This window comes from Aegilops tauschii, chromosome 3 (genome assembly GCF_002575655.3).
Source record: "Aegilops tauschii subsp. strangulata cultivar AL8/78 chromosome 3, Aet v6.0, whole genome shotgun sequence".
Lineage (NCBI taxonomy): Eukaryota > Viridiplantae > Streptophyta > Magnoliopsida > Poales > Poaceae > Aegilops > Aegilops tauschii.
The window spans coordinates 560916894-560986789 of record NC_053037.3 but is presented as its reverse complement, the minus strand read 5'-3'; the positions used below and the strand labels follow the sequence as shown (position 1 = coordinate 560986789).

The 69896-nt window shown below is 50.0% G+C and overlaps 4 protein-coding genes across 5 annotated transcripts; all 4 read left to right on the top strand.

Moving 5' to 3' along the window:
• The first annotated feature begins 30738 nt into the window (after positions 1-30738).
• On the top strand, positions 30739-35723 carry LOC109783781 (auxin response factor 4). 2 transcript variants are annotated; one of them, XM_020342379.4, is made up of 15 exons: positions 30739-30962; positions 31069-31175; positions 31316-31411; positions 31543-31599; positions 31682-31846; positions 31946-32030; positions 32264-32354; positions 32428-32592; positions 32702-32821; positions 32925-32997; positions 33076-33244; positions 33330-34240; positions 34703-34893; positions 34968-35137; positions 35324-35723. In XM_020342379.4, exons 1-15 carry the CDS (start codon positions 30908-30910, stop codon positions 35341-35343), a joined length of 2475 nt encoding a protein of 824 aa, XP_020197968.1. In that variant the 5' UTR covers positions 30739-30907; the 3' UTR covers positions 35344-35723. The 2 variants fall into 2 exon arrangements, with proteins under 2 accessions (XP_020197968.1, XP_073367254.1); XM_073511153.1 differs by lacking the exon at positions 30739-30962 and having other exon boundaries at positions 31008-31175.
• A 2728-nt stretch (positions 35724-38451) lies between these two features.
• LOC109783782 (thiamine pyrophosphokinase 1) lies at positions 38452-41706 on the top strand. The gene is made up of 6 exons (XM_020342380.4): positions 38452-38840; positions 38980-39076; positions 39910-39982; positions 40813-40914; positions 41004-41253; positions 41385-41706. The coding sequence occupies exons 1-6, from the start codon at positions 38678-38680 to the stop codon at positions 41504-41506; spliced, it is 807 nt and encodes a 268-aa protein (XP_020197969.1). The 5' UTR covers positions 38452-38677; the 3' UTR covers positions 41507-41706.
• A 1278-nt stretch (positions 41707-42984) lies between these two features.
• On the top strand, positions 42985-46445 carry LOC109783784 (uncharacterized). Its single transcript, XM_020342381.4, has 7 exons — positions 42985-43411; positions 43688-43806; positions 43884-43949; positions 44341-44538; positions 45062-45180; positions 45365-45470; positions 45560-46445. Exons 1-7 carry the CDS (start codon positions 43102-43104, stop codon positions 46166-46168), a joined length of 1527 nt encoding a protein of 508 aa, XP_020197970.1. The 5' UTR covers positions 42985-43101; the 3' UTR covers positions 46169-46445.
• Positions 46446-47084: 639 nt separating this feature from the next.
• On the top strand, positions 47085-52715 carry LOC109783785 (uncharacterized). The gene is made up of 16 exons (XM_020342382.3): positions 47085-47583; positions 47686-48025; positions 48114-48473; positions 48667-49218; positions 49319-49456; positions 49563-49644; positions 49817-49893; positions 49984-50102; positions 50195-50312; positions 50765-50881; positions 50981-51072; positions 51198-51264; positions 51388-51469; positions 51592-51683; positions 51887-52030; positions 52107-52715. The coding sequence occupies exons 1-16, from the start codon at positions 47210-47212 to the stop codon at positions 52251-52253; spliced, it is 2901 nt and encodes a 966-aa protein (XP_020197971.2). The 5' UTR covers positions 47085-47209; the 3' UTR covers positions 52254-52715.
• The last annotated feature ends 17181 nt before the right edge of the window (positions 52716-69896 follow it).

Below are 69896 nucleotides of genomic sequence, written 5' to 3'. Positions count from 1 at the left end.
GCGCGGTAGGATTTTTAATTTTTTGATTGACAGGAGCAGGCGCGGTAGCAATTAGTCACGATGACTCCGCCTGTAAAAACCCACTGCTCCCTGATGTGAGAAGTCGTCGACTGGTGTTTTACCGTGGTGAAAACCAAAAGATTCCCCGCTCCCTCTGCCTTCCCGTAGATTGCATTGCCTTTCAGCCGTTTCGCCCCCTATGCTTCCTCTCCCCATTGCTTCTACCTGGTGCCATGGCGGCGCAGCAGATCATGGAGTCCGAGGTGAGGCACCTGACACAGGAGCTCCATGCCAAGGATGCGGAGCTCAGGGCCAAGGACGTGGAGCTCCGTGAGCTCAAGGAGGAGGAGTGCCATGCTCCTCCGTTATGTGCGGGAGTTCACGGAGCTTCAAAAGCGGCAGGCGTCCACCACAAAGATGCTCGAGGCGTCGGCAGCGTTGCTGCAGAAAGCGGGAGATACGATAGGCCGTCAGGGGAGCTGGCTGGAGCGCGAGCGGGCCGATCGTAACGAGGTCCAGGATCGCCTCAGCCACTTGGTGAACCAAGTTGCCATGCACGTGTTGCGGATGTGCGATGCCTACCGTCGTGCTAGCGCGACGATGCCGGCCGTCGGGCTAAACCCGTTCGACCACCCGGTCGACTTCAATGAGCTGCGGCTTCCTGACCTGGTCTCCTTCTTCACCTATATCTCCGAGGAGCTGAGCCGTCTCCGCGCGATGGTGGGGGCTGAGCTGGACAAGGAGGGGTTGCGGGCTGCCGTCGCCGTTGCCGGGCGAATCCTTTCAGGGCTCCGTCACCGGAATCCATTCGTGCCATTGGACGCCGTCTTTGACGAGCTAGCTCCCGTCGACCGGGAGCAGGCTCTGCGGGGGGTTGCACCCTGCATCACCAACGTCGTGCGCCTCGAGAAGCAGAGGGACTTCGGTGGTGTTTAGGCGCCCTCTGCATGGGCATGTCCATGTCTCGGCGCAACATGACCATTGGATCAAACTCAGACGGTGCAGATTAGTCACTGTAGCACAAAGCGTGTGGGTGTGTTTGGTTGCATTCTCATCTCAATATAGTTGTTTCCTCTTCGTGTATTTTTGTCAACCTACTAGTGTGGACTCATGCACCCTTCATGCACTCTGCCAAACACCCAAAAGTGGGTCGAGAAGGGAACTTTGGCTCCCATCCCGTGCACCCTTCATACACCCTGCCTAACACTATTCGTGCTTCATATGGTTCATGTTTCGTGGAGTACTGTAGCACCGTACTCCCACGCTGTGGACCTAGTTTTGTTAACATTGATCTCACCGTTCATTCTCGACCGGACAGTCGAAAAAGCGGTACTATGTTACATATAGGAGTAGTTGACATGCGCACAACATCATTTGTTATCATCATATCTTACTACCCTAGCAACAAGATTGTGTAGTACTGACGTATGAACCACTGCACATGCCTAGTAGTAGGAGCACTGTGTATGTTCAAGTGGCTGCCGTGTTTCGCACTCCTCTGTCGTAAGAGTGGAAACGCTTGTTGTAATCATTTTTTTCTTCAGAAAAACAGTGGACACGCTCTACCGTGCGGATCCTCCTCTAGCCATGCACTAAATTACTCAGTTTCGCCGACGTGTGGGACAGCCAGCACCTGGGTCCACCAGCCATGCACTAAATTACTCCGTAGTAGAGTGACGGTAGACTACCCCGATCGAACCGTCGCAGTAATGCCCAATGAGCCGTCAAATCACAAAACCCCCTCCTTTCCAGCAGTAAGTTGGACGGACGAAGCAACCATCATTTCACTCTTCTCTCTCAGCTTCCTCTCTTGAAGAAAACCCCCACTCGCTTCGCCTCTCCCTCATCCCGTTCCTCCTTTCACTTTTCTCTCTCAGCTTCCTCTTTGGATGGACGCCGGAGCACCGGCCGACGTGATGTCTATGGCTCTGGCCAAAACCGTCGAGGCTCATGGTACGAAGAAGCGCAAGCACCCCGCCGAGACTACCGCAGACAAGCTCAAAGCCATCGCCCTGTCCAAGCCCCCCTCTCCGGGATCCCTCATTAAGCAAGTCTAGGTAATGTCTCTTGTTGACGATCTTTTTCTCGATCTTGATCGTGTTTTTTCATCTAACACGCAGTACTAGTACTGGTAGTACAACTTTCTGGGTGATCTTGCATGTGATTTTAGTGTGCCAAATGACGGTTCTAAATTCCTCTTTTGACCAAAACATGTGAGAGGTTGACACTGATTTCTTATAGATTACTTTCAACTACTCCCTCTGTCCCAAATTTCTTGTCTTAGATTTGTCTAGATACGGATGTATCTAATACTAAAATGTGACTTGATACATCCGTATCTAGACAAATCTAAGACAAGAATTTTGGGACGGAGGTAGTACTTTATGAACATCAATGCTACCTTTTAAGAGGGTATATTTGCCTCAGTAACTTGTGTTATGGATATTGCATGTAATGCCTGTGCTCTCATGCCTTTGAAGACATGTTCTAGTGTCTTTGTTCACTCATTTCTGTGCGTATATGTAGTCATATATGGAGTATAATATCAAAAATCATCTTATATTTCTGAACAGAGGTAGTAATAAAATATGGTTTATGTTTGAATTAGAACCAGGTCTGCGGTGGAGATGAAGTTCTCAAAGTCATGCCGTGTGAACTGGAAGACCTGATGATGAGTTCTACTGCTGAACTATCCAGCTGCTGTGTCCTTGTCGCCATGTGTCCTGAACTAGTGTTTTCCTGTAGCATTGTTGTCAGGCGTGTTCTCGAGGCTGTACTTGACCACAACAATTTCCTGGCTGTGCCTTCGATTACGAAGGGTGTGGTTCTTGTAAAGCTTCCCAACAAATCTGATGCGGCCTGTCTTCATCATAATGTTTATGAGTGGAAAGACCACTCTGTTAGGTTCTCCAAGGTTGACAAGATGGTGATGGTGCATGTAGACATCTCACACGAAGTCCATGGCCTAGTCAGTTATGCGGGGTTCATCCCGTAGGTCGGTGGCAAGAAATAGTCTGCAGAGTTTAGTTAGTGCAACTTTGCTTGTCTGTAGTAATTACTATTGTTCAGTACTTGATTTGTGTTTGTGAACCATGTATTGTTTATTAGTACTGCCGCTTTTGGTGTGTGAACGGTCTATGTTAATGTCTGTCCACTCAATTCAGTCTATATATTTTGAAGTATCCAGATCATATTTTTTGTGAGGACGGTTTATCAATTATGGTTACACTCCAATATTTGTATGCATTGCAGGGTTTATCGCACCCACCAGGATTTCCAGTCCCATGGATGTTCGGTCCATACGATTTGTCACGACCTTTGGACTGTCCTGCTTGTGGGAGTAGGCGGGGGCCCTGCATGCCACGCGTAGTTGGACGATCAATCTTCTGTTTAGTACTTCAACATAGTGATTTCCTGGTAAGGATTCACTCGTGTCACATCAAGTAAATCTTATTGATTTACTGTCTAAATCTTATTGATTTAATGTCATGTTTTCTTTCTTTTCCTGCAATTTTACGATGCAGGTTTTGCCATGTGACATTCATCACAGAATAAACCGTTTGGTTTGCTCTACGATGGCTATTTTTGCAGGTTTCACTTCTTATGTCGTGTCAGTAACGAAGGCACTGTCCATCACTTATATTACTGGAAAAAATTGGATCAGTCTGTTGTCTGAGTACAAGCTGAATCCCTATGATGAACTGCAGTTTGGTTTAACAAAAATGCCACAATTAGTCCTTCTCGCGTTTAAAAGAAATGAAGAAAAAAACTGGATCACGGTCACGGATCCTAGTCAAGTTAGAAAGCTGATCATAGCAGACCAGACACGATCGCCGCTGTCTCGCACAGATCGAGCACCGGCAGTTGCTCTAGCACTGACAGCGGCAGCAGCTCAGTCTGATCCAGCTGAGGATTGGGCACCGACCGTGTCAGCGGATCAGTCTGATCTACCGGAGGATCGGGCATCGACACCGGCACCTGCTCCGACACCGGCACCAGCTCTACAAGGAGCACCATCTCCGGCAGCAGCGGCGGCTTCGGCACCTGCACCAACACTTGCACTTGCATCTACTCCGGCCCGTGCAGTTGCACCGGCAACAGACTGGGCTGCAGTTCCCACTTCATATACCAAAGTCCTTACAAAAACTGACATGTCCACCTTCTTGGTAAGCATTGGCCGCCCAAGTGCTTCGTTCTTTTTTCTTTCCATGTTGTTTCACATGATTCACTGTGTTGATCTAACTGTTTGGGTATGTCTTGTTGTTTGCAAACAGAGAATTCCTAGAGCAACGAGGGAGTCGCTCAACAATCCGGGCGACCGCGGCCAAGTTTCTCTTACCATGCGCAGCCTTGGTGTGAATGAACCTGCTCAATATACCGTAAGTACAAAGGATGGTTGCATGATGTTTGATGCTAAAGGATGGTCAAGGTTCAAATCTAAATCATATCTTGCGGTAGGGGATGATGTCAAAATCGAACTTTCTCGGCAAGGAGAGCTGGTCCAAATCAACTTTGAAATTCTTCAGTAGCAGCACGCAACTGCCGAACTGATCTATCCTCCGAGAGATTTTGATGTAATAATCTGGCATGGTGAAACAAGTGTCCTGTGTGTATACGTAGTACGACAGTATTATTTATCACATGGTATATCGTTGATAGAATTGCAACTCTGATTGCTGGTTAGGAACTGTCGTTCGATTTCATTCCAACACCTGCCGTGCTTTATTCAATTTTGTGTATTCGCCTTGCGACAGTATCTAAAACCAGCGCCGTACCGATCGCTTGCAATATGAAAAGCGCTGAGGTAGAACACATGGGCCCCCAAATATGCAGGGTCGGCCTGCGGCCCAAAGTCCAGAACCATGAGCCTATCTGAGTATTATATTCTCAGCTGAACCCCCATAAAAAAAGCCGAACCCCCATAATGCCCGTGTGTTGCAGAGGGAGTATATTTGTCGGCAAGGTGAGCCTGTGATATAAAAGATTTATATATTTCTTTACAGAGGGAGTATCTCTCTGTCAAAAAATATATTTATGTGTAACTAGTTACTCCTGTCTTTCTACTTCCTTTCGCTGATATGTGGGGCAACCGGCAACGGGGTCCACGTGCCATATGCACAAATTAGAGTGCACAACTTCACGGTAGACACACCCCGGTCGTAGCGCCGCAGTAATGCCCAATGAGCCGTCAAATCACAACCCCCCTTTCCAGCTTTAGCAGTAAGCTGGACGGACGAAGCGGCAATATTTCACTGGGCCTGAATCCCCTTCTCCCTCGTCAGCTTGTTCAGAGAAAACCCCCTCTCGGCGATTGCATAAGGTTTTCTCATGGAGAACCAGGTACGAATTCTTCATCCATCCCCGATAAATCCAAGTCCCTTGGTCGCAGGTAATCCTAGGATGGCAGCCGCCGCCGTTCATGCATTTTTCTTCCTACTGAATCTAGTGTGTTTCATTTGCAGTGCCCAAAGTGCGAGTACCCTACAGGTTTCTGCGCCCTCGGCGAGACGCCACACTTGTTCCTTCTCATCCTAACACAACATTTTGAAACGCGCACAGTATGTTCCTAGAATCCTCTTTTCTATCCGGGAGGGTGGGGGTTTTTTGAACATGATGTGTTCTCATATTATTTTTCCTGCAATGCATTATTTGCTCTGCCAGAACACATGTACTCAAGATGCTCGGCCTTGCCATAACTGAATACACTAGTTTAATGGTCACAGTGAAGACAAGCCATGGATATAAGTTCCGAGTTGGGTTCATGAACCAAGAAGATCGCTGCTTTTTTTATGGCCGAACTTGGATAAACTTTCTCAAGTTTTACGGACTGAAAGTTGGCGCACGAATGTTGATGGAAATAGCAGAACCTGGTCTCATCTTCACTGCGATCTTCCACCCCGACGTCGTTCCAATTGTTCATCCATGTTAGTTTTGTATCTGGTTCTTGCTTGTTGCCTCGATTACTTCTTAATCCACCTATTCTGTCTAACTAATCACAATTTAACTTTAGAAGTAGCAACGAATCTCTCACGGAGATGCTACTTCTAACTAATATTTTCTTATAATTTGTGGCACGTGTAGGTTTTTTCAGAGTTAAGCAGTCTGCTGGTTTGTTACTCTATAATAACTCGGCTGTTACTAATGGCACTGAAGTTGACTGGATCAACATCCACAAGTTCCTACACTTTATTGATCGTCTTGAGGTCCTTGTGGGGCGTTTCAATGGTGGAAGGCCACGTGGGATATGTGTGCCACTCCTGCACTCGTTGAACAGGTCCAACTGTGTCGAGAAACTTATGGTACGAGCTGTTTTCTGTTATATATGTTGTTCATAAACTATTGCTTATACACAGTTTTACAGTTGTGATCTTGTTGAAACAGGAACTGTCGAGTTCTATTGTTCCTATACAGATGCCTGACCATGGTCGGGTCAGACTTGCGCTTGGTCACAACATGATGTTTATGTCGACCTACTCAATTCCCCTTGGAGGTGAAAAGATACTTATTCATGGGTGGTCTCAAATAATGAAGGCCCGTCCATCTTGGAGTATAGGACAGAAGATTATGTTCATGCTTTTCCATGGCTCTAAAGCGAATATCCTGTTTATTGACCACATTGCGAGATGAAGCCGCTTTCAGAAGGTTGTGGATGCGCGGGGTGGCGCCTGGGCCTTGTCCTAGGGCTTGGCGGCCTCACCCTTGGTTAACTGTAGGCAAAGTAGCACTGTTCGAGGCGTGCTTTGTATGGTTGAACCTGTATAAGCACTCATACTGCTTTCAGCTTTGGTTGTTAAGTGCCCTTGCTGGTTTCAGTTAAGGTTGTTAAGTACTCCTGCTGCTTTTACAGTCTGTTGTGTTTCTTTTGTCCTGTCTTCCTCCAGCCGCCAAAACCAAACCAGCGCCGGCGGGGCCGCCTGCTTTCGCCTCCCACGGCTGGCTGCGCCTCAGCGCACGCATCGCCGCCCCACCGTCTCCTAAATCGTTAACGCCGACGTCCTCCGCGCGCTTTGGTGTGCTCGCCGCGGCGCCGCCCTCTCGCGTTGTCAACATGGTCAACAAACAACAGGAATTGGCAGAAGTACGTGGAGAGGATGATAGTAGGGGCCCACCACATCAGCGTATGGAAAAATAAAATGCTTCCTCCTAGTGTTTTCCTGATATCTGGGACCCACGACATTGTGAGCGTATATAGTCAATAGACAAGAGAACAACACAAGATCGGCTGACACCTGGGACGTAGCTACTCGAGCAGTATTTTTTTTGTTTGGTATTGTTGAGATGGAGCAGGGTTTGAACTGGGTTGTGGCCGTCTAGCCCAGGCTTATATTTTATGTTCACCATGTGACCAGCCCAGCTATTTTTTCTTTATGAAAATGAGCCCAGTTTATTTTTTCTGAAGAATACCCAATCCAGTCCTACTTATTTTTCTACGCCCTGATGGGCTGCAACTCTTTCAAGACGCCTGCAAATCTTGAAAGTAATATGAAATGGGTTGTAAATATAAAAACAGATGACAAATTGGCAACTACTTTATAATTTCTGAATTTTTTCACATTTTCAGATTCCTATTTCACTAGGCATTAACCTAATTTAAATATATCTTCAAAGTACTTTAAATCTGGCTCGACATTTCGATATTAAAAATAGTTTGGAACCCACAGAAATATGCGAAATTGGCCCTGGCCAACCAAAAAAACGACTGCAATAAATTGCATAAGAAGTTGCCATGAGCTATATATAAATTATTAAAAAAAGAGGGAGTGGTCTGACTTGTGGGCCTGTTTAGTTGACGCATATGCAAGATTTTTTAGTTATTATATACGTCAACAAACGATTCTAGCAGACGTAACCATTGGATGTCAATCCAACGGCCGTCGTGTTTCTTCAATCTCTGATCTTCTTGCTCCAGCCGCCAAAGCAGCGCCGGCGGGACCGCCTACTCCCGCCTCCCGTGGCCGGCTGTGCTGCCGCGCAGGCCTCAGCGCCCCCTACTACTCCCACCGCTGGCCAGGGCATCCCTCTACTCACCCACACCCCCTATTATTCTGCGGCGACGACAGCCTCACACCGCAGCCGAACCAGTGAACCCTCGTACTCCTCTTCGCGTGGGCTTCCACTGCCGCGTCTTCCCGGGCTCCGCGTCGTCCCCTTCCTAGGCCTCGCCGTCGTCCACCGCCGTGGTGCTCTCGGCGCGGCGTGGTCAATGTGGTCAATGACCGACTTCCATCGGAAGAGTACTGTACGTGGAGAGGCTGACAGTTGGGTCCACGGCAGCCGCAAGGAAGTGCCTCCTTATTACGCGGAAAATAATTATTCCTCCACCTGACAGCAGGGACCCACCGGACGGGCCACCAGTATTTCGCGAAAAAAACGTTTCCCCCTGATTGTTGGGACCCACAGGACGGGCCACCGTATTTCACGAAAAAAACGTTCCCCCCGCTGTCAGCTCGGACCCACCGGAAGTGCCTCCTTATTACGCACAAAAAATGAATACCCCCCTGCTAGCTGGGACCCACCTTGGTGGGAGGCTGACTTGTGGGCCTACTAAGTTGACTGGGACGGAGGCCTTTGTCAACTTTAGTCAATATATGAACGATTCTAGCTCCAGTGACCGTACGATGTCCATCCAACGGCCGTAGTGCTTCTTCAACCTCTGGTCTTCTTGCTCCAGCCGCCCAAAGCAGCGCCGGTCGTGCCGCCTGCTCCTGCCGCCCGTGGCCGGCTGTGATGCCGCGGAGGCCTCACCGCCCCCTACTACTCCCACCGCTGGCCAGGCCATCCCTCTACGCACCCACAACCCCTGTTATTCTGCGGCGACGGTAGCCTCACACCGCAGTCGAACGAGTGAAACCTCATACTCCTCTACGCGTGGGCATCCACTGCCGCGTCTTCCCCGGCTCCGCGTCGTCCCCTTCCTAGGCCTCGCCGTCGTCCACCGCCCTGGTGCTCTCGGCGCGGCGTGGTCAACATGGTCAAGGAATGGCTTCCATCGGACATGAACTGTACGTGGAGAGGCTGACAGCTGGGTCCACGGCCGCAGCAAGGAAGTGCCTCCTTATTACGCGCAAAATAATTATTCCTCCACCTGATAGCGGGGACCCACCGGACGGGCCACCGTATTTCGTGAAAAAAACGTTTCCCCCTGACTGCTGGGACCCACCAGCTACATCTTCGCACGAAAGGAAGTGCGTCCGAAAAAAAACGATTCGCCCCCCTGACTGCTGGGACCCACCAGCTACATCTTCGCATGCAAGGAAGTGCGTCCGAAAAAAAATGATTCACCCTCCTGACTGCTGGGACCCACCAGCTACATCTTCTCACGCAAGGAAGTGCGTCTGGGCAAAAAAACAAAACGATTCCCCCCTGACTGCTGGGACCCATCAGCTACACCTTCGCACGCAAGGAAGTGCGTCCGAGCAAAAAAAACAAAACGATTCGCCCCCCTGACTGCTGGGACCCACCAGCTACATCTTCGCAGGCAAGGAAGTGCCTGACAGTCGGGACCCACCTGGTCGAAGCGTACGTAGCGTTGTCATTCTGGTCGCAAACGTGTACGTACATATATACTGGTCGATGTAGAGGCGTGCACGTGTCGTAGTAGAGGCGCGCACGTAGCATGTACATGTACGTACAGCGGCCAGGGTGCAAGAAAGAAAATACGGCCACGTACGTACATACGGGCAGGGTCTCGAACGCCTACTCGCGCATACGTACGCCCTATGGCTCGTGTACATGGCTGGGTCGGAACGGAGAAACAGCGTCGTCGTCGTGTTCATGGGGAGGCAACAGAATGCTTCGTGTTCATGGGGAGGCAACGGAATGCGTCGTGTTCATGGGGAGGCAACGGAATGCGTCGTGTTCATCGGGAGGCAACGGAACGCGTGGGAGCCAACCGGCTGGGTCGGAACGGAATGCGTGGTCGTGTTCATCGGGAGGGCTTGGACGGAACAGGCGATGGAAACGAGGCCTGGCGTACCGCAAAACGGAGGAAACGGACCTCCTACGGTCGAAACGGGGGTCCTGTTGATCGGGAGGGGTGTGGCGTACCGCAAAACGGATGAAACGGACCTCCTACGGTCGAAACGGGGGTCCTGTTCATCGGGAGGGGTGTGGCGTACCGCAAAACGGGACTCCACGGGATACTGTTCATCTCCACCGTCGACCTCCTCCAGCCTCCACGGGCTCCTATTCATCCAGCCTCCACCGCGCGCTACTCCACCGGCTCCTGTTCAACCACCCCTCCACGGGCACCCCTCCACCGTCTACTGTTCATCCAGCCCTCCACACCACGGGGTCCTGTTCGACCACCCCTCCACGGGCACCCCTCCACGGTCTGCTGTTCATCCAGCCATCCACACCACGGGGTCCTGTTCATCCAGAGGCAACGCCACCGCTCACTATTCATCCAACCCCCCCCCCCCCCCGCAACGCTCACTATTCATCCAATCGATCGGCTTCAGTTAGCAGCAGTAGCGAAGGAATCGCTCGATCGGGTTCAGTTAACAGCCATCGATCGATCGCTCGGGTTCAGTAACGCGTAGCCTGCAGTGCAATCGATCGGGTTCAGTTAGAGCCCAACGCCTCGCTCGGGTTCAGTTAGAGCCAACGCCTCTCACACACGCGCGTACGTGTACGAGAGAAACGCGCATCGCTCGGCCCGCGACCTCCCATCGTAACCGGGAACTCCCCGAAATTTTCCTCCCCCTCGCTTCTACCACGGTTTTTTCCGTCATGGACGGCCCAAAGAATGTCATGCAGCTGCGTCTCCGGCCCGCCCAGGATGAAAAGCCCATTTTTTGTCATGATTTTTTGTCATAGAAGTACGAGCCCACCACATCTATGATGATACCGGGTTTTGTCACAATTATCGTCATAGAAGTGTCATATGTATGACAGAAAAAAATTCCGTTCGGCCCAAAATGTCACGGATGTGTCTTTTTTTTTGTAGTGATGGTTTATTTGGTGGAAGATTATATGTTCAGATCCATTATGCTATTTAATACTCCTTTGATCATGATCATGTTTATCATTTGTGAGTAGTTACTTTTGTTCTTGAGGTCACGGGAGAAATCATGTTGCAAATAATCATGTGAATTTGATATGTGTTTGATATTCTGATAGTATGTATGTTGTGATTCCCTTAGTGGTGTCATGTGAACGTCGACTACATGACACTTCACCATATTTGGGCCTAAGGGAATGCATTGTGGAGTAGCAATTAGATGATGGGTTGCGAGAGTAACAAAAGCTTAAACCCCAGTTTATGCACTATTCCATAAGGGACCGATTGGATCCGAAAGTTTAATGCTATGGTTAGAATTTATTCTTAATACTTTTCTCGTAGTTGCGGATGCTTGCGGGAGGGTTAATCATAAGTAGGAGGTTTGTTCAAGTAAGAACAGCACCTAAGCACCGGTCCACCCACATATCAAATTATCAAAGTAGCGAACACGAATTAAACCAACATGATGAAAGTGACTAGATGAAATTCCCGTGTACCCTCAAGAACGCTTTGTTCACTATAAAAGACCGTTTTGGCATGTCCTTTGCCTCAAAAGGATTGGGCTACCTTGCTGCACTTTTGTTACTACTATTGTTACTTGCTCGTTACAATTTATCTTGCTATCAAACTACTCCACTACTTACAATTTCAGCACTTGCAGACATTACCTTACTGAAAACTACTTGTCATTTTCTTCTCCTCCTTGTTGGGTTCAACACTCTTACTTATCGAAAAGGGCTACAATTGATCCCCTATACTTGTGGGTCATCACCTCCCCTTGTCCAATTCAGATTGGGGCAAGGGGGGCGTGCTCCACCTCCCGTGGCCTGCCTCCTCTCCTCCACTATGGCCCAATAGGCCCATTAACTTTCCCGGGGGGTTCCGGTAGCCTCCCGGTACTCCGAAAAATCCCCGAACCTTATCCGAACCATTCCGGTGTCCGTATATAACCTTCCAATATGTCAATATTTACCTCTCGACCATTTCGAGACTCCTCGTCATGTCCGTGATCTCATCCGGGACTCCAAACAAAGTTCGGTCACCAAAACACATAATCATAATACAAATCATCATCGAACATTAAGCGTGCGGACCCCACGGGAGAGAACTATGTAGTCATGAAGAAAGCAATAACAATAAAACTAAACGATCATAATGCTAAGCTAATGGATGGGTCTTGTCCATCACATCATTCTCTAATGATGTGATCCCATTCATCAAATGACAACACATGTCTATGGCTTGGAAACTTAACCATCTTTGATTAACGAGCTAGTCAAGTAGAGGCATACTAGGGACACTCTGTTTTGTCTATGTATTCACACATGTACTAAGTTTCTGGTTAATACAATTCTAGCATGAATAATAAACATTTATCATGATATAAGGAAATATAAATAACCACTTTATTATTGCCTCTAGGGCATATTTCCTTCAGTCTCCCACTCGCACTAGAGTCAATAATCAAGACTACATAGTAATGATTATAACACCCATGGAGTCTTGGTGCTGATCATGTTTTGCTCGTGGAAGAGGCTTAGTCAACGGGTCTGCAACATTCAGGTCCGTATGTATTTTGCAAATCTCTATGTCTCCCTCCTTGACTTGATCGCGGATGGAATTGAAGCGTCTCTTGATGTGTTTGGTTCTCTTGTGAAATCTCGATTCCTTCGCTAAGGCTATTGCTCTAGTATTATCAGAAAAGATTTTCGTTGGACCCGATGCACTAGGTATTACACCTCTATCGGATATGAACTCCTTCATCTAGACTCCTTCATTTGCTACTTCTGAAGTAGCTATGTACTCCGCTTCACACGTAGATCCCGCCACGACGCTCTGCTTGGAACTGCACCAACTGACAGCTCCACCATTCAATATAAATACGTATCCGGTTTGTGATTTAGAGTCATCTGGATCAGTGTCAAAGCTTGCATCGACGTAACCATTTACGACGAGCTCTTTGTCACCTCCATCAATGAGAAACATATCCTTAGTCCTTTTCAGGTATTTCAGGATGTTCTTGACCGCTGTCAGTGATCCACTCCTGGATTACTTTGGTACCTCCCTGCTAAACTTATAGCAAGGCACACATCAGGTCTGGTACACAGCATCGCATACCTGATAGAACCTATGGCTGAGGCATAGGGAATGACTTTCATTTTCTCTCTATCTTCTGCACTAGTCGGGCATTGAGTCTGACTCAACTTCACACCATGTAACACAGGCAAGGACCCTTTCTTTGACTGATCCATTTTGAACTTCTTCAAAAACTTTATCAAGGAATGTGCTTTGTGAAAGTCCAATTAAGCGTCTTGATCTATCTTTATAGATCTTGATGCCCAATATATAAGCAGCTTCACCGAGGTCTTTCATTGAAAAATTCTTATTCAAGTATCCTTTTATGCTATCCAGAAATTCTGTATCATTTCCAATCAACAATATGTCATCCACATATAATATTAGAAATGCTACAAAGCTCCCACTCACTTTCTTGTAAATACAGGCTTCTCCAAAAGTCTATATAAAACCATATGCTTTGATCACACTATCAAAGCGTATATTCCAACTTTGAGAGGTATGCACCAGTCCATAAATGGATCGCTGGAGCTTGCACACTTTGTTAGCACGTTTAGGATCGACAAAACCTTCTGGTTGCATCATATACAACTCTTCTTTAAGATATCCATTAAGGAATGCAGTTTTGACATCCATTTGCCAAATTTCATAATCATAAAATGCGGCGATTGCTAACATGATTCAGACAGACTTAAGCATCGGTACGGGTGAGAAGGTCTGATCGTAGTCAACTCCTTGAACTTGTCAAAAACCTTTCGCAACAAGTCAAGCTTTGTAGACGGTAACATTACCGTCAGCGTCAGTCTTCTTCTTGAAGATCCATTTATTCTCAATCGCTTACCGATCATCGGGCAAGTCAACCTAAGTCCACACTTTGTTCTCATACATGGATCCCATCTCAGATTTCATGGCCTCAAGCCATTTCGCGGAATCTAGGCTCATCATCGCTTCCTCTTAGTTCGTAGGTTAGTCATAGTCAAATAACATGACCTCCAGAACAGGATTACCGTACCACTCTCGTGCGGACCGTACTCTGGTTGACCTACGAGGTTCGGTAGTAATTTGATCTGAAGTTTCATGATCATCATTATTAGCTTCGGCACTGATTGGTGTAGGAATCCCTCGAACTGATTTCTGTGATGAACTACTTTCCAATTCAGGAGAAGTTACAATTACCTCATCAAGTTCTACTTTCCTCCCACTCACTTCTTTCGAGAGAAACTCCTTCTCTAGAAAGGATCCCTTCTTGGCAACGTATATCTTGCCTTCGGATCTGTGATAGAAGGTGTACCCAACAGTCTCCTTTGGGTATCCTATGAAGACACATTTCTCCGATTTGGGTTCCAGCTTATCAGGTTGAAGCTTTTTCACATAAGCATCGCAACCCCAAACTTTAAGAAACGACAGCTTAGGTTTCTTGCCAAACCACAGTTCATATGGTGTCGTCTCAACGGATTTAGATGGTGCCCTATTTAACGTGAATGCAACCGCCTCTAAAGCATAACCCCAAAACGATAGTGGTAATCGGTAAGAGACATCATAGATCGCACCATATCTAATAAAGTACGGTTACGACATTCGGACACACCATTACGCTGTGGTGTTCCAGGTGGCGTGAGTTGCGAAACTATTCCATGTTGTTTCAAATGAAGACAAAACTCATAACTCAAATATTCACCTCCACGATTAGATCGTAGAAACTTTATTTTATTGTTACAATGATTTTCCACTTCACTCTGAAATTCTTTGAACTTTTCAAATGTTTCAGACTTATGTTTCATCAAGTAGATATACCCCTATCTGCTCAAATCATCTGTGAAGGTCAAAAAATAACGATACCCGCCGCGAGCCCCAACACTCATCGGACCGCATACATCAGTATGTATTATTTCCAACAAGTTAGTTGCTCGCTCCATTGTTCCGGAGAACGGAGTCTTAGTCATCTTGCCCATGAGGCACGGTTCGCAAGCATCAAGTGATTCCAAAAGGAATTGATGCTCCTTTCAGGGATTTTTGTGAAGAATAGATTTCTTAATTACATCACAAAGGGTTTGATGCCCTTTGAGAGATTTGAACATTCAAGTCTGAAGAAGATCCTTCAACCTAGCATTTTCATCAGAAACATAACTATTTTCCTCGATTGAAGGGTTAGCACTCATAGATGATTCAGCATTAGATTCAACATTGTTTCATTCAAGACATTTTAAACATGGAGGCTCAAACACTTCAGGTTTCTCCTTGAGTTGTTGGGTGAGAAGAGAATTTTCTCTCAACAAGTCTTCATGAGCCTCTCTCAGTGCCTCGAGTTCCTGTTTCCTTTCCGGAAATCATAGGCCAATCTCTCGTGGTCTGCTGAGAGAAAATCATGATGAGTTGTGAGTTCATCCATTCCTGACTTGAGAGTAGCATACTCTTTGGACAGTGACTGATTCTTTTCCATCTCCTAAACCAACAACCCTTTAGACTTCCTGAGGGTTTTCTCAATTTTCTCAAGAGAGTTTTGTTGAATGTTGGCAATTTTGATCAACTTAGCACGGTCATCCTCATCAGAAGAATATTGATCACTGGAGTGAACCTTGTGATGTTTGACGGGTACCTTTTCTTTTGAGGCTTTGGCCATGAAGCAGTAGGCAGGAGTTTCATCATCGCTTGACGGGTTCCCAAAGAAATTCGTTGTCGGGGAAGAGGCGCATGCTATGCCAGCCATGCTTGAGTCGGTCCTCATCAAACTCATTTTCTTCTTTGAAAGTAGACGATTCTTCTTCTTCAAAATCCATCTCCTTGCCGATGCATGCCTTGGCCTTGCGATAGGTACTCTTGCGGTTGGAGGAGGACTTGGAAGGATTCTTTGAGGAAGAACTTGATGAAGATTTTGAGGTGGAGCTGTCCTTCTTCTTGAAAAACTTCTTAATTTTCTTCTCATCATCGGAGTCGTAGTTCTTGCTCTTGCCTTTGCTTCGATAGTTGCTCGAGTTATATCTCGCACTCGCATGGATTTCAGCTTCCCAGAGAGGGTAGTCCAAAATGAAGTGCCCTGCCTTTTTGCACTTGAAACAGGTGTATTCTCCGGTAGGTTTTGCAGATTTTGAACCTCCAGAGTTGCTTGAACTTGTTTTCTGGAACTGGCTCTTCTTATGGAAATGTTGGAATCATTTTGTGATCAGTGCGAGATCATTGCTGAGTCGTTCTGGATCATCAGAATCTTCTTCGGTATTTCCATCGGAGGAGGAATCAGCCACGACCTTGAGAGCATAGTTTTTGTGTTGAGTTGAGCCATACAGATCTCTCTTTTCTTCTTGTTGTTCTTCGTGAGTGTTCAGTCTCTCCATAACATCAGCAGAGTTGAGGCTCTTGAAATCAGGGTGTTCATGAATCATCAGAACAAGCATGTCAAATGAGGTGTCAAGGGATCGAAGCAGTTTCTTAACAACTTCATGGTCAGTGATGTCTTTGGCTCCGAGTCCTTGAAGCTCATTTGCTATGTCACTGAGGCAATTGAAGGTTTTCTGACATCTTTCATTTCCAATGCGCTTGAAGCGATTGAACTTCGCCCGAAGAGTATCAATTCGAGCTTCCTTTTGAGTTGACACTCCTTCATTGATCTTTTCGAGGACACCCCACAGTTCTTTTGCAGTCTCACACTGTCGGTATCGAAGGAATTAAGCTCGAGAGATATGGCCACCAATTTCATCTTTGGCTTGAGCGTCTAGCTGAATGAGCTTCTTTTCTTCATCGGTAGGTGCTTGAGGAATTAGAACGGTGAACCCAATGTGCACGATGTTCCACATGTCATCATCTATAGCTCGAATACGGATCTTCATCTTCTCCTTCTAGAAGGGATAATCCGTCCCATCGAATATGGGGATCTTGGGATGCGACTTGTAGTTCACTGAAGACATACTTAAACTCCAAAGTCGTTAGACTAAAATGAGCAGAGTTAAGGAGTACCTTGCTCTGATACCAGTTGTAGGAACGAAGTATGTCTACCAGAGGGGGTGAATGGGAGTTTTAATTTTTCTTCAAAAAACTTAAATCTCTTAGAACCCAGCAGCGGAATAAACAACAAACAGACTAAGAAGAACTACAACATATGACCTATGGGAAACTAAAGCATGCATCAAAGTAAAATACATGAATAAAATGCATTGAAGGTAAACTTGAGTAACAGAGGTAACCAGTGGTGCTCGATGGCGACAAGGAATTTGTTTGACCAGTTCGTCCTTCTTCACAAGGACTATGTCTGGTTGGAGGGGCTGTGACTTAACACGGAGATAAACTCTCTTCACCCTATTCTCCTCGACAATCGATTTTTCAACCGATGCCGATCACTCGTGGTAGATACTTGAAGGCGATCTCCAAACCTTTACAGACTTCTTCTTCGAGAACCACAATTACTCTTGGTCTCTGAAGAACTTGACACCTAACCGTCTAGAGAGTTTGCAGCTCTCAAGAGTAATAGGCGCAGGCGGAGCGTATTAAATTTAGATTCCAGTGATGCTGAACCACTATCTAATTCTTCGACTCTAGGGTTTTTCCCTCGGTGGATTTTAAACTCAAATCGCTCAAAGAGGGGGTTGCTCAACAATCTTATCATAAATCAAACGGAGCAGCCACTGGACAAAGCCAGCGTGGGGTGGCTATTTATAGCTGCAGCCTTCCCAGATGGGAAATGACCATTTTGGACACGAGGTCCAGCCAATGGCCAACCGACACGTTCTCAATGGTCGAATTTTGGAGCAACGGTAACATTACTTGAGGAACAAGTAATGCTAACTCCTCGGTTCAAGGCAAATCTCTCGTAGCGAAGAAGATCACAGTCTCTTGCTGGCAAGTATTTGCTCGGAGCACAAAGAGATTTCTCTCACAGCTTTCATAGGTTTGGGTTTAGCATAAGAGAATCAAAGCTTCAAAACGCTATACCCCTCTTAATAGTACGGTGGTCCTATGAAAGAAGAAGAAGAACAAATAAATGCTACGTCTTCACTTCGTCTTCATTCTTCCTCGAACGCACTCATTTGCTTCGAACAATCACCGAACCAATTGCTTAAACTTCAGCAATTTTTAGGGTTCACTCTCGTTAGCTTTATCTTCGGTGATAACCTTCATTGCCTCGCAGGAGATTATCTTCGTTATTTTCATCAAACTCCTCGATTACTCCAGGGACCTGTTAGTCTGTGTGCACTAGCAAACACATAAGTCCCAGATTGTTTATGTCAACAAACTCCAAAACATAAGGGGCCTATCATTGCACCAACAATGCGTCTCCCTCATATAAAATTGCAGTAATGATTATCGGTCTAGTTATCCATTGCCTAGGGACAAAATCCTTCTCTTGTGATACAAAAAGATTTCTACTAAATAACTAACTTTTATTATCTCGCAAACTACTCCTAGTTTTATTCTTGCAAAGTAGTTCTAGCATCACACCTACAAAGTACTTATAGTTTCATACTTGTTCTAAGTAAATCAAACGTTAAGTGTGCGTAGAGTTGTATCGGTGGTCGATAGAACTTGAAGGGAATATAATTTTTTACCTTTAGCTCCTCGTTCGGTTCGACACTTTTATTTATCGAAAAAGCTACAATTGATCCCATGTACTTGGGGGTTTATCAGCATCCAGCTAAGACACAACGAGCACACCGTTGTAGGGACCACCTACACCGTACTTTTCTCTTATATTCTCCCACCGCGTGACTCTTGCAACTTCTCCATCTATCTTAGTTTCTCTCCTTGTATCTTTCCCAACCACAGACAACACAACTTTGTCGCCCTCTACCTTGAAGGGTACCATACACCACCCTGTTCTTTTCAAGCACCAGATGTGCCCACTGGCACCGACGCAAGAAATGTCGTTGTTCCCACTGAAGTTGCCCCACACTCCCTATTCCTAAGCATCGGTTGTGGGCCACATCATTTGTATCTTGGCCCTTGTCGGTGTCAAAACCGGCGGATCTCGGGTAGGGGGTCCCGAACTGTGCGTCTAAGGCGGATGGTAACAGGAGGCGGGGGACACAATGTTTACCCGGGTTCGGGCCCTCTCGATGGAGGTAATACCCTACTACCTGCTTGATTGATCTTAATGATATGAGTATTACAAGAGTTGATCTACCACGAGATCGTAGAGGCTAAACCCTAAAAGCTAGCCTATGATTATGATTGATGTTGTCCTACGGACTAAACCCTCCGGTTTATATAGACACAGGAGGGGGCTAGGGTTACACAGAGTCGGTTACAAGGGAGGATATCTACATATCCGAATTGCCAAGCTTGCCTTCCACGCAAAGGAGAGTCCCACCCGGACACGGGACGAAGTCTTCAATCTTGTATCTTCATAGTCCAACAGTCCGGCCAAGGTATATAGTCCGGCTGTCCGAGGACCCCCTAATCCAGGACTCCCTCAGTAGCCCCTGAACCAGGATTTAATGACGATGAGTCCGGCGCGCAGATTGTCTTCGGCATTGCAAGGCGGGTTCCTCCTCCGAATACTCCATAGAAGATTTTGAACACAAGGATCGTGTCCGGCTCTGCAAAACAAATTCCACATACCACCGTAGAGAGTATAATATTCCATGAATCTAATCTGCTGACAAATTTCATAGCGTGATATCACGCCACGGCCCGGTCATTATTCGAACCGTTTTTCTCAACCAACTACTGCACATATTGCGAGGCGGTTTTCTTGGCACGTCTTGTCGAAGCAGAGATCGTGTCCCCTTATCACGGGATTCTCATCAATACGGGTGTGGGTAACCCAACCGCACCATCAATCACGGCGCCTGGGGAATAAACGAGTTTACCAGGCAAGTGGGGAGGCGCAGAATTCCCGCTGCCTTTATAAGGGGATAAGGACTCCCTTTTGCACCCACGCTTTCTTCTTCCTGACCCCTTCCCCTTCGATCGAGCTCCAGCGCCCGAGCGTTCGTCTTCTCCGCCCACAAAGGTCTTACGAAAATGTCCAGATCCAGAGCAGGAGGCAAGTGGATGGCCTCTACCGTCCGGGAGAAGGATATCAAAAAGCTTCGGGAGGCTGGGTATCTGGCCAAGAAAATCAGCCACCGTCTCCCGACGGCGGGACAGATCGTTCCTACTCCAGAACCCGACGAGAGGGTTGTATTCCTCCCTCATTTTGTCCGCGGGCTAGGGTTTCCCCTCCACCCGTTCGTTCGCGGCATCATGTATTATTATGGGATTGATTTTCACGATCTATCCCCCAATTCCTTCCTCAACATCTCGACATTCATCGTCGTGTGCGAGGCTTTTCTCCGCATCTCACCACACTTCGGCTTATGGATGAAGGTCTTTAATGTGAAGCCCAAGGTAGTGAGCGGCGAGCACGCCGAGTGCGGGGGCGCTATGGTGAGCAAGATGCCCAACGTCACATGGCCAACAGGTACTTTTAATGATTCCGTCAAAGAGTGGCAACAGCAGTGGTTTTACATCACTGAGCCGCGCGGCACGGAATGGGCCGCTACTCCCGAGTTCCGATCCGGATCCCCTCTGCGGCTTACGTCCTGGCCTAAGAAGGGCCTGAACTGGTCTTCGTCCGACGAACTGTCGGTGCTCCAGACGCGCGTTAAGGATATGGAAGACAAGAATATCAAACTTGTCAATGTAGTCCAGGTGATGTTGGTTCGCCGGATCCTTCCTTGTCAACACCGGACTTGCAATTTATGGGAATTCGATCCGGCCAAGCACCAGACCCTGCGAGACCTCTTTGGCTCCTCGCACAAAGACATTTGGAAGGTGCTTTTCAAGTTCGGCAAATCATGGCCGGACTCGGCCGAGGACCGCGGGTACCAACTGTCCCGCCCTGCAAGCTCGGTAAGTCATTATACGTTTTATCAGCATAACCCAAGGGAAATGCTTAATGTGTTTTCCACAACTCTCCTAGGGCTGGACGAAGAAGGCGGGCGGATCCACTGTCTGGCCCCGCTGCCCGAAGAACCGGCCGGCCCACTTCTGACGAAGATGCTGGTCTCGGCACCTTACAAGGCGCCGAAGAAGAAGGCCGAGAAGGAGGCCAAAAAGACCCGGGGTGGCCTTCGCCGCCGCGGCACTTCGGACACAATATCCGAAGGCTCCAATGCCCGTTCTGCCTCCGAAGAGGACGAGGAGGAGGAGGAAGACGAATCCCCAGCGGGGGGGAGAAAGAAGAGGACGGCCTCCATACACTTGGAGGCCGAGTCGCCTAAAAGGGGAAAAACTCCTCTTCCGGAAGAGTCCACTGCCGCCGCCGACAGCAGCCCGGAGTGGGATCCCAGGGCCCAGCCCATGGTGAACTCGTGAGTATATAAAATCCGAACACGTTTATGCGCCCAGACTCATCATGGCATAATATTTTAACCTGAGCCATATTTTCTGTAGTCCGGCGAGGTCCCACACCAAACAATCCTCATCAGAGGATTTGCTGAGCTCGGATGCTATGGAGAGCGGGACGCCCCCGAAGGCCCCTTCCCCCAAATATGTGAATAACACTGAGGCTTCGTCCCAGAAGGACCCCGGCCAAGTAGGGGGGAAAGAGCGTGAAGGCGGCGCCTGGAGGTTAAACTTCAGGGGCCGGAGACATGGGGGAGAAGATTCCCATGGGAGTCGACGGCGGGAGCCATCTTGAATTCGGCCCCCAGCCGGACGCAGTTCCGGAGACCAATACGGCTCCAGAATCAAGCAGGCGGCCTCCCTCGGCTGGAGGGGGCGTGCCTGTTCCACCGGCAACCTCTGTCCAACCAGAGGTGCCGGAAGCTTTGTTGGCGGCGCTGAAGAGCGCCTCCATCGTTGATGAACACCGTGTCCTTATGGGTGCGGTGATTGAGAAGATTCAGTCTGCTGAGAGTGGACTGAATGAAGCCTGTATCAGCCTTATAAGAGGCTTTGAGGTATGTTTTATGAGGTTCGAAGAGTGTCATAGTATGGATAGTAGCCCCTGATACACTGTTCGGTGAAAGAAAGAACCGGACAGAGGATCGAATTTATGTTCGCAGGAAGACTCACTTGATGACATCTATCTCTCTTCTTTTATAAGCAGGCGTCTGTAGCGGCTGCTGTCTCTCATACTGCGGAGGTCTCCGGACTGAATCAAAGTCTGGAGCGGGCCAAAGAAGAACTTGGCCAGTTGAAAAGGCAGTTGGAAGATAAACAAGGTATGCGCAAGCCTTGTTCGCATTGAGTGTGAGCGAATTTCCAGTATGATAAAATATGTTTCACGATTTGCGCCAGGGGCGATGAACGAAGTCGAGGCTCTGAAGAAGGCTGTTGCCGAGGCCGAGGAAAAGGCAGCTGCAGAGCAGGCTCTTCCTGAGAAGCACGAGGCCAGGGTTATTGAAGCCGAGCAAGAGCTTCAAGAGGCCGTGAAGAAATGCGAGACCTTGGAGCAGAGTTTAACGAATAAAGAATCCGAACTCACCAGGGCTCATCAGGCCGCGCGCGATGCCCGGGGGGAAACCCAAGGCGCCCTGCAGGAGATCCAAGAGGCGAGGAAGATCGCGGCGGGTAAGGCTTTTTTCCATGTAAAGCAAGTATTTGAGGAGAAAATCATATTTCTAATTTTGAGTTTGGATTTCTCCAGGGGTATTTGCGGAACTGCCCCGCAGCATATCGGATGCCGCCCAATTCTACCGAGCCGAAGAAAGGAACACTGCGGATAAGCTCTTCTGGTCGCAGTATCTGGCACCGAATTATCCGTGCCTTTTGCCGATCAACTGAAACAGCTGATCGAACTGCATAGGGCGGCCGAACTAGCCATGAAGGATTTGATTATCCGGCTATGCCCCACCGAGCCGATTCCAAGCAGCTACTTCGGGCTTGTGAAGCGGCTTGTGAGTGCCTGCCCTCGACTTGACGTCATCAAGCGGTCGGTCTATATAGAGGGTGCGCGAATGGCCTTCGCCTGCGCAAAGGTGCACTGGGGGAAGATGGATGCTGAAAAGCTGATGACCGAGGGACCGCCAGAGGGAAAGGAGCACCGCAAGCCCGAATTATATTATGAAAGTGTCCTGAAAGGATCCTGCCTTACGGCGGAGCAATGCACCAAGGACATTATGTTTCCATGAATACAATCATGTTGTCCTTTGTAATGTTGAACAAGGTCATTTCTATTATTTATTGCATGTTATATAAAAGTTTATGCTCCTGCGCGGCCGTTTTATATATTAATCCTGAGAGTTGGCCAGTTGTCGGCTTCTGCCCCCACGTAGGAAGTACGGGGGTGTTCGGGATAAACCTGATCACTCTTTATCCCAGTTTTGGGTCCTTCGAAGGAGGTATTCAGCACAACGAACCAGGCAATCAGACTATAGGGCTTTATCACTCTCACTTAGCCATAGGAGCTTTAGAAAAGGAAGGTAGGCGCAGCCCCTGGTGTTTGGAACACCGCACGAGGGGCTCTATAAGCACCTGATCGGAAGAAAAACCGATCCATCGCACGCTGCATTGGTTATGGCATTATGCGGGAGAAACCCTTAAAGATTTTACAACCTCTCGAACAGCTGACCAGCTCTCGCCGTATCATGACAGTCAGTTTTCGGCTTTCTCTACTGAGGTGCTCGTCCGGAAGAATCGGGACACAATCGCAGTAGTTCTCCCCGTGCCGCCTTAGCCGATATAGCGGAACGTAAGGCAGCAAAACATGGGAGCCGGGCAAACCCAACATTTGACCCAAGACATGATTCGGAGCTGATGCATATAATGCTATAAGTTCGGGGTGCCGAACTTCCATGAAGGTGTTCGGACTTTATTGCCGTATTATGGGTAAAACGAAGCCCCTGGCATATTTAAGGCATATCGTGGTGTACGGATGCCACTTGACAAAAGAATTTCAATAAGAAATAACAGCAGATAAGCGTCATATAAATCCACATGTTGTATTTGAATAGTACGTCGATGCGTATGAGTACAGGTAATGTGATAAAAAAGAGATATGACTGTGGAACCTGCTGAGACCAGGGGGAAGAAGTTGTGTGCGGATCCGGAGTATAGTCGGATGGTCATCGCGGGGAATATCTAAGGATTCCCTTGCGCGTTCGAGCTGCTTCCATATCGCCAGTCCTGGTCGGCGCAAAGGTGAACCTGCAAAGAAAATGTAAGAAATGTTTGTGTGCCGGAGAGCGGTTGAGCCGCGGTATGTGGCCTGTCCTGGCCTTCGCCAGTGTTTAATTGAGCTCTGGGCAAGCCGGGCTATCCTGCCGCGAAGTAGTTTGGAGTCTTTTGGCGGTGTCCGGGAGCCTGGCCGTCGACTCGAGGTTCGATTGAAAGGTGCCACTCGTTGCTTCTGCTGTTAAAGTAGCGGTATACTCCTTGGTGCCGAGGGAAAGTTCGGCCTTGCCATTAACCGTGATGACGCCGCGCGGACCGAGCATCTTGAGCTTACGGTAGGCGTAATGTGGCACCGCGTTGAATCGAGCGAACGCGGTTCGTCCGAGCAGTGCCTGATAATCACTTCGAAAGGGGACGATGTCGAAGATTAACTCTTCGGCACAGTAATTGTCTGGTGATCCGAAGACTACCTCAAGGGTGATGGAGCCTGTACAGCTGGCCTCCACACCTGGTATAATACCTCTGAAGGTGGCTTTAGTGGGCTTGATCACCGAATGATCGATGCCCATCTTGCGCACTGTGTCCTGGTAAAGCAGGTTTAGACTGCTGCCTCCGTCCATAAGGACTCGTGTGAGGTGGAACCCGTCAATTATTGGGTCGAGGACTAGTGTGGCTGGATTGCCCTGATTGGTGTTAACTGGACGATCCGTGCAGTTGAAGGTGATCGGCCCTAGTTTATATTGTGGGACGACTGGTTCTGTTAAGTCGACATCCCTAAGGGTGCACATCCGGTCCGGGTTGGGAGTGTGGGTGTCGTTTACCACGTTCACCGTTTGGATTTGCGGGGGAAATTTCTTTTGCCCTCCTGTATTCGGTGATCTAGGCTCCTCGTCGCCGCCATCGCTTTGAGACCCCTTATCTTTGTTTTTGGCGCCTGACCTGCCGGCTTGTTTGAAGACCCAGCATTCTCTGTTGGTATGATTGGCTGGTGTTCCTGGGGTGCCATGAATTTGGCATGGGCAGTCGAGTATGCGGTCCAGACTGGACGGACCCGAATTGTCATTTTTGAGTGGCCCTTTCCGCTGACCGGACTTAGAGCCACTAAATCCGGCATTGACTGCCGTATCTTCGGCGTTTTCACCATTTTTGTGGCGCTTGTGTTTGTTGCGTCGGGGTTTGCCGTTGCTATCTCTGGCCTCTGATGTGCCAGGGTTGCTTGTTGTGTTGTTGCTACGGGCCAACCAGCTATCTTCGCCCGCGCACAAGCGGGTCATTAGTGTCGTGAGGGCTGCCATGGATTTTGGCTTCTCTTGGCCGAGATGTCGGGCGAGCCACTCATCACGGATGTTATGCTTAAAGGCCGCTAGGGCTTCGGCATCTGGACAGTCGACAATTTGGTTCTTTTTAGTTAGGAACGGGGTCCAGAATTTCCTGGCTGACTCTCCGGGCTGTTGTGTTATGTGACTTAAATCATCAGCATCCGGTGGTCGCACATAACTGCCCTGGAAGTTGTCCAGGAATGCGTCTGCCAGGTTCTCCCAACTTCCAATGGAGTTTGCCGGCAAGCTATTCAGCCAATGCCGAGCCGGCCCTTTGAGTTTTAGCGGGAGATACTTGATGGCGTGTAGATCATCCCCGCGGGCCATGTGAATGTGGAGGAAGAAATCCTCTATCCATACCGCGGGGTCTGTAGTACCATCGTATGATTCAATGCTCACGGGTTTAAACCCTTCTGGGAATTCATGATCCATTACTTCATCAGTGAAGCATAGGGGGTGTGCGGCGCCTCTGTGCCTGGCTATATCATGACGCAGTTCATACGAGTCTTGTCTGCTATGTTCGGCCCGGCCGGATTCGCTTTTAGTATATCCGGCGTGACGTTCGTCGTCACGCGTTGGGGCGTGCCCCCGTGATCCGTAGATCGATCTTTTATGTCCTATTTTGTTGTTCAATACGTCTCGCAGGTCCTGCGTGTTGCCCCGGGCCTTGGTGTTTTTGTTTGACTGGTGACGGGGTGCGGGTTGGGCTTCGGTCTGATATGCCGCTTTGTCTCGGCCATGAGGTGGTCGGTCAGCCGCATCATACGCTGGTAGTGTAGGCTTTAATGCTTCCTCTTCGAGTTGGGGTAGCAACCTGCGCTTTGGGTAACTTTTGGTTGGGCGCTCGAATTCTTGTTCCTCGGCCGCCAGGACCTCGGTCCATCTATCCGCTAGTAGATCTTGGTCAGCTTGAAGCTGTTGTTTCTTTTTCTTCAGGCTTTTTGCTGTGGCTATAAGCCGGCGCTTGAAGCGCTCCTGCTCGTTCTGATCCTCGGGCACGATAAATTCTTCGTCGCCGAGGCTCACCTCGTCTTCGGAGAGGGGCATGTAATTGTCATCCTCTGATTCTCCGTCTGCTGCCTGTTCCTTAGGGCTAGCTTGCCCATCCTCCCGCTCGAAACCTGGCTGGAGGGGATTGTCTTCGTCTTCGGCACTATCCGCAGCGTTATTGTCTCTTGTGCCGGTATCGCTGCTTTTGCTATGGCGGGGCTTAGAGCGGCACCGATGACGCCGGTGCTTAGATTGCTTCTCGGGGGGATTATCCTCCGTTGCCTTATTGCCATCGCTTTCTTTGGGGGTGTCCACCATGTATATATCATATGATGAGGTGGCAGTCCAGCGCCCTGTGGGCGGTGGTTCCTGTTCTTCTCCTACATCGTCGTCCATACCGTCGATGTCTTCGGAGCCAAAATCGAGCATGTCGGTTAAGTCGTCGACAGTGGCTATTAAGTGGGTGGTGGGTGGGGAACGAATTTCTTCGTCGTCCTCTTCCCACTCAAGCCGGACATAGTTCGGCCAAGGGTCTCCTGACAAGGAGAGAGACCTTAATGAATTTAGCACGTCGCCCAGGGGCGAGTGCTGAAAGATATCCGCAGAGGAAAACTCCATGATCGGTGCCCAATCAGATTCGATAGGCACGGACGCAGGCGGTTCGGAGCCCGTGGCCGGGGACGAATCCAAGTGTCCGGCAACACAGGTCTCATAGGAGGTGAAGTCAGTATTCGGCTCTATCGCCGCTGAGTGTGCGGCCTCCGTGGCGGGGTCCATCCACCCATCCTCGGACGGCGTGATCTGCTCCAGATTAAGGGCCGGAGTGGCCACAGGTGTGATCTCCCGAACACCGTCCGACGGCAGAGCTAAGTCATGCTCATCGTGACTGTGCGGCGCACCTGACATGGGCTCGAATCCATCGAAGATCAAGTCTCCGCGGATGTCGGCAGTATAGTTCAAGCTTCCAAACCTGACCTGATGGCCAGGGGCGTAGCTCTCGATCTGCTCCAGATGGCCAAGCGAGTTGGCCCGCAGTACGAAGCCGTCGAATACGAAGATCTGTCCGGGGAGAAAAACCTCACCCTGGATCGCATCGTTGCTGATGATCGAAGGAGCCATCAAGCCTTTATCATGACGGCACAGTGGAACTCTCAATGAAAGCACCAATGTCGGTGTCAAAACCGGCAGATCTCGGGTAGGGGTCCCGAACTGTGCGTCTAAGGCGGATGGTAACAGGAGGCGGGGGACACAATGTTTACCCAGGTTCGGGCCCTCTCGATGGAGGTAATACCCTACTTCCTGCTTGATTGATCTTGATGATATGAGTATTACAAGAGTTGATCTACCACGAGATCGTAGAGGCTAAACCCTAAAAGCTAGCCTATGATTATGATTACTGTTGTCCTACGGACTAAACCCTCCGGTTTATATAGACACCGGAGGGGGCTAGGGTTACACAGAGTCGGTTACAAGGGAGGAGATCTACATATCCGAATTGCCAAAGCATGCCTTCCACGCAAAGGAGAGTCCCACCCGGACACGGGACGAAGTCTTCAGTCTTGTATCTTCATAGTCCAAAGTCCGGCCAAGGTATATAGTCCGGCTGTCCGACGACCCCCTAATCCAGGACTCCCTCAGCCCTGTCAAAAGGACTCGACCGGATCGTGGGCCACGTCATTTAGATATCAACATTGTATAAAGGGCTCTTCTAGATCAGAGCACGGGTTGTGGGGCCATGTCATATAGATCCTAGCACCTTGAAAGGGCTTTGGATGGATGCAAGCACCGTAGACCCCCTCTGTTGCTGCCAAATTTAGTGGTGGCGAGGTGGGACACCAACTGGAACACTGCTTTCATCAAGCAATACTCCATGTCATATGGATCCTAGCACCGCCGAAGGGCTTTGGATGGATCCGAGCACCGTAGACCTCTATGTTGTTGCCAAATTCAGTGGTGGCGAGGTGGGACACCAACTGGAACACTGCTTTCATCAAGCAATACTCCATGCCATCAGGATCCTAGCACCGCCCAAGGGCTTTGGATGCATCCGAGCACCGTAGACCTCTATGTTGCTGCCAAATTCAATGGTGGCGAGGTGGGACACCAACTGGAACACTGCTTTCATCAAGCAATACTCCGTGTCATATGGATCCTAGCACCGCCCAAGGGCTTTGGATGCATCCGAGCACCGTAGACCTCTCCACTGCTACCAAATTCAGTGGTGGCGATGTGGGACACCAACTGGAACATTGCTTTCATCAAGCAATACTCCATGCCATCAGGATCCTAGCACCGCCCAAGGGCTTTGGATGGATCCGAGCACCGTAGACCTCTATGTTGCTGCCAAATTCAATGGTGGCGAGGTGGGACACCAACTGGAACACTGCTTTCATCAAGCAATACTCCATGTCATATGGATCCTAGCACCGCCCAAGGGCTTTGGATGGATCCGAGCACCGTAGACCTCTATGTTGCTGCCAAATTCAATGGTGGCGAGGTGGGACACCAACTGGAACACTGCTTTCATCAAGCAATACTCCATGCCATCAGGATCCTAGCACCGCCGAAGGGCTTTGGATGGACCCGAGCACCGTAGACCTCTCCACTACTACCAAATTCAGTGGTGGCGAGATGGGACACCAACTGGAGCACTGCTTTCATCAAGCAATACTCCATGTCATATGGATCCTAGCACCGCCCAAGGGCTTTGGATGGATCCGAGCACCGTAGACCTCTATGTTGCTGCCAAATTCAATGGTGGCGAGGTGGGACACCAACTGGAACACTGCTTTCATCAAGCAATACTCCATGCCATCAGGATCCTAGCACCGCCGAAGGGTTTTGGATGGATCCGAGCACCGTAGACCTCTCCACTGCTACCAAATTCAGTGGTGGCGAGATGGGACACCAACTGGAGCACTGCTCTCGTCAAGCAATACTCCATGTCATCTGAATCCTAGCATCACTGAAGGGCTTTGGATGGATGCGAGCACCGTAGACCTCTCTGTTGCTGCCAAATTCAGTGGTGGCGAGGTGGGGCACCAACTGGAGCACTGCTTTCATCAAGCAATACTCCATGTCATTTGGATCCTAGCACCGCCGAAGGGCTTTGGCTGGATCTGAGCACCGCTGAGGTCCATATGATTGCCAGGTTTGGTGGTGGTAAGGTGAGGCACCAAGTGGAGCGCTTCCTTTATCAAGCAATACTCCATGACAGCCATCTGTATCTTGGCATCGCTGAAAGGGCTCGACCGGATTCGAGTACTGACAAGGTCCATGTAGTTGCCAATTCAGAGGTGGCAAGGCGGGACAGCATGTGAAACGTTGTCCATGTCATTTGGATCCTAGCACCACCGAGAGGGCTATGTGGATGGATCGGAGCACCCGCGGGGTCCATATGGCTCCCATATTTGGCGGCAGCGAGGTGGGACACCATTTGGAGTGCTGTCTTCACCACACAACAATTTCGAAGGTCATGTTCTTCAATTTCCCGAATTATTTCGAAGATGGTCTGAAAGTCAGACCCAAGACTTCAAAAGTTTTATTTCCTGGATATTCAAAAACGTTGTTGAATTATTTATTAAGCTTTTTTAATCATACCTATGAAAGTTGGGCCAATCATTTCGAAATTCATCTCCAAACTCTTTGAAAGTTCTCCCAAATTTTCTCAGTTTTGTGAAAAGCTCACTCCGAAATGTTGGAAAGCATCTTGGCTTCTTAGTTGAATCTTTCTGTTTTATGTACTGAAATTCCTTGAATCTCAAAACCGATCACCCACACATTCTTTTCCCTATAATATACGCGTCGGACAGGGGAGAGGGGGGGGGGGGGGAGGGGGGCACGGCAATGTCGAAAACGAGGAATTTCTATCGCAACCGTAAGACGCCTCCATTGTCACGACTCTTACACCGGATGGTCTCGATGAAGGCCCTTCACATCACCCGACTGACGCCCACTAAACCTCAGTTCCAAGAAATTAGATCTTCTAGCAAGACGCTCACCGCATTTCCCAAGTAAAAAAATAATACGTAAAAAGAATCACCACGGCAAGGTAATTCGAGGGAACAACCATGTGGTACGCAGCTTCAAAAAAAAGAAAAGAAAAAAAAAACATGTGGTACGCGGTGAATTGAGGGGGAGAGAGACAGGCGATCGAGAAATATTATACTCTGTGCGTTAATCGGGGGGACAGGGAGGGCCCCGCGGCTTGGGGGCTGTCGGGGGCGGTGTGTCACGAGGCGCGTGCGGCTGTCGGCGTCGCCCTCCCTCTTTCCGTGTGCGTGTCAGTGTCTGATTCACTCCCCTACTCCCTACCAAGAGACCACCACCAAATTAATCGGCCCCCTCCCCCGTCCTCCTCCTCCCCCTCCCCACCCCCACATTTCTCTTCTACTGACGCTGCCGCTGCTGCCGCTCCCTCCCCCCACTCCCCTTTCCCTCCTCGACCCCGCGCTAGGGTTTCCCCCCGCGCCGCCGCTGCCGCGACCCCCGGATGCCGCCCGCGGCCATGCCGCCGCCGCCCCCGCCCCCGCAGGGCGCCTCCACAGGTACGCGCGCGCAGATCTGGCCGTCGCGCCCCCCTTTCCGGCTCCATGGTCTCCTCCTCCTCCTTCTCGTTCTCGTGCCTGATGTCTCGTGGGTTTGGCGGAGCAGGGGATCCGCTGTACGACGAGCTCTGGCACGCCTGCGCCGGCCCGCTCGTCACCGTGCCGCGCGTCGGGGACATGGTCTACTACTTCCCGCAGGGCCACATCGAGCAGGTCCGCCTTGCCGCCGCACTCCTCCCCTCCCTTCCTCCCTCACCCTCCCCTCCCGCGATTCGGCGCGGGAAGGGCGCTGCTCCGTCCGCAGTTCGCGCGCTGAATTTCGCTTTTCCGCTTTGGGTTTTGGCTTTTTTCAGGTGGAGGCCTCCATGAACCAGGTCGCCGCCAACCAGATGCGCCTCTACGATCTGCCCTCCAAGCTGCTCTGCCGCGTCCTCAACGTCGAGCTCAAGGTGCCTGCCTCTACCCCTCCCTCTCCCGCCCGCTTCCCGCGCTCAATTCCGCCCAATTTCCACATCCCCTTGCCCTGCCCCGAAATTCGATTCGGTCGGCTCACTTTTTCTGTCGATTTTTTTTTTGGCAGGCGGAGGCGGACACGGACGAGGTCTACGCGCAGGTCATGCTCATGCCGGAGCCGGAAGTAAGCCCTCTCGTAAATCTCTCCTTCCAAAATGTTTTGGGGATTTTATTCTGCTCCAGGTGTTAAGACCAGTATTTTTCAGCAAAGTGAGACGACAACGGAGAAGTCGAGCCCTGCAACAGGAGGCGCCACGCCTGCCAGGCCGGCGGTGAGGTCCTTCTGCAAGACGCTCACCGCATCCGACACCAGCACACATGGCGGCTTCTCGGTGCTGCGCCGCCACGCTGATGAGTGCCTCCCTCCCCTGGTATGTCTGCATTCTACAATTAAAGTTACAAGGAACCTGCGTAGTGTATGGCTTGCCGTCGGTTTGTGGCATTCGCTGACCTGATCTTCTATTTGGCAGGATATGACGCAGTCTCCTCCCACACAAGAGCTTGTGGCAAAGGATCTTCATGGCATGGAGTGGCGCTTCCGCCACATTTTCCGTGGTAACTTTGTGTTCCTTGCCTTACCATGATCTGTACCACTTTGAAATCGCCATGTATATATGCCGCTGTGATCTGAAGCCGACCAATTGAGCAGACCATTTTGTTGGAGGAGCTTAGTTATTACCGACAATGCAATACATATTAAACCTGTCTACAATTTGGAGAATGGTTATCTTGTAGTTGATGCTGATAGCAATCAATAATAATTGTGTCAACTTACTGCAAATCAACAGGGCAACCTAGGAGGCATCTCCTTCAGAGCGGCTGGAGCGTCTTTGTCAGTTCCAAAAGGCTTGTTGCTGGGGACGCCTTCATTTTCCTCAGGTCTGTTGTTGTTTCCTTTCTCCCAAGCATGCCAATTCCCAGTTCGTTACTAATTCTGTTCTGCTCCATGCAGAGGAGAGAGCGGTGAGCTTCGTGTTGGTGTGAGGCGGGCTATGAGACAGCTTTCCAACATAGCTTCTTCAGTCATATCTAGTCATAGTATGCACCTTGGAGTCCTTGCAACTGCATGGCATGCTATCAATACAAAAACCATGTTCACTGTCTACTACAAACCCCGGTATATCAGCATCTCTTTGGCAATCATACTGCTTTATCTTTATCTATTAATTCGTTTTCACTGTCTCGTTCTGAGTACTTACCTTGTCTAATTACCGTGTCAATTTTAGGACAAGCCGTTCTGAGTTCATTATACCATATGATAAATATATGGAGTCTGTTAAAAACATTTATTCTATTGGGACGAGGTTCAAGATGAGGTTTGAAGGGGAAGAGGCACCAGAGCAGAGGTAACTGTTGTATTTGCTTTCCTTACAAAGTTGGTTTTGTTTGCATTATCCCCTGACAGAACTAAGTCATCATTTGTAATCTGTTGTCCCGTTTGTCATGTAGGTTTACTGGGACTATAGTGGGCAGTGATAATCTTGATCAATTGTGGCCGGAATCAAGCTGGAGATCCCTTAAGGTAACTGGTTGATCACTGCTTTTTTTGTATATGGTCGGAAGAGTCTCATGCTTATCGACGATTGCTTCTTCTACTTAGGTGCGTTGGGATGAGTCGTCAACTATTCCACGGCCGGATAGAGTCTCTCCTTGGGAAATAGAGCCTGCTTCATCACCTCCTGTTAACCCGCTTCCCATTTCTCGGCCCAAAAGATCTAGACCAAATGTTCCTCCAGCTTCTCCTGAATCGTCTGTTCGTACAAAAGAAGGTGATCATTGTTAGTCTTACTGGAAGCTGGTGAAATAAAATATAGGTTCCATATCTGACTCTTGAAATGCTGCTGCCATTTGCAGGTGCAACTAAGGCTGATATGGATTGTGCTCAAGCACAACGAAATCAAAATAACACTGCCTTGCCAGGTCAAGAACAGAGGAGCAATAAGCTAACTGACATTAATGACTTTGATGCTAGTGTTCAGAAGCCTATGATGTGGTCACCACCACCACCACCCAACATCGGAAAAAACAACCCACTAACGTTTCAGCAGAGGCCCTCTGTGCATAATTCGTTTCAGTTGGGAAGGCGTGAAACTGACTTTAAGGATGCCAGTTCTGGTGCTCAACCTTTTGGTGATTCCCTAGGCTTCTTCATGCAGACAACCTTTGATGAGGCTCCAAATCGTCTTAGTTCATTCAAGAACCAGTTTCAGGACCACAGTTATGCTCGTCAATACGCAGATCCGTACTTATTTATGCATCAGCAACCTTCCTTGACTGTTGAATCAAGTAGAAAGATGCACACAGAGAACAATGAGATGCATTTCTGGAATGGGCCGAGCACTGCATACAGTAATTCAAGAGATCAAGCACAAGACTTCAGATTTACAGAACACCCATCAAATTGGTTAAGTCCGCAGTTCTTCCGGGCAGAACAGCCACGAGTGATCAGGCCTCACGCGTCAATAGCTCCTATTGAGCTGGAGAAAACAACAGAAGGCAGTGATTTCAAGATCTTTGGGTTTAAAGTTGATACTGCCAGTGCTGGTTTTAACCATTTGAACTCCCCAATGGCTGGAACGCATGAGCCTGTGCTACAAACTCAACCATCTGTATCATTAGATCATTTGCAAACTGATTGTTCTCCTGAGGTGTCCTTAAGCATTGCTGGGACGACTGAGAATGAGAAAAACATGCAGCAATGTCCGCAGAGTTCAAAAGACGTCCAAAGCAAGTCCCATGGTGCTTCCACAAGGAGTTGCACAAAGGTAGAGTCTTGTTTTCTCTCATGTTCATGCCAGCTGCTAGTCTTACTTGATGTTAAAATGTTTCTGTGGCATTTTCTTCTGTTCAGTTTCTGCTGTCAGTCGACAATAAATTGTCCGTTCATTAGCTAGTTGTGGAGATGTTTGTTTGCCCACATGTTGCTAATAATATTAAATACTCCCTCCGTCCCATAATGTAAGAGCGTTTTTGACCTCTTATATTATGGGAGGGAGGGAGTATTTGTTTGCTGAAAACATTTGAATTCCGACCTCATGTGAACAAATGCTTGAGTAGGTGTATGTTTCAGGCTGACTGATATTAGGGATTATGTGTCTCTGTCCGCTTGTATTGTTATGAGCAAGACTATTTGATCTATGCATGTGAACACTATGCACATATTATCATGGGATCGTATCGCATAACCTTTTTTGCTAATGATATATGTATCGTCCATGGTTTTGTAGGTTCATAAGCAAGGTGTTGCACTTGGTAGATCAGTGGATCTCTCAAAGTTCGTTGACTATGATGAACTCACAGCTGAGCTAGACAAGATGTTTGAATTTGATGGCGAACTGTTGTCCTCAAACAAAAATTGGCAGATCGTTTATACTGACAACGAGGGTGACATGATGCTCGTGGGAGACGATCCATGGGAGTGAGTCTCTGTCTTGGTGCTTGCTTAGCAGAACTTCCCTTCTTAGTACTAATACTGTATCATTCTGTGAGCAGGGAGTTCTGCAGCATAGTGCGCAAGATATGCATTTACACCAAGGAGGAGGTCCAGAAGATGAACTCGAAACCATCTGGCCCAAAAAAGGAGGAAGGTTCAGTGGATGGTGACGGCGCAACCGAGAAGGCCCATCTTCCCGCATCAAGCGATTTAAATTCTAGCCAACTAGGTATGTGCTTTTTAAAACCACATGCAATTGGTCAAGTTCACACTGTTTTCGGTGCATTCAATCCCCCCATTTACCTAAACCGACTAGCCGCAAGCATGGTTTGCATGATATTGTTGTTTGCTATCACAAGCATCACCCGCCGGAAGCGGCTGACCGTTCAGATGTTGGCCTTGGCGGTCTCTGCAGGTTGTGTCAAGGCCGACTGAGGCGAGGTATCGCGGGGGGCTAGGTCCCAGCAAAGAAGTAACAACCCCTGAAAGTATGGTCTATCGCTATTGCTATTGTTGATCACCACCAACTCCCCCACTCCCCTTCTGATGCAACAACCCTTTGGCTGTACTGTAGTTACTAGTAGGAAATGTAGAGACTTTGGTGCGCAATCGCGCTTGTCGGCTGGTTTGTTCTTCGGCAGAGAGAGAGATCCAGGGCCAAGGCTGTCCCTTTGCTTGGATGCTCATTGGTGATCCGATCCATCCCTGATGTAAATATTTATGTATGTAGGTAGCGTTAGTATGTAATCTGTCTGTATTAACCATCCATGAACCAGCAATGTCTATCTATTCCGGGAGTGACAGTGGTAGTAGTACATGTATGCCTGATCGATCCTGTTTAATGTATGTGGTGCCTTGTCGCTTGCTGTGGAGTTGGCAGGGTGCATGATGTGCGCTCTCGACCGTATGTATAAACACATAAGCAGTACTGTACCTGATGTGGTAGGGCATCACTGGTCGCTGGACCCTCCACCGAACTGTGTGGGTTTGAGCCTTCGCCCCTGACCGGTCAAGAGGACGGCCACGTCTCGATCGATCAACAGCACGCCGTCACAAGATCTCACCTACCTTTTTAAGTGCTCCTTCGATGCAAATGGATTTCGTAGGCCTTCGAGTATTTTTTCTACACAAGATGTTTGGAATCCTCGTGAAAGGATCCAAATGATTGCTTTGCACCCTATTTTGAAGGAAAATTTCCATCAACTCAAACTTCTTACTATTCCTTTGTTTTTCTGCGTCATCAAACACCCTCTCGTCTAAATTCCCCCTGGTTTGCTAATTATATATGATTTAAGTGGACATTGCCACTTCCATCCTGTATTTTTCGTATTTCTATGTTTTGAAATACGAGGAGGAGGAGGGCGAGACGGAGCCGGCGCTTCCGGTTGCCGAAGCCGGATTCGGCATGCCCGATGCGCTAGGCAAGTTTAAGGTCGCCCAAGCGGAGCAGGCACTGGAACAACAGACCATCCTGGACTCCATCCGATTGGAGGCGGAGGTGGAGGCAAACCGTCGCTACATCCACCAGCAACGAGCGGAGACAGACGCAATCTTCACGGACATGTAGTCCGATGAGTAGCCGGAGCCGCCGCGGCAGGCAGCCATCTGCCAGATGGCACGTCCGCCTGGCACTCCGGTCATGGACGTCGTCTTCATCTCCGGCAACGAGTAGGCTAGGTTTATCTATATAGCATGTATTACATAGCTTTTGTATCTTGCATGATCTAGTATGGTCATAAGGACTAAAGTTTGAGATATGAGGTTGCAACTGATGGAAAATGAGTGTTGACCGGTCGTTGTTCGCGGATTTTGCTATGTCCGGTTTGTGACACATTCTATTAGGCTGGATATGAGGTCCGGTTTGCCATGCCGGATCCGGCCCACGCTGGCCCGCCCAAACCACACATATTCACCCCCATCCGCGTCCCGGGCGAACCCTAGCCACTCCACTCCACACCTAAGCTCCTTTCCGGGCTTCTCTGGCATGGCGGGCAGCGGATCTGACTTTGAGATCTCCCGATCCGTCGACTGGGACTTCGTACCATGTGGGGATGAGGAGGACATGAACGTTCGCATGGCTCTCCGCCGCTCCCGGGAGTGCGCCCGACCGCGGTTGGACTCGATGTAGCGGGAATCCATTGCGTTCACGTAGATGGTGCTTGGATCTGGTGGGGCTGGTGGCTCGTGGCGCATGATGACGCCCTCACCGGACACGACGACCACCATCCGGCACTGTGACTCTAGGTTTGCGGCGCAATGCCTTCGACATCGCCTTGTCCCCATGTGTCGGGCTCTTAGTCAGAGGTCAATGCCGGCATGTCTCACGGCCCGTCCGCTGTAAACGTGTGACGTGCCTGCAGTGCGAGGTAGAGGGTGCATGACAATGTGCCAGGCCTCGAGGGCGAGGTTGCGCAGGCGGAGTCGCACACCGCCTTGGACAATGAAGCCCTCCGTGCACGCATCATCGACAACGGTGCACGCCCTTGCAAGGGGCCAAAGACGGGCGATCTATGCCAAGGCAGGACTGCTCCCCAAAGAGGAGAATGAGGAAGCCAGTGACGGGTCGGACAGCTCCGATAGTGAGTAGATCCGACTCAATCTATTTTGCGTATTCGATTGCTACTTCCACGACAAAACGACAAGGGCAAGGGTCATCATGGATGAACTTTCGTCATAGCTCTAGTTTGTTGAAGATGCCAATTTTCGGTAGTTCGATGGCTTGTACTCCCTCTGTTCCTAAATATAAGTCTTTTTAAAGATTCCAATAGAACTACATATGGATGTATTTTAGAGTCTTTTTAGAGTTTAGCGTGTATTGAAATATCTAAAAAGATTTATATTTAGAAACGGAGGAAGTATGAACTAGCAGGGCATATGCCAATTTTTGATTGTCCGATGGCATGCATGATGAAGTAGTCAGACGCCATGTGTGGGATCGAGAAGTATTACTTGAGTTAGTTTACGCCGCATGTAACTATGTGGGTTTGAAGATTTGCTAACGGGGTGCCCGGTTGTGGACGCAAGCATTTGAGGATTCATGAATGATGAATCATATGTCCGTGGACGTTAGAGGGTCGGGTATGGTAGGTCCAGCTGTAGATGCTCTCATACATTAATAATGGTCTTATTATATATTTTGATTTTGAGACGAAGGAAGTACTACATTTTATAGTATGGTATGGTCCACACGCCAACGCTGACGGCCTTGTCGTCAGTCAGCCTCAGTTGGCTGGCTGGCGCGTCTCAACGTTTTTTCCTTCCTTCCTTCCTTGAACAGAGCGGGCACGCGGCCAACTACCAGTTTTGGCTTGGGGGTCTGCCTTGGACGGCTTGAGAGGTCAGGATTCGACAAAAAACCCGAAAAACAAGAGCTGCCCAGTTGCCCAACGGGGCCGTGACCAGCCTGGCCTTGAAGTTGAACCCCTTCCCTTCGCTGTCACGAGAAAGAGAAAGATCCCCGATTCCTCTTCTGCGGCGCTGCTGATCAACGCCGGCCCGCCGGTCGTACGAGTACCACCGTCCGCCAACGACTTCCGTCGGCTCCAGCCCAGAGGACCGGCTACGCGCCATCCGCCACACGATCTCTCCTTCTCGTTCGTGTTCGTTCGTTAAAACCCTTCCTTTTGTCCGCGCGACCTACGCCAGCTCTTTTCCTTTCGCATATCCTACTATTCTCTTCTCTCCTCCCCTGTCCCAGTCCCCCACCGGCCCCGCCCTCCCCGCCACGCCACCTCTCACCTCCCGCGTCTCACCGGCAGCCGCCGCCACCATGCCGCCGCTCCCGACGATGACCCACTCCTCCTCCTTCCTCCTCCCGTCCTCTTCCCCGCCTGCTCCTCCGACCGGCGCCGACGCCGAGAACGCGGTCTCCTACGCCGTCGTCGTCCTCAACCAGCGCCTCCCGCGCTTCGCGCCCCTGCTCTGGACCCGAGGTAACCAACCAGCCCAACCAATGCGCCCCTCCCTCTCTCTCCTCCCCAACGCTGCGGCCTCTTCTCATTACTGTCCTGATGGCTTCGCCTCTCTGTCGTGTGCTAAACTGACGCTGTTCCTGTGTCGTCCCGTGCGCAGCGCGGCTGCGGGTGTGCGCGGACGGCGGCGCAAACAGGGTCTTCGACGGCATGCCGGACCTGCTCCCCGGCGAGGACCCCGACGAGGTCCGCGTCAGGTGATTAATCAAAGTCTTCTCTGCCTTGCTTTTTCTTTAGCCTGATAGCTGCGTGCCTACGCTTCCCACCTGTTCCTGGTTGACTCTGCCTCTCCGCGGATCAATGCCCATCACGTGCTTGTTGGAATGCGTCTGAGATAGCTGTAAAATAAAATAAAATTCCTTTTGGTTTGTATGCCTGTGCTGTTGCGTGCAAGCATAAACGCTGGCATGCCAATGAGTTCTGACGAGCCTTTGGTTGACCTATTTTGGCATGGTCCTTCTCAGCATCTGCCTTGTTTGTTTTCGCAATACATTGTACGCTATATTTGGTACGGTATGTGTTTAGTCAAAAACTCCAAGTTACCCCTTATATGCCTTGCCTGCATGTGCTCGGCCACAAATTCAGAGTTTTCTTGAGACGAGACGAATCAACTACTTCAGCTAAACAACTGTCAGTCTCTGTCATTTTTGAATGGCTGATACGCATTTTCATTTGTTATTCTTCTTGAAACATACTCTATCAGTACAAAGTTCAACTCTGCTTGGGTTATCTATGTAATGCTCAAGAGTTGTTTATATGAAGGAAAAATGTTCTCAAGTTTACCTAAGGTGCCACCAGAGGGCTTGGCAGATTAATCATACAACAGCGATATAGTATGCATCGCATTTTGAATAATTTATTTATACTGTATCAATGAACACATTTAGTTCTTCGCCATGCCAGATAGTAGTTGGGAAGAGATTTTAAAACCTATTTATTGGTAGTTGGGAGGTAGGTTTAAGACAGATTTCTTTGCTGGTTGTCTGTATGTGACGATTTCATTCATTAATTTGTCCTTACCTTCCTGCAGGTACAAGCCCGATGCAATCGAAGGAGATATGGATTCTGTAAGGCCAGAAGTGAAGGAATACTATTCCAGTTTGGTAACTAATTTAAAACTCCTTCTATCATACCTTGCTGAAAATGAGATGCTGAACCAAAAATAATATTGTATGCAACACCTGTCCAGGGCAGTTTCTACTATGTTAGGGAGAAAGATATCATGCGTAGCAAAAAACAGGCAGGCAGAAAGATATCATTTATTGGCCATCTTGGTCCACATGAATATGTTTGTGATTCTCTTTTGGACTGTCCTGGTAAACTGCTGAAATAATTACATTGATTAAGTTGTCCAAATTGTCCTAGAAAACCAGGAAGGGAGCGATGCCTTGTTTTATTGTATTTTTTAGTAGGCTTTTGTTTCTATACCAGTATTTTTGGTATGCTTGTCCTGGTAAATGCAAGTACTATTTCAGTGTTGATTAAATTGGCATGGCCAGTTGTAACCCTAGCCGTGAAAGGAGCGATGCCTTGTTTTATTGTATTTTTTAGTAGGCTTTTGTTTCTATACCAATATTTTTTGGTATGTTTGTCCTGGTAAACGCAAGTACTATTTCAGTGTTGATTAAATTGGCATGATCAGTTGTACCCCTAGCCGTGAACCTCAAGTTTCTTCCTGGAAATGTTGTGGAGTGGCAGCAGGGATAATGTAAATGTAAACCAAGTTTATGTACATTTGATTTGCCCTGCTTTACTACTTTTTGAGAGAGAGAGAGGCAACATGAATGTCAACGCTGGCATTATTAGTATTCTGTACAATAGATGATTTTTCTGGTTTAAGATTAGCCAATGAGGCCTTGAAACTGGGACAGGAACGATTGGTTACTTACAGCAAAATGATATATTGACAACACCCTTCTTTGATCAATTGCAGGGTACCCAAATAATCGATGATTCACCTGATCAGGACACCACAGACTTGAACAAATGCATATCGTTCATCACCAGAAATCCACCCGGGCCAGACAATTCTAATGTACACCAGATCAGCTTACAGTATTTACTCAAGATCAGTCTTTGCAACACCCGCTTATACAGATGTTACTCTGTTTTGTTTAACTGCAGCTCTTCATTCTCGTTCTCGGTGCGCTTGGAGGAAGGTTCGATCACGAGATGGGGAACATCAACGTGCTGCATCGCTTCTCAAACACCAGGATCATCCTCCTGTCAGACGACTCCTCGATCTTTCTGCTCCCAAAGACGCACAGTCACGAGATCCACATCGAGCGGTCTGTCGAGGGTCCTCATTGTGGACTGATCCCCATGGGCGCGCCCTCAAGTAGCAGCACCACCACCGGTCTCCGGTGGAACCTAGGTACAAGCGTCTAACTTGCAACCATTCTTGTATGTCAACATTATTATCTGATAGTTGAAGTTACCCCCCCCCCCCCCCCCCCAAAAAAAAAACATTTTCTGAATAATAGTCTTGCTGAACTTTTTCTCCAGATAACACCAGCATGAATTTCGGCGGGCTGCTGAGCACATCAAACATTGTGGAGGAGGAGATTGTAACAGTCACTTCGGATTCTGATTTGATTTGGACAATATCGCTTCGGAAACATACTTAAATTGTGTATTGTACAGTAGATTATGGTCCAAATTTTGGCTCGTCGATTCTACGTGGATGGATTCTACAAATTTTACTGTGATGTGTTGATATAGTTCATTTCATTGGACATTTGGCGTCAGGTGTCCTTGTATTTCAGCATCTTATTTTCTTACTTGTGCATTTCATATTGTCAAAGTGCAAAATGCAGTATTATTATTATTGTTCGAGCTGTGGACTAGTCCACAATTTCGACATCAACTCGTGCATGTGTGTATGTGTGCATGCGGTGGTGGAATAGCGTCTCTTGGTTGTTTGTGTTTGCACATCGGAGAAAGGGTGAAGATTTTTTTTTTTTGCGGGGAGAAAGGGTGAAGATTGACCATCCTAATTCATAAAACTCCACTTCAGAAAACTTATGTCATAAGACCACATCTTTTCAACGCCTTTTTCTTCCATAATCACAGTTTTTGTGGTGCAATTGATTATCAAAAGACCAAAGCTGCCATTTGATGTCAAAACTGTGCTTCCATGTTTCCGCCAAAAAAGAAAAAAAAAGTGTGCTTCCACGTGGCGCCGTCGCGTTAATTCTCTCTTACCACGAGCTGGCCCAGATTTCAAATGGAAATTCAAATTCTGACCATGTTTTGCCCGAATTCTAACTAGGAAATTCAAAGTTTTCTCAATTTTTTTAAAAGCATCCTAGAGACTCATAAATAGTTCAGTGAGTACTAGAAGGGTTGGGCGCGCTTTGCTGCGCCGTTGGGGTTGTTGGGTTTTTCAAAAGATAAATACTCAGTTTCAAGATATAACGTGTATTAGTTTTTTTAAAAGTCAAACCTTTTAAATTCATCATGAAAGGAATTTCCATACTATTTTGTTTAATATTATGGATGTCGATATTTTTGCTCTAAACTTGGGCAAAGTTAAAGAAATGTGGCTTTCAACAAAACTAATCCCCCTTATATTTTGGAAATGATGGAATATTTAGTTTGGCGGGTGGGGGAGATGATAGAGTGTGTTTTATTTTTATTTATAATGCAATGTTTTGGTGGGCCTTTCTTGGTGTGATTCTACGTTATCCGCTAACCAACCTATATTTATGTGGTGAAATTTCTATATCAGTGGTCGCATGTATTACAATATTGGTGCTACAATATTACATGATGGCGCGTTTTTTTTTTCAGATGGTGGGAGGGTGCGCGGGATTGATACGTTTTTACAGGCTGGTTGTTGCTGATTGACTTGAAAAATAGTTGTCCCGGTCAAAATCGTAAATCAAATCCAAAATTGAATGAAAGAGATTCAAAATTAGGAAACACAGTGAATTAACGGTAGCCATACTACTTCGTACAGAAATAGTAAATATTCTGTCGTACGTGAAGCAGTGCTCTTCTCCCGCTGCCACCGGGCCCCAGCTATCCATTCCTCGCGCCCACTGCGCCCCGGGACCCACCACCACATTCCTTTCTTCCACCCCAAGAGCAGGACCAGCTTCTTTCTTCCGCTTGATTTCTTTCATCAAAGTCGATTTGATATCAGCGCGGATCGGAACGGAACCGAGCTGAGCGACACTCGCGACCGAGCAAACCCTAGCCTGAGGACCATCCCTGCTCGATGGCCAACCCCTCCATGGCGGCCGGCGGCGGGGTGCCGTGGGCGGAGGGGGCCCGCGCCGTCGGGGCCCAGATCCGCAACCGCCTCCGCGTGGCGCCCGTCGACCGCCGCTGGCTCTGGCGCCGCCCCGAGGGCCGCGCCGCCTCCGAGGCCGTCCGCCAGTGGTCCGACCGCCTCCGCGCCATCCTGCACCGGGACAAGCAGGGGCCCGACCAGCAGCAGCAGCAGCAGGGCCCCGCCTCCCCCGACGCCGCGGCGGCGGCGAAGGCGAAGCCCTCCTCCAGCGCTCTCAGGTTCTACAGGAAGAAAGGTACGCGTATCTCTTCTTTGCTGCCATTGGTCTCATGGCTCCATGTCAAAAACCACTGCGAAATGAATGTTTGTTTGATGTCGCCATTGTTGGCAGGAGTATATTCTTTGCAGTAACTTTATACATAGCAATCTGATTCTAGCCTAACGAGGTTATAGATGTGCCGCTCCTGGTTTTTGTGTCCTCTATTGGGCTCTCTTATTATACGAGGGGGAACAAGAGAAGAGATTTTACTCTTTGCACCAGTTTCTAAATCGCATCTCTTTGTCAATGCAGTGGGCAAAGAGGTTAACGGGGTCGAAGATTCCGTGATTTTCCGCTCGCTCCAAGCACTGGCCGTTCCTCTAATTGGCAATGCTTGCCATGTTTTTATGCACGGCCTTAACTCTGTCCAGGTATTGTAGCTCAAGAGTGATTGATTTTCCAAAATACTTGAGCCCACGGGCTTCTGCTAACCTATGAAGTTTTGCAGATTTATGGTGCTGAGAAACTTCAGCAGGCATTACAAGAGAGGCCTAAAGACAAACCTCTTCTAACGGTATGTGCCAATGTGGCCAAGTAGTTGCAAAACATTTCTCTATTGCATTGCATGACATATCGTCTGAAGGTAGCAAGTAGTCATAAAACCATACTCTTATATGGCTGCAACCCATACTGAAGTGATGGAGAGCCTAAACACAAACCTCTTCTTACGGTATGCGCCTATGTGGCCGAGTCACTGCAACTTGTACTGAAGTGGTGGATTGGTTGTATATGTCCTTTTAGAAGACGATGGCCTGCATATTTTCTCTTATGAATTGTGGCATCTCCTAACTTTTAAACTGTAGTCACTTACAGTTTTACATGGCGCATTTCTTCCTTACTGCATATTTTTCTCCACTATGCATTCTTCTAATCACCCCATGCTTCTGTCGTTTTCATAATCTTAGGTCAGCAATCACGTGGCTGCTATGGATGACCCTTTTGTAATTGCGTCCCTTCTGCCACCATCTGTTATGATGGAAGCACAAGAGCTGAGATGGACACTATGTGCGACTGATCGTTGCTTTACAAATCCAGTTCTGTCCACCTTCTTCAGGTCTGTTAAAGTGTTGCCTGTTAACCGTGGTGAAGGCATCTACCAAAAGGTATGAGATACATTTCGTTTACTGTATGTAGGGGTCTAAAGCTATTTATTTCAAGTATGTGTGCAGTAGATTGGCCATGCAAATTTTGATGTTGGTAAACCAGTTTTTTTATGGTATATACTTGGAGAAATATTGATATTTAGCTTGTTGACTAATGATGCCATTTAAACCAGTATCACATTGTTGGGAGACACTCGCTGGGCTTTGCCTTAAACTTCCTATCATTATATTAAGACCATGAACTTAACTAGCATGCTACATCCTTGTATTCAAAACAAAGTTTGAGCTACCTGTAATATGCAGTGCCTCATCGTTGGTAGAAATTCACAAGAGGTTTGTGAAGTTTGTATGTTTGGATCAGTGCTCCAATCTGCTAAGGGTCTTAATCGAGCATTGTAGACTGCACATCATCTTTCCTTGTTCTACCTTTGAAATGAATAGTGAGGATGCAGTATACCTGTACATGGTTGAATGTGTTGAGTTTTCTCTTCACAGAACACCACTCTTTATTTTCGCTGTTCAGGGAATGGATATGGCGCTCTCAAAGCTTAATAATGGTGGATGGGTTCATATATTTCCTGAAGGAAGTCGTTCAAAGGATGGAGGGAAAACCATTGCTCCTGCTAAGAGAGGTGTTGGAAGGTTAGAACATTATTTCCTTGTACTGTGCTATCTGCAATTATTAGTGAACTCCTCTTGACTTACTTTTTTGTAAAAAAAAAGCCTGCATTTTGCATATATGTATCAGTTTTTGCGGTCTTTGTTGTAGTTTTTGTCCATTGTTAAGGGCCACCCGTTTAATTGCTCTTTTTCTTCTCCTTACCAGATTGGTAATGGATGCTGACAGCCTACCGGTTGTTGTCCCCTTTGTCCATACTGGGATGCAGGACATAATGCCTGTTGGGAAACGTATCCCAAGAACAGGCAAAAGGGTGTGTGCCCCTGCACGCAACTCATATTTCTTGTTGTCATGGAATTTAGCTGAATACTGAACTACTTATTTATTGATTTGGTTCTGTAGGTGATAGTGGTTGTTGGCGACCCAATCAACTTTGACGACCTGATGGCTGAGAACAGCAACGACTCCCAACATATTTCTAGAGGTGACCTGTATGACAAAGTAACCGAAAGGATTGGGCAGCGGCTGCAGCAACTGAAGGTGGAGGTCGACAGATTGGCGGCAGAGCAGAAGGCCGAGCTCCAAAACCGTCACACAGCCGACACAGTCAACGACGGGTACAAGGTGTGGCAGCAGGTCGACTGGGAGTCGTTCGGCATAGGGAACATGCTGTCAGCAGCCGCCGAGCATTCGTCAGCCCAAGAGCCCCCAAAGCAGATCCAGCACGAAGTGCTCCTGGCGGAACAAAGCGTGTCTCCAGCAAAGCAGGCAGAGCCCGAGCCGCGCCTTGAGGAGGAACAGAGCGTTTTTTCTCCAATCTCTCGCGTCCCACACTGGTTCAGTCGGCACACGGACGCCTCCGAGCTCATGGGGTTCGCCGCGCGCGGCCTTGTCAGGAACGGCAGGTCCATGCAGGAGGGGTACCGGCAGTTCCAGGAGCCGTCGGCGTTCAACGCCTGGTGGGAGGCGCAGACGAGCAGCGCGATGATGCCCAGGTGGAGCACTGCTTGAGATAGGGCACCCTAAACAGAGGCCTTCCCTTTTGTACAGATATCCAACAAGGACGCCGACACGAATCTAGATAGAATGCATCTGTTTTTGCTTTGCTGGTGCTGGCAGTTTTGGAGCTAGTACGAACGAACAATGAACTGGACACCTTAAGTTGTCTTGAGAAGAGATGTGAAATTTCGATAGCTGAAGTCAGGTTTGATGTAAGCATATGTCGGCTTGTTAAGTGTAAGAACTAGGTAGCTCTTTGAAATGAAGGCATGCAGAAGTTTTTTCCTCTTGCCAGAGAAGATGAGCATGCACTCTTTTTGAAAATGAAGTCTTATTTGGAGGCAGTGAGGCAGGGGTGGCAATGACAACTCCAGCAGGTGGTCCACCATTCTCTGAGGTTTCTCCCGGTTATCTCGTGATCAATTTTCTTTCTAGAACCATCTCGTGATGGTGGCAGTAGCAGTTGCATCTGTTATTTTTTTTTTCCTTTTAAATTTTCTTTTCAATAAGGGTGTGGCTAGGTTTTTGAGACTTCGCGAGCCAAGTGATTGAGCATATGAAAAGATGAAAGAAAATATTAAAAAGAAAATTTTACAGGGATCTTCATGTAAGATTTAACAAATATATATAGACTTCGTTAAGTCTCCGTTGACTGAGATTTAGCAATCCTGTTCCAATAAATTATATTAATAAATTATATCTTTTTAGGGGAATTCAGTAAATTAGATACAGTAGATCTCAAGAGTTACTTCCTTCTTAATTTTTCTTGAGCGAAATTCGCTGGCGAAGCTTTTGTCTGGCAACGGCACAAAAGGTAATCAAAGCCCGCATCGCGAAGCAAACCCTCCAACGTTCACTTGCCAGTTCGAATCTCAATCTCTTTATAGCCGTTGCAGCCACCCCCATCCTCCACATTTTAAACTCCGACGCCGCCGCAAACCCTTCCTCCATCCATCCATCCACACGCCGCAGCGCAAGCCCTCCCCCAAATCTCTCCTCCCTCCGAATCTCTGCGTCTCCATCCATCAGCAAGCAAGCGATCCCGTCCCACCCATGGCCCTCCGCGCGCTGGACAACACGCTGCCGGCCGCCGTGGCGGACCAGCGGCCCAAGAAGGCCGCCAAGCTGCTCCCCACGGCGCCCGCCGTCACCCGCTCCCCCACCGGCAGCGGCGGCAACGGCAAGAAGCAGCGCAACGACGAGAACTCTGCGCCGCAGACCAAGCCCGCGTCGCCCGTGGCGGCCGCGGCTGAGCCGGCCGTGGAGTACGTCCGGTCCGAGGACCTGCAGCCCGTGCCCGCGCCCAAGGCCCGCGCCGCCGGCCTCGTGGCGGGGCTCGACTCCAAGGACTGGGTCAAGGTCTGCGAGGCCCTCAACGACGCCCGCCGCCTCGCCATCCACCACCCGGCCCTCCTCGCCCCCATCCTGTAAGCTCCCCTCTGCCTCTGATTTTTGTTCCTTCTCTTCTGGCGAATTATTTGGATCCCGTAACGGATCTGACTCGGACCTGCGGGTGAATCATGGGGCAGGGAGAAGGTGGTGCTGGGGGTCGTGAAGACGATGAAGAACCCGCGCAGCGCGGTGCTCAAGACCTCCGTGATGGCCTGCACGGACGTCTTCGCGGCCTTCGGCAACCTCATCTCCTCGGCCTCGGCCGACGCGTTCGACAAGCTGCTGCTGCAGCTGCTGCTCAAGGCGTCGCAGGACAAGCGGTTCGTGTGCGAGGAGGCCGAGAAGGCGATGCGCGCCATGGCCACATCCATGCCGCCCCTGCCCCTGTTGAAGAAGCTCAGGGCCTACGTCCACCACGCCAACCTCAGGGTCCGGGCCAAGGCCGCCGTTGCCATGGCGCACTGCGCCGCCAGGATGGTACGTACCGCTTGTCGACTCAAATCCAGCGGAACTCGATCTGTTTGTTTCGTTTTACTGACGCACGAGATCATGTGTGAATTGGCAGGACGTGGAGACGATGAAGGAGTTCGGGCTGCCGGCGCTGCTGCAGGTGGCCGCGGAGCTGCTGAACGACCGGCTGCCGGAGGCGCGCGAGGCCGCCCGCAGCATCGTCGGCTCCACGCACGCCGCCTTCTTCTTCAAGGAGGCTGCCGAAAAAGAGCAGGAGAAGAAGGAGAATGAGCTAAAGGAGCAGGAGAAGGGGAAGAAGGAGCAAAAGGAGCAGGAGGAGGGGAAGAAGGAGAAGGAGGAAGAGGAGGAGAAGGAGAAGGAGAAGAAGGCAGAGCCGTCGGGCGTGGCGGCGGCGTGGGAGAGCCTGTGCGCGCTGAGCCTGTCGCCCATCTCGGCGCAGGCCGTGGCCAAGATCGTCTCGCAGTTGCAGGCACAATAATCAACTGTTCGAATGATCGTCGCGATTCTGTCTGCGATTCGTAGTGATGCATGCTATCTCGCATGATCTGCCCATGTTCCAGTAGGCTCAAATTATTGGTGTTTCCAGTCCCCCCGATAAAATTATCTACTACTATTACAGTTGAAGAAAACATGGTTCCCGGTCTCAGGAGTGGCTATTTCCCGGAACAAAAAAATGCGTCGCTCAGGAAATTCAGCAGCTTTTCACTGCCTCGCCGGAAAAAACTCTGACCCAGGAGGGATGGTCCAAGACCTGTAGGTACATCGAAAACGACGACGAGGAGGCGTCCTATCTTTCAGCTAGTTTCGGTCCAAACGTGTCGCTTTCCAGTGAGCGAGTGGTGATCCACGCGAGAGTGACCAGCTGGTGCTTGCTTGCTTCCGGGAATCGGAATCCTCATCTTCTTCCTCCCCATATCTCCTGTCGCCCTCCGCGTTCACGCAGCAGCAGCAGCAAAGGCGGCGTCGCACGTTCCTTCCTGCGTCGAGTCCTTGTTCCTTTCTTCTTGATGGACGGGGGCCAGAGCGTCGCCAAGCGGCACGGCGCGGCCGCCGGCGCCGAGGAGGACCCTGACCGGCACCGTGCTCCTCCTCCGGTCCATGAGGCGGCGGATGATCAGGACGACGGCGACAAGAAGGCGCCTCGACAAGGGAGCAGGCGGGTCGCTTCCCTCGACGTCTTCCGTGGCCTCACCGTCGCTGTAGGTCCCCTCCACGGGTGTTTAATTCCTCACCCAGTGAGTTTCATGTCTGCCTGACCCAAGTTCCAACTGTGTTCGTTCGTTCGTGTCTGCGCCGCAGCTGATGATACTGGTGGACGGCGCCGGCGGCGAGTGGCCGGTCATCGGGCACGCGCCGTGGCACGGCTGCAACCTCGCAGACTTCGTCATGCCCTGCTTCCTCTTCATCGTCGGCATGGCCATCCCACTCTCCCTCAAGGTCCCCCTTCTGAACCCTACTTCCTTCCTTGTCCTGTCAGACTGCAGTTTCGTCACACCGTTCGTTGTTCTCAACTTCTCGTCGTACGAATAAAACAAACGTGCAGAGAATTCCAGATCGCGGCTGGGCCGTCAGGAGGGTGGTCATAAGAACACTGAAGCTGCTCTTCTGGGGGATCTTGCTGCAAGGTTGCTTACAAGAAGCATGGAGAACACTGATCTGTTTACACCAATTAGCTTCTTAAGTCTCTCTGTTATACAAATGCCTCTGTGTTTTGACAGTGGTCGCGAAGCGCCACCCCCCTATCTGCAAAGAGGAAATTCTAACACATCAGCAATGTGTCACCATGTCCATACGCAGGTGGCTACTCCCACGCTCCAGATGAACTGACTTATGGAGTTGACATGAAGCACATACGATGGTGCGGCATTCTCCAGGTACCGGACAACACATACTTCCCCTATATTACTTGAAAAGAATGTATGCATTATTACCAGCGAGTGATTTTATCTTTGCTTCTTCTTCAGAGGATTGCCCTTGCATACTTGGTTGTCGCAGTCATAGAGATCGCGACGAAAGATGCGAGGGTTCAGGATCAGTCAAGTTCAGGCTTCTTCTCAATTTTCAGGATGTACTTGTCCCAGTGGTATATATGCATATCCAGACCTTTTTATGTCATCTGAATTGTGAAGCATTGCAGATTTCACATACTAATTGTGGCCTCTGTGTATCTACAAGGATTGTTGCATGTTGCATCCTTTTGATCTATTTGTCCCTTGTCTACGGGATTTACGTTCCGGACTGGGAGTTCAGGGTGCGAAATGTGGACAGCCTGAACTATGGCAAAGTTTTAACAGTATGAGACTTCTCGAGCTCTGCCATTTTACTTTCTTTATTTTCTTGTGAGATTGTTGATGTTGCATACTACTCGTTTGAGCGTAGAATTAACCTTGCATCGTATTGCATGCTGAATTAGCTGAGTCAAAGTTTGCATAGATAGTTTACATCTTCAAAAACAATCTACTTACAAAATGATTTTGCAAGCATATCGCTGGGCAAGCCCAGGAATCCTGCCATTCTTCACCATTTCTTGCCATGACAAGCTGAACAAACTGCATTTCAACAGCAATGTATAACTCAGTTCTTTGTACTTCAGGTAGTTTTCATGTTAGTTAGTGATACTAAACAGAGTCCAATATACAAATCATACTCAAACTGTGCCATGACAGTGTTATTGTTTTGCACCTGTACGATCAAAGTAGTTTTGTGAAAGTTGAAACTCATTTACAGTGTTGTCTAATTTTTTAGGTGACCTGTGGCACAAGGGGAAATCTGAGCCCTCCTTGCAATGCTGTAGGTTACATCGACCGTAAAGTCCTCGGCATCAATCACCTGTACCAGAAACCTGCATGGAGAAGGCACAGGGTGTGTGTTTTCACTTTTGCAGATAACAAAACATTCATGCCTGTTCTTTGCAGTTATTTTCAAACTCTTACCCGCCAACTTATGCACTGGTCTACGCAGGACTGTACTGATGATTCCCCTTATGAGGGGCCTTTCAAAAGGGACGCCCCGGCCTGGTGTGCCTCGCCATTTGAACCTGAAGGGTTACTAAGGTAAGGGTAGTATTTTTTGTTGCATGTCAATGGTGGGATTTCTTATCATCTGACGTAGTAATATATAGTTCACTGTTCTGTGTTGTAGTTCACTGTTGACACTGTTCTTTGATAAAATTTTGCAGCTCATTTTCAGCGGTATTAAGTACGATCATCGGCGTACACTACGGGCACGTGCTTGTTCATATGAAGGTGATTTTGCCTCACATGTCAGGCTTTTTCTGTTGGTGTAGAGTAGCCTACTCTGAGTAGGGACTGACTACAACACATAATGCTGATTGTTGACATGTTTATCATTCCTGCGTGAAATTTCAGAGTCATATGGACAGGCTAAAGCAGTGGGTCACCATGGGCGTAGCTCTCCTCCTCCTCGGAATCATTCTGCACTTCTCTCATGGTAACCAGAGTCCAGAGTACAAAATACACATTCATCAGGAAAAAAAGTTCTCATACATGTTTCCACTCCTCCCCTGTCTGAATACGATTCAACAAAGTTTGCTCTTTCGCATTTCGTTGCAGCGATTCCTCTGAACAAGCAGCTGTACACACTCAGCTACATCTGCGTGACCGCCGGCGCCGCTGGCATCGTCTTCTCCATGCTTTACTTCCTTGTAAGTCCTCAATTTTACAAAACTAGTTTTATTTCTTAATTATTAATGAACAATTGAACATCAGTAGAAAAAAAAGAGAATTTTCAAATCCTCCACATGACATTCCATGAGTCCAGTTCGATCATGAGTGTATGTGATCTTCCATGGCTGACATCTTGAGCATTGTCGACGGCAACATTGTTGAAACCTGCTGGCTTCCCCAGGTGGATGTCGTGAGCCTGCGCTATGTCTTCGAGCCGCTGCGGTGGGTCGGCATGAACGCGATGCTGGTGTACGTGATGGCGGCGGCGGGCATCTTCGAGGGCTTCCTCAACGGCTGGTACTACGACGGGCCCAAGAACACACTGGTAACTGAGAAGAACCTACCTGCATCGACCGCCTTCGGGCTTCAGCACACGCTGAGAAATTCTGTCGCCACTGCAGGTTTACTGGGTGAGGAAGCACGTGTTCGTCAGGGTGTGGCACTCGGAGAGGGTGGGCATCCTCCTCTACGTCCTCGTCGCGCAGATCCTGCTCTGGGCGCTCCTTGCCGGCCTCCTCCACCGGGCCGGGGTCTACTGGAAGCTCTAGTCAGCCAGGAGGACATCGGTGTCATCATTTGCTTGTGTGTGTTGGAACTTAGAATTGTGTAGGATGTGTGTAAGATGACAAGAAACTAGAAGAAAAGATTGAAGGCTCACTGACTGCCCATCATGTGGCGAGTAGAGCACACCTACCAGAGGGAGTGGGAGATCAAAGTCATTGACTGCCCATTATCTTGCTATAACAAGTACGTACATTTCATGGAAAATGATAAGTTGTCGGTTAAATCATTTGCTGAAAGGGCGCAAAAGGATTCCAACATGACCCCAAGCAGAAGCGGGACTAAGCTTCAGAAAGCTAGAAGGCCTGCACCTGGTGAGATGTATGGTGAAGAGGTGAACTAGTGTAGCCTATGGGACTATGGAGAAAATTAATCTGGAATGTCACATTTGTTAACTTATGATCAGCACATTGTTGCTTATGATTAGCACATCCATTGGCTTATGATTATCTACAGTCTGATCCAACTTTCCAGAAATATATATACTTGTATCCAGTCGGATGCATGTAGTAAGCCATCTTTGATTTTCTGAAACTGTTCACAAGGCAGAGGACTGTTAGGCAGTGTTACAAGCAAATCCAATGCCAGCTGAGCCAACTTCCGTTGCTAGCAAGCTACAAATCATCAGCTGGAATCACGCCATCATGCTTTTACCCATATTTTTGTGATGTAAACATCTACTATATGCAATGATGTGATGCATTTATGCTGTGATGTTACAATCATTTGATGATACTACTGTCTTGGCCTCTTTTTGTGGTGTGAAACCGAGAGTGGGTTCTTGGAACATGGGTGCATTGGAGGACTTTATTTTAAATAGTTTAAGAAACACATTTAAATTACAAAAAATCCTGAAAATAATTCTACATGATCATATGGATGGATATTACACCCGTGTAATGTTTGGTGACGAAATAAGTAAACATGTGAGCTATGTAAAAATGACAAAATGACGACATCTAAATAGTGAATAAGATGCACTATTCATCTTTCCAAAATCACGATTTTGTCATTTGTGTGTAACTCACATGTGTCGGGGGTGTCGTGCGATATATGCCAAATGATGGCTTATCATAGTGGGGAAGAGTAGTACGTTGCCGGTGCCTGGAAACGGGATAAGGCGTAGACATGTACGCCGACGCATCTTACCCAGGTTCGGGGCTCTCCTAGGAGATAACACCCCTAGTCCTGCTATGCCGGGTCTCCGCATGATCACTATGTCAATAGAGTGGCTACAAGGTTGCTCCTAGAGCTGTTTGGCTATAGGTGGAAGAAGGGCAAGGCTAGCTCTACTCCTCTCTCTATGTGTGCGTGTTGTCTATGATGCTGAACCCTTTGCATGGGCGCCCTGGGGGGTTTATATAGGCCTACCCCCAGGGGTACAATGGTAATCAGCCTGGATGTAGGACCCATCCGTCAGTGTCTCTGGTGGCCGGCTTCTCCGCCGGCTGCTGGGGCCCGCCGCCTGGTGGGTCCCGCCGGCTGCCGGCCTCTCGGCCGACAGGTAGGGCCTGCCGCCTGCGGGTCCCGTCGGCTGCTTGTTACTATAGCCTCGCCCTTGATGACGAAAGCTTGTCGGGGGAAGCGTGGCTACAGTCCCGCCGCCTGGCGGGCGCTTCACTGTAGCCACATCCGGTCTTATCTCGTTAATGGCACACATACTCCAAGGAAGGGGGAGGGCCGCCTGCTCAGGAGTCGGCCTCCCCCGCGCTGACTGGTCGCGACCAGCCGTCTTCTGGCTTCTCATGAATAGGTAGGGCCCACCGCCTGCGGGCCGTACCGACAGCCCGTCGTGGGGGCATGGCTTCCTCTGCCGTGGATGATGTCATGGGCAGCGTGGCAATAGTGCTGCGCCGGGCGTGGGAGGTTCAGCCGGTACGCCGCACTGTGGCCATGTTCCACCCTGGATTCGGGGGTGGCAGGCTGCACTGTAGCCACGCCCCGTCTAGTCATGTTTTATGTGGGTGCAAACTTTGAGGGCACGAGGGGCCGCCTGCTAGGAGTCGGCCCATTTCCTAGCCGTCTGCTGGATTCCACCGCCCTCTAGCAGCCGGCCGCTTGGACCAGCCTGCCCTAAGAAGGCGGCTCTTTGTCTTCGAGGCTTGAGGGGCGCAGCCGGCCCCGATGTCTTGAAATACCATGGGGGGCTGATGAGGCTACCCGTGGTCATTTACTCCGACATTAGTCCCTGAAACTGGTGGGGAGCCGCGGCCGAAAAAGGCGAGAAGCCTCAGCAGCTTCCTACTTCGAGTGGTCTGGTTGCGTTGCTTCGTCCGTCTTCTGAGATGCCGACCGCTAGGAGCCGGCCGTGACCAGGCAGGCCGTCTGGTGATTTCGAAACGTCGTGGTGGGGGCCAGGTGGCACGCCAGCTAGACGTAAGACTTGCTGCCCATTGCCCGCCTACCACGCGGCGCCAGCAGGTTAGGCCGGCCTGCCAACCCACTCGCGCGACGGGACGTCGCCGCAGGCCGGTGCCCGCCACTACAGGGCCTTGGCACGCGCGCGGATCCGCTGCGGCCGAGGCGGGTGGTTGGGCTTCCGCTGCCATTAATACATGCCTTAACTGGCGCAGTGATCGTGGGATCATGGGGGAGTGGGCGCAGTTAATCCCACGACCCCCACCTGCAGGGGAGGAGGGGGGCGGCAAACGCACGCGCGCCCTCCTTTCTTTTTTCCTTCGCGATTCTTCCTCTTCTTCTCTCCGTTGCCGCAACGCTTCTTCCTTTTGCCGAAGCGCTGCCGCAGCTCCTTGTCGCCGAACCTCTCCTCGCCGCGGCTTTCTCGCTCCACCGCGGTCTCGCCCGCTCGCCGCCGCGCCACGCCACCGACGAGCACCTACGCCCATGGCGCGCTTACGGGCCGACGACTGGGACGGCTCCAACGTCCACGAGGACCACCTCTCCTTTCTTCACCAGACGCGGCGGCTGCCTCGCGAGGCGCACGTGAAGGTACGCGTCCCCCCGCGGCTGAAATCTCGCCGGTGCCGGAGGACGGCGAACGCGTCGTCTTCCGGTCCCATTTTCTTCGCGGCTTTAGCCTTTCGGCGAGCGGCTTCCTGCGCTCCTTCCTCAACTTCTACCGAGTCCAACCGCACCACCTCACGCCAAACACGGTGGTGCTGCTGGCTGCCTTTGTCACTATGTGTGAAGGCTACTATTGTAGGGTGGAACCCTAAGTGAAGATCTTTCATGAATTGGAGGGGGAATCCCCAAGAACAAGATGAACACAAGAGAGAAAACAAGAGGAACACTCAAGAACAAGTCCAATCACACATCCACTAGACCAACAAACACACAAGATCCACAAGGTACATGAACAATCAAAGAGAAACAAGATACATGGTAGAGTTCATCCCAAATCCTACGAAGGAGATGAGGGCTTGATGATCTAGGTAGATCCTTCCCTCAAGGGGGGCTTGAATCCCTAGGGATCTTCTCCAATGGAGGTCTTGTACTCCAATGGAGTCTTCTCTCTCAAGAGGAATCCCACAAGGGGAGGTACATGAGCTAAGCTCTATGATTTGTGTCTATCCTTAGCTAACCCCTCTAATGAGCTAGGTGGGGGGTACTTATAGTCTAGGGACGAATTGTGAGGGGGAGGGGGATACAAGGGCCAAAACCCAAAAAGTGCACGCAGGCACACGCAGGGGTCCGGGCACCCGGGGTGCGGAGGACCGGGCACCCGGTCCGGTCAGGGAGGCCGCGGCCTTGGGGCTGAAGGGGCCGGGCACCCGGGGGTTGATGGCCCGGGCACCCGGTGCGGGCTGGGCCACGCCCAGGAGGAGGCCGGGCACCCGGGGGTGATGGCCCGGGAGCCCGAGGTGGCGGGGGCAGCGCCCAGGCAGGGGGGTGGGCACCCGGGGCGGCCAAGGCCAGCGCCAGGCAAGGGCCGGGCACCCGGGGCGGCCAGGGGCTTCCCCAGTCGGCTGTAGGAGGTGTCCGGGCACCCGGGCTGCTGGTGGCCGGGCACCCGGGGTAGTCCGGCTCCTCCTTTGCTTCGCGTCTTGAGCGTCCCTCTTCCGTCTCCTCCTCCATAGGTGCTTGCGTCTCTGTCCTTGCCTCTTCACGGACTTCTTCTTGGTACCTAAGAATGCACAACAATACCGTTTGAGGTAGAACCCGATTCTCGTGTGAATTCGAATGGAGTTTGAAGAGGAAGGAGTCAACCTCGGTTTCGGTGGCACGTGCGTGTGCTCTTGTCACCGGTCCTCTCCGTGCTTGCGGTGGCGGTGTAACATCCATGGTGATGGTCGAGGGATGCTCCGCATCAGCTACCTTGGTACTCTCCCCACTGTCGAGCTCTGGGGAGAGTGCTTCTACCTCAAGCTCGGCACCGCCACCAAGGGCACAGTCGCTCAGTGCGGAGCTTGCGTGGCGGTGCGGCGTCCGGGTGCCGAGAACCGCTTCCCGGCCATCTCCCAGCTGTAGTCGGCCAAACTGTGGCAGGAGTCTTATTTTTATATCAAGAACATCCACCCGACGCTGGACTACATCAACCTGCCGGCCTACGTAGCCGGCCCGCCTGTTGATCCGCGCGCCAACTGGAGATATAAGCCGAGCGCCCCGTCGGCCGCCTCCTCCGCCGCCCTCGCCCGACTTCTGGTGATGACGGAGTTGGAGGGCCTCAAGGGCTCGGACCTGCTGGCCGCCTATGTGGCGCGCCGAGTGCTCCCCCTCCAAGCCTGCCCCCACATCATCAGCAGCATGAGTGGGCACTGGGACCCGTGCCGGATGTGCACGTGGGAGCTGCCGGACGGGGAGGTGGCCCGACTGGTCAATTATTTCTCCAACTACAAGTTGTCGGAGAAGGATTGGCAGTTCAGCAAGCCGCCGTACGACCGCGCACACCCGCCGCATGCGGTAAGTCTTGTAATTCTTTTTCTTCTTTTCTTGCCCGAGTTCTTGCTTTGCCGTCTGATCAGTCGGCAATGATACATGTCTTCTCGACCCAGTCGGCCGCCGACGCTCTGGGGCCGAGCGATGTGTTCATGCCGGACCGGACGAGAAGCGACGTGGACGACCCTGACTTGGGGGTGGCCGCCATGAAGGAGGACGACGCCACAGGTGGCGGTGGTGGAGCAGGCGGCTCCGGAGGAGGCGGCGTCAAGGACTGGCCGTACGACGACGAAGAGGAGAACGAGCCGCGCATACGCACGGCGCCGATAAGGCGAGCGCGAGCTCCTCGGCAGCGCCGACCACACCAGGCGGCGCACCGAAGCGCCGAGCCAACTCGTTGCTGTTCGGCAGCCGACCAAAGAAGGCCAAGAACACGGCCGTCGCGACTAAGCAGTGGGAGGCCGCCGCGAAGGCGGCCCAGTTCCAGAAAGCCCCGAAGCAGCCCCCGATGGTGTCCGGGTGAGTACTTCGATATTTCCATTGCTGCTTTCGCGTTTACTTTTCTTCTTTCTTCTAGTCTTCTTATTAGTTTCATGTCGCCGTGCCTTCTTAGGGCCCCACTCTCTCTTTCGTTGGACCCAGCCGCGTCTGTGATCGGGGCGGCGGACGGCTCTGCAGAGCCCCAACGCGTGGACCCGCGCGCCGAGCTCCAGGCGGCGACGGAGAAGAACGCGCGGGAGGCACACGAGGAGCGGGAAAAGGCAGAGCGGGAGAAGGCGGATGCGGCCAAGGCGGCGCAGGCGGAGGCCGATGCAGCGGCCAAGGCTCAGGCCTACGCCGCGGCCAAGGAGCAGGCGGACGCGGCCGCCATGGCGTAGGAGGTAGAGGCGGCCCGCAGCCGGGCTCCACAGCTCGTTGTCCCGCTGCGTGCCCTGCCACCAGGTCGGAGAGCCAGGCACCGACTAGGGGAGCCGGCGACGACCACCCGGTCCGGGAGAGGGGAGGGGGCGACCCCATCGTCTTGGGGGCGGAAGTGCCCCCGCTTACGCCGACTGTCGACGCCAAGACCAGTCGGCCTGACGCGCCGCAGGTGCCGCCGGCCGGTTGGTGGCGAGTTGGTGGTGGGCTCGGCTCCCGTGGTCCGCACTCCGGTGCACCATCACGCGGGGAAGGCGGTCTCAGCGCCACGGCCATTGGAGACCGGGGCCGCCAACTCGTCGGCTCCTGAGGCCGAGGCCACCAGCGCCGCCCTGCCGGAGTGGACGCCTAGGGGTGGGACGGGCGTGCTGAACACAGCTGCGCAGGACGTCCAGGCCCGGTTCCAAGCTCAAGGCACCGCCCTTCAGCAGTACACGCAAGCGTTCTTGGCGACACGAGCAGCCGTCCGGGTACGCTTCTTGCTTGTTGTTTTTTATTCTTGTAATCTTCCGTGGGGGCGCGCCAGCGCACCCACTGGGTGTAGCCCCCGAGTTCCGGGCCGGCTGCTGAGTAGGCGGCTCGGAACTTAAAGGTAAGTTCCGAGTGCTAACCTTTCCTTTTCTCTTATGTTGTCTTTGTTGCAGGACTACCACAACATCCACGCAGCCGCCTTCAACTCCCATGTCCGGGAGCTGGCCAAGCGGACCACTGATTTGGCCGAAGGCCGGAGTAAGCACACCGTCCTCTTTCTCACGGGGGCGCGTCAGCGCACCCGCTGGGTGTAGCCCCCGAGATCCGGGCCCACTGATTTGCCCGAAAGCCGGAGTAAGCACTCCGTCCTCTTTCTCGCGGGGGCACGTCAGCGCACCCGCTGGGTGTAGCCCCCGAGATTTGGGCCGACTGCTGAGCAGTCGGGCTGGATCTCCCGGGGAGACTACTTTTTCCCTTTGTTGATTTGTTGACTATCTTCTCTTTCTTGTCTTTTGCAGGGGCGGCCGCCGACCTGCAGTAGCACCTGGGCGGAGCCCAAACTGAGCTGCGCACCAAGGAGGAGGAACGCCGCAAGGCGGTTGAGGAGTGCGACCGCCTGGCCAAGGAGCTGGCAGCCCAGGCAGATCAACACAAGGCGGCGCTCAAGAAGGTGAAGGACGACGAGGCCGCCCTCCAGGCCGAGTTCGAGACCGAGCGCTCGGGCTGGGCCGAGAAGGAGAAGGCTCTGAGCGACGGCTACAGCGAGGTCGAAGATATGATCGACGGTGAGTTATCTTCCCTTCCTTTCAGCCACCGTCTGCTATATGAGCCGGCCTCCGACTTCTTTTTTCTTCTTGCGCAGACTTCTTCCCCGGACACGCCGTTGCCGCCAGCCAGGCCATCGAGGCTCACCGCGACGAGCGACGACGGGCTGGTGCGGAAATCGCGCCCAATGCGCCCCGGACCCTTAGCGAGCAGCTTCTCGCCATCCACGCTCGTCTCCAGCCGTCCCACCGGATGGTCCACCGTCTGCAGTGCGTCGGGGCCCAGGTGCTGACTGCCCTCTGGCCGGACTCTCAGATCCCGCACCCCCAGCCGGACTGTTGAGTGGCTGGAGGTAGCAGTCGGCCACTTCGAGGCTTGGAAGGGCTCGGCGGATCGCGCCGGCGCTCGGAGGGCCCTGGAGTTTGTCAAGGCCTGGTACCCAGGCCTGGACTTGGCCCAACTGGCCACCTTCCGGCTGTAGGCCGCACCGGACCTGGCGGCGGCGAGCTGTGACCTGACTCATCGCGCCGCGGCGATCGCCGACTACGCTGACACCTCCGTATTCGTCCCGGAGCTGAACGAGGAGGGAGCCGAGGTGCCACCCAACTGGTTCGGGCTGAACCCGGAGTATGAGGAGGATTCGGTGGAGGAGATCGCCTCCAGCGATGAGGGCGAGGATGAAGAGGGCGAGGATGGTGAAGACGGCGCACCAGAGGGCGGAGCGGACGGCCAGCCCCAGCCTGATCGAGCCTCATGCAACGAGCCGCGTGCGAGTGCGCCGACTGCTACTGATGCTGACCAGGCCGAGACTCGCTAGACGGCCACTCCACCAGCCGGCGCCGCTGAATCCACCAACCAGCCAAACCCGCCTGCTGCTCCTTTGGCCTAGGCGGCCAGTTTTATCTTGTCCTTTCCTGCTTTTGTAATCTCTAAAACAAGCTCGTTAAATTTGCGCAGTTCCACCCGCTGGGGGTGTATTCAAACTCTGTTGAATGTTGGCCGAGGGCCTTTTGCTTATGTAAAATAACTTTGCCGAGTTCTAACTTGTCTTTCTTTCCTACTCCTTTGCCTTTTTCCTTTGCCGCCTTCCCTTGGTTGCCGCCTTGCCAGCCAGGCAGCCGCTCTGCGGTCTGTGGCTGGGTCAGGAACTTGGCCATTTTGGGAAGGCAAGTACTTCGGCCGTTTGGAACGTAGCAAGTTAACTGAGAAGCCGGTCGGCCGGCTGCTGATGACCCACAAGTATAGGGGATCTATCGTAGTCCTTTTGATAAGTAAGAGTGTCGAACCCAACGAGGAGCAGAAGGAAATGGCAAGCGGTTTTCAGCAAGGTATTCTCTGCAAGCACTGAAATTATAGGTAACAGATAGTTTTGTGATAAGGTAATTTGTAACGGGTAACAAGTAACAAGTGTAAATAAAGTGCAGCAAGATGGCCAATCCTTTTTATAGCAAAGGACAAGCCTGGACAAACTCTTATATAGAGAAAAGCGCTCCCGAGGACACATGGGAATTATCGTCAAGCTAGTTTTCATCACGCTCATATGATTCGCGTTCGTTACTTTGATAATTTGGTGGGTGGACCGGTGCTTGGGTGCTATCCTTACTTGGAAAAGCATCCCACTTATGATTAACTTCTATTGCAAGCATCCGCAACTACAAAAGAAGTATTAAGGTAAACCTAACCATAGCATGAAACATATGGATCCAAATCAGCCCCTTACGAAGCAACGCATAAACTAGGGTTTAAGCTTCTGTCACTCTAGCAACCCGTCATCTACTTATTACTTCCCAATGCCCTCCTCTAGGCCCAAATAATGGTGAAGTGTCATGTAGTCGACGTTCACATAACACCACTAGAGGAAAGGCAACATACATCTCATCAAAATATCGAACGAATACCAAATTCACATGACTACTAATAGCAAGACTTCTCCCATGTCCTCAGGAACAAACGTAACTACTCAAAAATCATATTCATGTTCATAATCAGAGGGGTATTATTATGCATAATGGATCTGAACATATGATCTTCCACCAATTAAACCAACTAGCATCAACTACAAGGAGTAATCAACACTACTAGCAACCCACAGGTACCAATCTGAGGCTTTGGGACAAAGATTGGATACAAGAGATGTTGGGGATATTACCACTGGGCGTAAACCGGCCAGGAGAGGCCGGGTTAACTTCATAAGTAGTTCATCTGTATCTGAAGCCCATGAAGACAGACGGTGACGCTTCATGAAGGCCCAGGGCCCAAAGCCGGTAGACACAAACCGGCATTGAGATGTAAACTGTTGGGAATCGTAGCATAATTTTAAAAGTTTCCTACGCTCACCAAGATGCATCTATGGAGTATACTAGCAATGAGGGAAAGGAGTGCATCTACATACCCTTGTAGATCGCGAGCGGAAGCGTTCCAATGAACGTGGATGACGGAGTCGTCCTCGCCGTGATCCAAATCACCGATGACCGAGTGCCGAACGGACGGCACCTCCGCGTTCAACACACGTACGGTGCAACGACGTCTCCTCCTTCTTGATCCAGCAAGGGGGAAGGAGAGGTTGATGGAGATCCAGCAGCACGACGGCGTGGTGGTGGATGCAGCGGGATGTCGGCAGGGCTTCGCCGAGCTTATACGAGAGAGAGAGGTGTTGCAGGGGAGGAGGGAGGCGCCCAAGGCTTAGATGTTGCTGCCCTCCCTCCCCCCTTTTATATAGGCCCCCTGGGAGGGGGGGGGGGGCGCCGGCCACAACCCATCTAGGGCAAGGGGCGGCGGCCAAGGGGGGTGCCTTGCCCCCCAAGGCAAGTGGGAAGCCCCCCCACCCTAGGGTTCCCAACCCTAGGCGCATGGGGGGAGGCCCATGGGGGGGGCGCCCAGCCCACTAGGGGCTGGTTCCCTTCCCACTTTAGCCCACGGGGCCCTCCGGGATAGGTGGCCCCACCCGGTGGACCCCCGGGACCCTTCCGGTGGTCCCGGTACAATACCGGTAACCCCCGAAACTTTCCCGGTGGCCGAAACTTGACTTCCTATATATAATTCTTCACCTCCGGACCATTCCGGAACCTCTCGTGACGTCCGGGATCTCATCCGGGACTCTGAACAACTTTCGGGTTTCCGCATACACATATCTCTACAACCCTAGCGTCACCGAACCTTAAGTGTGTAGACCCTACGGGTTCGGGAGACATGCAGACATGACCGAGACGCCTCTCCGGTCAATAACCAACAGCGGGATCTGGATACCCATGTTGGCTCCCACATGTTCCACGATGATCTCATCGGATGAACCACGGTGTCGAGGATTCAATCAATCCCGTATGCAATTCCCTTTCTCAATCGGTATGTTACTTGCCCGAGATTCGATCGTCGGTATCCCAATACCTTGTTCAATCTCGTTACCCGCAAGTCTCTTTACTCGTACCGCAATGCATGATCCCGTGACTAACGCCTTAGTCACATAGAGCTCATTATGATGATGCATTACCGAGTGGGCCCAGAGATACCTCTCCGTCACACGGAGTGACAAATCCCAGTCTCGATCCGTGCCAACCCAACAGACACTTTCGGAGATACCCGTAGTGCACCTTTATAGTCACCCAGTTACGTTGTGACGTTTGGCACACCCAAAGCACTCCTACGGTATCCGGGAGTTGCACGATCTCATGGTCTAAGGAAAAGATACTTGACATTGGAAAAGCTCTAGCAAACGAAACTACACGATCTTTTATGCTATGCTTAGGATTGGGTCTTGTCCATCACATCATTCCCCTAATGATGTGATCCCGTTATCAATGACATCCAATGTCCATAGTCAGGAAACCATGACTATCTGTTGATCAACGAGTTAGTCAACTAGAGGCTTACTAGGGACACGTTGTGGTCTATGTATTCACACATGTATTACGATTTCCGGACAATACAATTATAGCATGAACAATAGACAATTACCATGAACAAAGAAATATAATAATAACCATTTATTATTGCCTCTAGGGCATATTTCCAACAGTCTCCCACTTGCACTAGAGTCAATAATCTAGTTACATTGTGATGAATCGAACACCCATTGCGTCCTGGTGTTGATCATGTTTAGCTCTAGGGAGAGGTTTAGTCAACTGATCTGCTACATTCAGGTCCGTATGTACTTTACAAATATCTATGTCTCCATTTTGAACACTTTCATGAATGGAGTTGAAGCGACGCTTGATATGCCTGGTCTTCCTGTGAAACCTGGGCTCCTTCGCAAGGGCAATGGCTCTAGTGTTATCACAGAAGAGAGTCATCGGGCCCGACGCATTGGGAATCACCCCTAGGTCGGTAATGAACTCCTTCATCCAGACTGCTTCCTGTGCTGCCTCCGAGGCTGCCATGTACTCTGCTTCACATGTAGATCCCGCCACGACGCTTTGCTTGCAACTGCACCAGCTTACTGCTCCTCCATTCAAAATATACACGTATCCGGTCTGTGACTTCGAGTCATCCAGATCTGTGTCGAAGCTAGCGTCGACGTAACCCTTTACGACGAGCTCTTCGTCACCTCCATAAACGAGAAACATATCCTTAGTCCTTTTCAGGTACTTTAGGATATTCTTGACCGCTGTCCAGTGTTCCATGCCGGGATTACTTTGGTACCTTCCTACCAAACTTACGGCAAGGTTTACATCAGGTCTGGTACACAACATGGCATACATAATAGACCCTATGGCCGAGGCATAGGGGATGACACTCATCTTTTCTATATCTTCTGCCGTGGTCGGACATTGAGCCGTGCTCAATTGCACACCTTGCAATACAGGCAAGAACCCCTTCTTGGACTAATCCATATTGAACTTCTTCAATATCTTGTCAAGGTATGTACTCTGTGAAAGACCAATGAGGCGTCTTGATCTATCTCTATAGATCTTGATGCCTAATATATAAGCAGCTTCTCCAAGGTCCTTCATTGAAAAACACTTATTCAAATAGGCCTTTATACTTTCCAAGAATTCTATATCATTTCCCATCAATAATATGTCATCCACATATAATATGAGAAATGCTACAGAGCTCCCACTCACTTTCTTGTAAACACAGGCTTCTCCATAAGTCTGTGTAAACCCAAACGCTTTGATCATCTCATCAAAGCGAATGTTCCAACTCCGAGATGCTTGCACCAGCCCATAGATTGAGCGCTGGAGCTTGCATACTTTGTTAGCATTCTTAGGATCGACAAAACCTTCCGGCTGCATCATATACAACTCTTCCTTAAGGAAGCCGTTAAGGAATGCCGTTTTTTGACGTCCATTTGCCATATCTCATAATCATAGTATGCGGCAATTGCTAACATGATTCGGACGGACTTCAGCTTCGCTACGGGTGAGAAAGTCTCATCGTAGTCAACCCCTTGAACTTGTCGATAACCCTTAGCGACAAGTCGAGCTTTGTAGATGGTCACATTACCATCCGCGTCCGTCTTCTTCTTAAAGATCCATTTGCTTTCTATGGCTCGCCGATCATCGGGCAAGTCAGTCAAAGTCCATACTTCGTTTTCATACATGGATCCTATCTCGGATTTCATGGCTTCTAGCCATTTGTCGGAATCCGAGCCCGCCATCGCTTCTTCATAGTTCGAAGGTTCACCGTTGTCTAACAACATGACTTCCAGGACAGGGTTGCCGTACCACTCTGGTGCGGAACGTGTCCTTGTGGACCTACGAAGTTCAGTAGTAACTTGATCCGAAGCTTCATGATCATCATCATTAACTTCCTCCCCAGTCGGTGTAGGCACCACAGGAACATTTTCCCGCGCTGCGCTACTTTCCGGTTTGGAAGGGGTGACTATCACCTCATCAAGTTCCACTTTCCTCCCACTCAATTCTTTCGAGAGAAACTCCTTCTCCAGAAAGGACCCGTTCTTGGCAACGAAGATCTTGCCTTCGGATCTGAGGTAGAAGGTATACCCAATAGTTTCCTTAGGGTATCCTATGAAGACGCATTTTTTCGACTTGGGTTCGAGCTTTTCAGGTTGAAGTTTCTTGACATAAGCATCGCATCCCCAAACTTTTAGAAACGACAGCTTAGGTTTCTTCCCAAACCATAATTCATACGGTGTCGTCTCAACGGATTTCGACGGAGCCCTATTTAAAGTGAATGCGGCAGTCTCTAAAGCATAGCCCCAAAATGAGAGCGGTAAATCGGTAAGAGACATCATAGATCGCACCATATCCAATAGAGTGCGATTACGACGTTCGGACACACCATTTCTCTGAGGTGTTCCAGGCGGCGTGAGTTGTGAAACTATTCCACATTTCCTTAAGTGTGTACCAAATTCGTGACTTAAATATTCTCCACCACGATTTGATCGTAAGAATTTTATTTTCCTGTCACGTTGATTCTCAACTTCACTCTGAAATTCCTTGAACTTTTCAAAGGTTTCAGACTTGTGTTTCATTAGGTAGACATACCCATATCTACTTAAATCATCAGTGAGAGTGAGAACATAACGATATCCTCCGCGAGCCTCAACACTCATTGGACCACACACATCGGTATGTATGATTTCCAATAAGTTGGTTGCTCGCTCCATTGTTCCGGAGAACGGAGTCTTGGTCATCTTACCCATGAGGCATGGTTCGCACGTGTCAAATGATTCGTAATCAAGAGACTCCAAAAGTCCATCTGCATGGAGCTTCTTCATGCGCTTGGCACCAATGTGACCAAGGCGGCAGTGCCACAAGTATGTGGGACTATCGTTATCAACTTTACATCTTTTGGTATTCACACTATGAACATGTGTAACATCACGTTCGAGATTCATCAAAAATAAACCATTGACCAGCGGGGCATGACCATAAAACATCTCTCTCAAATAAATAGAACAACCATTATTCTCGGATTTAAATGAGTAGCCATCTCGAATTAAACGAGATCCAGATACAATGTTCATTCTCAAAGCTGGCACTAAATAACAATTATTGAGGTTTAAAACTAATCCCGTGGGTAGATGCAGAGGTAGCGTGCCGACGGCGATCACATCGACCTTGGAACCATTCCCGACGCGCATCGTCACCTCGTCCTTCGCCAGTCTCCGTTTATTCCGTAGTTCCTGTTTTGAGTTACAAATATGAGCAACCGCACCGGTATCAAATACCCAGGAGCTACTACGAGTACTGGTAAGGTACACATCAATTACATGTATATCACATATACCTTTGGTGTTGCCGGCCTTCTTCTTGTCCGCTAAGTATTTGGGGCAGTTCCGCTTCCAGTGACCACTTCCCTTGCAATAAAAGCACTCAGTCTCGGGCTTGGGTCCATTCTTTGACTTCTTCCCAGTAACTGGTTTACCGGGCGCGGCAACTCCCTTGCCGTCCTTCTTGAAGTTCTTCTTACCCTTGCCCTTCTTGAACTTAGTGGTTTTATTCACCATCAACACTTGATGTTCTTTTCTGATCTCTACCTCAGCTGATTTCAGCATTGAATATACCTCAAGAATGGTCTTTTCCATCCCCTGCATATTGAAGTTCATCACAAAGCTCTTGTAGCTTGGTGGAAGCGACTGGAGGATTCTGTCAATGACCGCGTCATCCGGGAGATTGACTCCCAGCTGAGACAAGCGGTTATGCAACCCAGACATTCTGAGTATGTGCTCACTAACAGAACTATTCTCCTCCATTTTACAGCTGAAGAACTTGTCGGAGACATCATATCTCTCGACCCGGGCATGAGCTTGGAAAACCAATTTCAGCTCCCCGAACATCTCATATGCTCCATGTTTCTCAAAACGCTTTTGGAGACCCGGTTCTAAGCTGTAAAGCATGCCGCACTGAACGAGGGAGTAATCATCAGCACGCTGCTGCCAAGCGTTCATAACGTCTTGGTTTTCTGGGATTGGTGCATCACCTAGCGGTGCTTCTAAGACATAATCTTTCTTGGCTACTATGAGGATGATCCTCAGGTTCCGGACCCAGTCCGTATAGTTGCTGCCATCATCTTTCAGCTTGGTTTTCTCTAGGAACGCGTTGAAATTGAGGACAACGTTGGCCATGTGATCTACAAGACATAGTGTAAAGATTTTAGACTAAGTTCATGATAATTAAGTTCATATAATCAAATTATTTAATGAACTCCCACTCAGATAGACATCCCTCTAGTCATCTAAGTGAAACATGATCCGAGTTTAACTAGGCCGTGTCCGATCATCACGTGAGACGGACTAGTCAAGATCGGTGAACATCTCCATGTTGATCGTATCTTCTATACGACTCATGCTCGACCTTTCGGTCCTCCGTGTTCCGAGGCCATGTCTGTACATGCTAGGCTCGTCAAGTCAACCTAAGTGTATTGCGTGTGTTCCGAGGCCATGTCTGTACATGCTAGGCTCGTCAACACCCGTTGTATTCGAACGTTAGAATCTATCACACCCGATCATCACGTGGTGCTTCGAAACAACGAACCTTCGCAACGGTGCACAGTTAGGGGGAACACTTTTCTTGAAATTATCATAAGGGATCATCTTACTTACTACCGTCGTTCTAAGCAAATAAGATGCAAAAAACATGATAAACATCACATGCAATCAAATAGTGACATGATATGGCCAATATCATTATGCTCCTTTGATCTCCATCTTCGGGGCACCATGATCATCTTCGTCACCGGCATGACACCATGATCTCCATCATCATGATCTCCATCATTGTGTCTTCATGAAGTCGTCACGCCAACGATTACTTCTACTTCTATGGCTAATGCGTTTAGCAACAAAGTAAAGTAAATTACATGGCGTTATTCAATGACACGCAGGTCATACAAAATAATAAAGACAACTCCTATGGCTCCTGCCGGTTGTCATACTCATCGAAATGCAAGTCGTGATTCCTATTACAAGAATATGATCAATCTCATACATCACATATATCATTCATCACATCTTCTGGCCATATCACATCACATAGCACTTGCTGCAAAAACAAGTTAGACGTCCTCTAATTGTTGTTGCAAGTTTTTACGTGGTTTGTAGGTTTCTAGCAAGAACGTTTTCTTACCTACGTATGACCACAACGTGATTTGCCAATTTCTATTTACCCTTCATAAGGACCCTTTTCATCGAATCCGTTCCGACTAAAGTAGGAGAGACAGACACCCGCTAGCCACCTTATGCAACTAGTGCATGTCAATCGGTGGAACCTGTCTCACGTAAGCGTACGTGTAAGGTCGGTCCGGGCCGCTTCATCCTACAATACCGCCGAAACAAGAAAAGACTAGTAGCGGCAAGAAGAATTGGCAAACTCAACGCCCACAACTGCTTTGTGTTCTACTCGTGCATAGTAACTACGCATAGGCCTGGCTCATGATGCCACTGTTGGGAATCGTAGCATAATTTTAAAATTTTCCTACGCTCACCAAGATGCATCTATGGATTATACTAGCAACGAGGGAAAGGAGTGCATCTACATACCCTTGTAGATCGCGAGCGGAAGCGTTCCAATGAACGTGGATGACGGAGTCGTACTCGCCGTGATCCAAATCACCGATGACCGAGTGCCGAACGGACGGCACCTCCGCGTTCAACACACGTATGGTGCAGCGACGTCTCCTCCTTCTTGATCCAGCAAGGGGGAAGGAGAGGTTGATGGAGATCCAGCAGCATGACGGTGTGGTGGTGGATGCAGCGGGATGTCGGCAGGGCTTCGCCGAGCTTATACGAGAGAGAGAGGTGTTGCAGGGGAGGAGGGAGGCGCCCAAGGCTTAGATGTTGCTGCCCTCCCTCCCCCCCTTTTATATAGGCCCCCTGGGAGGGGGGGGGGGCGCCGGCCACAACCCATCTAGGGCAAGGGGCGGCGGCCAAGGGGGGTGCCTTGCCCCCCAAGGCAAGTGGGAAGCCCCCACCCTAGGGTTCCCAACCCTAGGCGCATGGGGGGAGGCCCATGGGGGGGGGGGGCGCCCAGTCCACTAGGGGCTGGTTCCCTTCCCACTTCAGCCCACAGGGCCCTCCGGGATAGGTGGCCCCACCCGGTGGACCCCCGGGACCCTTCCGGTGGTCCCGGTACAATACCGGTAACCCCCGAAACTTTCCCGGTGGCCGAAACTTGACTTCCTATATATAATTCTTCACCTCCGGACCATTCCGGAACCTCTCATGACGTCCGGGATCTCATCCGGGACTCCGAACAACTTTCTGGTTTCCGCATACACATATCTCTACAACCCTAGCATCACCGAACCTTAAGTGTGTAGACCCTACGGGTTCGGGAGACATGCAAACATGACCGAGACGCCTCTCCGGTCAATAACCAACAGCGGGATCTGGATACCCATGTTGGCTCCCACATGTTCCACGATGATCTCATCGGATGAACCACGGTGTCGAGGATTCAATCAATCCCGTATGCAATTCCCTTTCTCAATCGGTATGTTACTTGCCCGAGATTCGATCGTCGGTATCCCAATACCTTGTTCAATCTCGTTACCGGCAAGTCTCTTTACTCGTACCGCAATGCATGATCCCGTGACTAACGCCTTAGTCACATAGAGCTCATTATGATGATGCATTACCGAGTGGGCCCAGAGATACCTCTCCGTCACACGGAGTGACAAATCCCAGTCTCGATCCGTGCCAACCCAACAGACACTTTCGGAGATACCCGTAGTGCACC

What these genes read in the sequence shown, in the direction of transcription:
- LOC109783781 (XM_073511153.1), top strand. Translation starts at nt 31,008, where the DNA reads ATGGTCTCCTCCTCCTCCTTCTCGTTCTCGTGCCTGATGTCTCGTGGG. An exon ending in TCCTCAACGTCGAGCTCAAG is followed by an intron (nt 31,412 to 31,542) that starts GTGCCTGCCTCT and finishes TTTTTTTGGCAG; the next exon opens with GCGGAGGCGGACACGGACGA. An exon ending in GACGCCTTCATTTTCCTCAG is followed by an intron (nt 32,355 to 32,427) that starts GTCTGTTGTTGT and finishes TGCTCCATGCAG; the next exon opens with AGGAGAGAGCGGTGAGCTTC.
- LOC109783782 (XM_020342380.4), top strand. Translation starts at nt 38,678, where the DNA reads ATGCCGCCGCTCCCGACGATGACCCACTCCTCCTCCTTCCTCCTCCCG. An exon ending in GCCCCTGCTCTGGACCCGAG is followed by an intron (nt 38,841 to 38,979) that starts GTAACCAACCAG and finishes TCCCGTGCGCAG; the next exon opens with CGCGGCTGCGGGTGTGCGCG. An exon ending in AGGAATACTATTCCAGTTTG is followed by an intron (nt 39,983 to 40,812) that starts GTAACTAATTTA and finishes GATCAATTGCAG; the next exon opens with GGTACCCAAATAATCGATGA.
- LOC109783784 (XM_020342381.4), top strand. Translation starts at nt 43,102, where the DNA reads ATGGCCAACCCCTCCATGGCGGCCGGCGGCGGGGTGCCGTGGGCGGAG. An exon ending in CAGGTTCTACAGGAAGAAAG is followed by an intron (nt 43,412 to 43,687) that starts GTACGCGTATCT and finishes TTGTCAATGCAG; the next exon opens with TGGGCAAAGAGGTTAACGGG. An exon ending in GCTAAGAGAGGTGTTGGAAG is followed by an intron (nt 45,181 to 45,364) that starts GTTAGAACATTA and finishes TCTCCTTACCAG; the next exon opens with ATTGGTAATGGATGCTGACA.
- LOC109783785 (XM_020342382.3), top strand. Translation starts at nt 47,210, where the DNA reads ATGGCCCTCCGCGCGCTGGACAACACGCTGCCGGCCGCCGTGGCGGAC. An exon ending in CCATCCCACTCTCCCTCAAG is followed by an intron (nt 49,457 to 49,562) that starts GTCCCCCTTCTG and finishes ACAAACGTGCAG; the next exon opens with AGAATTCCAGATCGCGGCTG. An exon ending in GAACCTGAAGGGTTACTAAG is followed by an intron (nt 51,073 to 51,197) that starts GTAAGGGTAGTA and finishes AAAATTTTGCAG; the next exon opens with CTCATTTTCAGCGGTATTAA.